The 72,089-nt window shown below is 42.7% G+C and overlaps 1 protein-coding gene across 2 annotated transcripts; it reads right to left on the bottom strand.

Moving 5' to 3' along the window:
• Nucleotides 1-4,439: 4,439 nt before the first annotated feature.
• Nucleotides 4,440-28,191, bottom strand: LOC146007749 (pulmonary surfactant-associated protein D-like). 2 transcript variants are annotated; one of them, XM_083146337.1, is made up of 6 exons: nucleotides 27,987-28,144; nucleotides 27,729-27,901; nucleotides 26,602-26,682; nucleotides 16,588-16,635; nucleotides 9,251-9,337; nucleotides 4,440-4,996 (listed from the first exon to the last, which is right to left on the bottom strand). In XM_083146337.1, exons 2-6 carry the CDS (start codon nucleotides 27,892-27,894, stop codon nucleotides 4,620-4,622), a joined length of 759 nt encoding a protein of 252 aa, XP_083002463.1. In that variant the 5' UTR covers nucleotides 27,895-27,901; nucleotides 27,987-28,144; the 3' UTR covers nucleotides 4,440-4,619. The 2 variants fall into 2 exon arrangements, with proteins under 2 accessions (XP_083002463.1, XP_083002464.1); XM_083146338.1 differs by lacking the exon at nucleotides 4,440-4,996 and adding an exon at nucleotides 5,038-5,445 and having other exon boundaries at nucleotides 27,987-28,191.
• Between the last annotated feature and the right edge of the window lie 43,898 nt (nucleotides 28,192-72,089).

Consider the following 72,089-nt stretch of genomic DNA (forward strand, 5'->3'; position numbering starts at 1 on the left):
TGACCTAGTGGGGTCGACCTAATGACTGTAGACCTAAGTTCATTCTAATAGATGACCGCATCCCGTTCCGCTCTCAACATATTGGCAACTCGCGTATCCTGTCAAAGACAAAAAAGGAGTTGATCCTACAAGTCCAGCATATTTTGCGCATGGGCCTTGTTTGATCTCCACCTTCAAGTTCGCTAGTTGATTCTCCAAAAGCCTAATTAAGAGAACCACATGGCTCAAACTAGCAGTCTCTGCACTCACTTAACGGGTGGATACTTTAAAGAGTTTCTGCACCTTGCACAGCACAGAAATGAGTTTCCTATGTGCTGTTAAAACAGAAATTAACGCATCAATAATTCTATTTTAGAAAAATTTGTTTATTACACTCTGTTTTCTTAAATACTGTTGTTATTACTGCAGATGGCAGCTTGTTGCATAAGATACTAGCCACGGCGTATGAGGCCTACCCTTTGTGCTAAGCAGCACAGTGCTGAAAGAGTGATTTCTTATAGAGAATTGTTTTTGATTTTATAAGTTTAAGAATGTGATGTTGACAGTACAGAGAGGGAGGACATCCAGATAGACTCCACAAACTTATCAACAATATGAGAACAGGGCCACACATGCATAGACCCCAAGGCCACTGAATCTTTCCCTAGTACGGTGGATGTTGGGTGAATGATGACATCATGATTGAAAGCAAAGCTTGCCAATAAGACTCAATGCTTATGAGTAATTAATTAATTAATGTGGTTAATGTTTTAATATCAGAGTTAGAGAAGGAAGAACAGGCAAGCACGGGGGCTGGAAGTAACTATGAAATGAGGTTTAATGGCTGTTCACTGTCCTTGATAGGTTTCCATTTTGATTTGATTTAGAATTACTGTTTAAGTATTAGCTAATCAATTTTATGTTTCTTGTGTTAGTCTGCAATTGCAAATAACTGTAATTAAGCTAATTTACAAGTAAAGCATTGTCATACATTTTATTACAAGTTTGTGTTGGTGTGCAATTATTTCAGCGTTTGTAATGTTAATAATTTTCAATAACTATGCGTTATCAGCATGGAGGCCCCAGCGAGATTCAATCATATTGGTGCCCACATTTGTCAGTAATTGAGAGAAGTAAAGTTTGCATAAATAATTAGCTGCAGGTCGGTCGCTGAGCAACCATATTGCCAGCGATTGGAGTGTGCACAGGCAATAAATCACTGGGTGCAGGGTTTACAGCCCACTAATGGTCGCTGGTCCGAGTAACACACTCCCCTGACCAGCGACTTCCCCTGCCTCTTCTCCCGGCAGTGTGTAATTTTCATCAGCCACCATCTCTAGTCGCAGATGAAAACGGGACACTGAGTAATATGATTGCTGAGCAATAGATTGCCAGCGATCATATTGCCCCGTGTGTACGCACCTTTAGCCTTACACAACTCTGTGACTGAGACAGACTGATTAAGGCTGGCACTTCATCCTCCCTTTTAAAGAATGGGCACACGTCAGTTTTTTCAGACACTCCCTGAAAACAGCATGTTTCTACCTCCAAATGCTGGCTACCTCTCAGTCAAGCTCCGGCTGCCTTGCGTTTACAATTCATCTGCTTTTTTGTCGCTATTTCTCCGTGCGCCTGTGCAACCTGTGGAGTACACACGGGCAGTCATTCGATAACCGCTCGATCTGCAAATTTGCTGACTAGCGAACAACTCTGAATCAGACGCAGAGTACAATATCTTTTGAATTAATGAATGTCTGTGGTTTTGTCAATAAATATAATGATATTGTAACTCATACATATATTACAAACGACTGGAAAAATCACACATTAATATGTGTTTATTAATCCTTTCCTTAGTTAAACTTAACAACTGTTTCGTACCCCACAATATTTATAATTCAACATTATTACTCATTTACAAATGCCCATTCAAACCAAACTATGATTCATTTGAATTATAATGTGGCAGGAGGTCACATGACCACATCTAAGTAGGTTGGTCATACTCACCACCTTGTTCCCTGGGCGTAGAGTGTAGAAAGTCTAGTCGAGATTTTGTAGTCTGCTAAGATCAAGGTTTTCGGTTCCTGATGCTGAACAAGGTTGGGTGGTAGTGGGTTTAGGGGGTTATTATGGTTGATTTGCAAGGCTGCGAATACGCGAGTCCACCAAACTCCACCTTGCAAATGGTGGCCTGGCTGCCACCCATTCGCAGCGTGTGGTCGCACACACACTGGCTGCAAATGGATGGTTAATATAAACATCCATTCGCAGGCTGCGGGGAACACCCACATCATTTGATGGTTGCCGACCATCGAATGCTGTGGAGGGCACACGCACATCTAAGGTTGGTCTGAGGTAAGCTTAGATGAGCATGGGCATTCTGAAGGAAGTGGGTGGGCAGCTGACATCTAGTGTTGTCAGCTGCCTGCCCCTGGCGCCCACGTCACCGGGTGATATCCATGAGAACGCCCAGTGTTTTCATGGGAAATCTGAAAGAGCACTGGAATGTACATGGTTGTTTACATTTATACATGTCACGACTGGGGATTGGGACCCGGGAGTGACCTTGGGGGTTAGCTGACTATGGAAATGGAGACTGAAGGCGTGTGGATAAGATGAATTATGTTTATTGTACAGTAGGTAATTAGCACAGAAGATGATACAAAGTATGCAATAGTCTCTGGGAGAGCTACCGGGAAACAACGGAGTAGCAGGATGCTAACGGGGCACAGGTGCTGGCTGCAGACGGGGCACAGGTGCTGGCTGCAGACGGGGCACAGGTGCTGGCTGCAGACGGGGCACAGGTGCTGGCTGCAGACGGGGCACAGGTGCTGGCTGCAGACGGGGCACAGGTGCAGGCTGCAGACGGGGCACAGGTGCAGGCTGCAGACGGAGCACAGGTGCAGGCTAGCTGGAAGCCTGGGGATACCAGCAGTGCATGATAGCTGGAAGCTGGGGATGCCAGCAGTGCAGGATAGCTGGAAGCTGGGGATGCCAGCAGTGCAGGATAGCTGGAAGCTGGGGATGCCAGCAGTGCAGGATAGCTGGAAGCTGGGGATGCCAGCAGTGCAGGATAGCTGAATACAGACACTAGGAGTCACAGGAGCTGCAGCCAGGGTGGTTAGAACCAGGGAACCCATTCAGGGAGAGCTCCTTCAGCATGGAGCTTGAAGCGACGATGCACAAGCAATGGGCTCATGCAGAGCTGAGAGGATATCCCCTCAGAGCAGCCCTGATTGGGCACCCAGGTGATTAGGAATGACAACACCTGAAACAGTCTCTGGGTGAAGCTAACAGGGAACTTGCATGATTCCATTTAGCAGGTAAGTATAGAGTCAATGACTGATTCAGGCTCACCCAGGTGCTCATTACTAGCACAGGTTCAGATTATTTGATAGTCTTGCTGCAGCAGGCTGGTATGACAGGACAAATGCACAGAGTTCTGGCAGGATTGTGACAATACAGAATTAGTAAAGTACAGAGCTTAGAAATGAACACAATAGAAATTTGAAGCTCCTTTCAAACTACTACTGTACTCATAAATAGTTGGTTAGGTTAAAAAAATACCTAAATCCATCAAGTTCAACCTATAAGATCTCTTGAGGTGTAAATGACCCGGATACGGTTATTGCCTATCTATAATAAATCAGGGTCCCCAACGACCCAAAATTAACTGCTCAGTAAACTACGGTTCCTTGTGAATTATGATTATAACCCTGTGTACTTTTTCTGCTAGAAATTCATCTTACTCTTTTTAAAATGTATACATTGAGTCTACCATCACAACCTTCTCAGGCAGAGTATTCCATAACTTAACTGCCTTTACTGTGATGAAACCCTTCCTTCCCTTGGTACGAAACTTATTTATCCCCACATCTAGCCTGCATGGGTATGTCTGTAGCGGAGAGCACCCAGTCCGAGCAGCTACTCCATTGAGAGGTAGCCACACCCTCTAAAGTGTCAAGATTCTAGTAAAAGGCAGAATAGACAGCACTTACATAGTATTACATTCTCAAGTGCACATCAAGGTTCCTTTAAAATGTGTGTAGGATTCAGGCAACATTCAGCAGAAAAAGTAACAGTAGGAGACTTTCAGGAGGGAACTATGGACGTTATACCAAGTCTTGGAGAAGAGGTATAAAGAGGAGGTAACAGCTGTCATGTCACATTCTGGTAAGCTTGAGATTTTGGGAGAGCAAGGATGTTTGCCAAAGACTGTAAAAAATGTGGGGGGTTTCCAGAAGAGGTATGATAGGAGTTGTTGTGTGCATACTCGGCCCAAGGTAGTAAGTCCACCCAGTTGTCCTGTGAAGAAGATGTTAAGAGACATAAAAAGGCTTCTAAGTCATTGAGTCCATTCACAAATGGAGCCTGCACATGCGCATAAATGCTTATGTGCATGCGCAGTAGCAAAACATCCCTCCCACGCAGGGAAGCAATCAAACTAGTATGACCTCCAGAATGTGTCGCTTTTTTATTACTTACTATAATTACAGTATAATCTTTGCAAACACAGCTTTGGTACAACTGTAGATGCAGCAAATGGAAATGTAATGCAAATATAGCACCATATTAATAACAGGAAAAATTCTAAACAATTATAACTAGGCTTTATTGGTTTTGCAATGTTTTGATTGTTAGGAAAATTCACACACATTTAATCGTTTTGTTTGACAATTTGCGTCATTCCACTTTCCAGTCAAAGTTATTTCCACACAATCCTCATCTCCTTGCTGATTGGGTTCCCCAGTATTCCAGTTTGAATATGTGATGACTTCGCCATTTTGATACCTAAAAGTACCTTCTGTTTTTTTGTCCGTAATTCCCAGGTAGACACTTGTGTTGTATTGTACCATCATATTGTAAATTGCTTTGTCCTCCTCAGCATTCTGTGGTGTAGCCATCTTTCCCCCAGCCACTGAACATAGTGCACTTGACTCATCATATGGAACTACCTTACCACTTGAAACATACATTTTATCTTGGTAACTGGCTCCTCTAGAAAATAGCAAGGCTGGAATACAGTAAATAGACAAAACATTGCTATTAACATACTACTAAAATGTACACTTTGATTTAGATAATTAAATCTGTTTTATACCCTAGAACAGATGATGTACATTCCGAATGGGTTATCCAATTACGTGCAATAAACTTCCAGCCAATAAGAAAATGGCAATTTTTTTAACCAATCGTCATTACTGTGCTATTTAATTATAACCCTTTTCTATTCATCAAAAGATGTACTATTTTCGTGCAATATAACATGGTATTTTTATTTTTATTGTTTTAATATTATTTATATTGTTTCAGGATGTATTTAGCAACAAAAATATACCGTTAAACATACAAGTAATAAAAGCTAAATTGTGACTGCCCAAAATGTTTTGCATGGCTGCAGAAGGAGGCATCTGTACTAAGGATGATTGCTGGGGAACTTTTGCAGGAGCGTAAGTAAATTACCTGGGTGATAGAAACAGGGTTCACGATGTAAGATGGGATACATTAAGGCTCCGGATCATACAGACAAGACAGCTGAATATTTATATTTTATGGTAGCGATACAATATCAATACTGTACACAAATATTACAAGGCTAATTGAAACAATTTTTATTAGATTTGGTTTTTGGTTTTAACAATTAACATAGATTTAGTTTCAAACACAAAAGTAATTGAACACCTAGGGCAGTGGTTCCCAAACTGTGCGCCTAGGCTCCCTGGGGTGCCTGGGAGCACTTGCAGGGGTGCCTCAGGTTGGTGGTCCACAACCAATTCAATTTATTTATGGCCAATGAAACAGACAAAAATCAGTGCTTGTGGCTTCCAATTATAAAATATGTGGGGAAAGAGAAGTGAATCGTGTTCCTCACCACATAACTGGACCTAAGGATGACATTTAAGCACAACTTATTTCATTTATTTATTTATTTTTTATTCTTGGTAACAAACTTTGGCCTAGGGGTGCCCTGAAAAATATTCTGATACTCTAGGGTGCCGTGATTCAAAAAAGTTTGGGAACCTCTGACCTAGGGAATAGTAACCACAATATGGTTTCACTGGAAATCAACTTCAGTAAATTACATCATAAAGGATCGACAAAAATACTAAACTTCAGAAAAGCTAACTTCGAATTATTCAGAGAAGCCCTAAAAATAATTGTGTGGGAAACAGTTTTTGAGGGGATAAATGCTGAGGAAATGTGGGATATTCTAAAAAATATACTCAAATCATTAACTATTAAATACATTCCTAAAGTAACTAAGGGTAAATTCAATTAAAAAAAGCCACCATGGTTGGACAAAAAAGTTAGGTCAGCAATCAACAATAAAACAAGAGCATTTAAATTCTATAAAAATAACTTAAATAAGGAGGTGTTCACCAAATACAAAGAATCAAACAACATTTGCAAAGGGGCAATCAAAGTAGCTAAAAGGGATTATGAAGAGCGCATAGCCACTGAAAGTAAAACTAACCCCAAGAAGTTTTTCAAATACATAAATAGTAAACGTATATATAAGGACAACATAGGCCCACTAACCGATATCAATGGAAAAAGTTTTACGGAGGACAAGGGAAAAGCAGAACTGTTAAACGAGTTCTTCTCATCAGTGTTTACTAAGGAAAAGCAGACTGTGGAACGCACACATACCACAAATGGGATGAACAAGCCCAACCTCAATATTGAATTCTCTACCGAGGAAATAATATTGAGGCTCAGCAAAATTAAAACAAATAAATCACCTGGGCCAGATGGGATTCATCCTAGGGTACTAATGGAATTAAGGGAGGAATTAGCTTCCCCTCTACATTATATATTTGATAATTCACTATCCTCAGGAAAGGTGCCAAAAGACTGGAGAATAGCAGAGGTAGTGCCATTATTCAAAAAACGAAAAAAGGAAGATCCAGCTAATTACAGACCTGTTAGTTTAACATCAATAGTGGGTAAACTATTTGAAGGATTTTTAAGAGATGGTATTCAGGAGTATTTAGACCTTCATAGTTTACTCAGTAATAACCAGCATGGGTTTGTGAAAAATCGTTCATGCCAAACTAATCTACTTGGTTTCTATGAAGAGGTTAGCAAAAACCTTGATAATGGAAACACTGTAGATGTGATTTTCCTAGATTTTGCTAAAGCCTTCAACACAGTACCACACAAGAGGTTGATAAATAAAATGGAGGACATGGGCAAATATCTTTAGATGGGTAGGGAACTGGCTGTGTAATAGAGAACAAAGAGTGGTCGTGAACAGTGCCATGTCTAATATGATACCAGTACTAAGTGGAGTGCCACAGGGTTCGGTTCTTGGGCCCATTTTATTTAACATTTTTATTAATGATATTGGGATGGGGTTACTCAGCAATGTATCCATCTTTGCGGACGATACAAAACTGAGCAGAGTTATTAAATCATCAGAAGATGTCACCACGCTTCAAAATGATCTTGACAATCTAGATGAGTGGGCAAAAAAGTGGAAGATGAGGTTCAATGTGAACAAATGCAAGGTCATGCACCTTTGGAGACATAACCATTGTGCTAGTTATAACCTAAGCGGGGATGAATTGGTTAAGTCAGTACTCGAAAAGGATCTAGGAGTCCAAATAGACAACAAACTGGGGTGTAGTGCTCAATGTAATATAGCAACAAAAAAGGCCAACAATATTCTCACATGTATTAAAAGGGGCATGGAAACTAGGGACTCAAAAGTAATTATGCCTCTTTACAAATCATTGGTTAGACCGCACCTCGAATACGCAGTGCAGTTCTGGGCTCCGCAATATAAAAAGGACATCATAGAATTAGAAAAAATCCAAAGAAGAGCAACAAAGCTTATTAGGGGAATGGAGAATTTAAGCTACGAGGAAAGATTAAGCAATCTGGGACTATTTACGCTAGAGAAGAGACGTTTAAGGGGGGACATGCTCAACATGTACACATATATCAGGGGCCAATATAAGGAACTGTCAAACATCCTTTTTTCTACTAGAAAGGAATCTAGGATGAGAGGTCACGAGTTTAGATTACAAGAAAAAAGATTTTGTTCATCTATAAGAAAAAAATTCTTTACAGTCAGAGCAGTCTTTGGAACTCTCTTCCTGGAGAAGTGGTGTCGGCAGACACTATAAATATGTTTCAAATAAGGTTGGATAAACATTTATTGGTTAAAAACATCCATGGGTACGAATAAGTAACATAATCTGTCTTTAAAATATCAGAACACACTATACAGCAAGGGATTAGCTACTTTAAACATAGGTTAAAATAGATGGACACAAGTCTTTATTCAGCCTCACCTACTATGTAACTATGTAACTATGTAATAATCAAAACCCTTTTCTAGTACAGATCTTACCCACACAGTTTGCCTAAGAAAAGACAGAACTCAATATATTCTACCAATGTCAGTAACACTTTCTACAGCTATCCCCTTTATTCCAATTCACATTCACTTGTTATAGAGGCCAACACCTTATTAGACCATATGAGAGGCTAAGGGGGGGTATTCATTCCAGGATTCCAACTGTCGGAACGTCCCAACAGTTAGAATCCCAGGCCATTTTCCTATCATCCGACTGTAATTCAACAGCTGGAATTCAATGTTCCGGCTGTCGAGTGTTGGAAAGTCCATGGATCCCTGAAAAATGGCCGTGAATTCAACAATCCGTGGCCTTTTCCAACAAAAAAGTAGGATCTGACACCATGCAATGCTGTAGTTAATGGCAGCATTGAATAGGTGAGTGCTGATATTTCCTGTCAGAAAATATTGGCACAGATTGAATAATTCCATAAATCTCCTATGTGTCTATAAGGAACCTTTGCCATGCTTATTAGGTAGTCTGTGTTGTGTAAAGGCCACAAAGGGGTAGATTTATTAAGCTTGGTGAAGTGTCTGTTTATTAACACCGGCAAATCGGCTCCTACATGGCATTTTTCAAATCAAGCCTGTAACTTCACAGTTAGGAGCTGACTGGCTGGTGATAAAAACCAGACACTTTATTACTTCACCGAGCTTAATAAATCTGCCTCTGAGTCTACCTGCTCTCTTGTTGGTTTAGTAGGAAACAACCAATGTAAAGGAGAGTCAATATGAAAATGATTAGTGACATTTCTGAAACAAAAATGATGAGATAATGTCACACAATGCACAACATATATTATATTCACAACATATTATATACAGTAGTCACCACATGATGCCTATACCTTTATCCCACAATACATGCTAATGCCATTCAAGTATTTTCATGAGGCTCATACACACCATTTTTCTGTGCAGCTATAGTGGACTGCACATTGCGTAATTGCTCTTCAACAGATGCTATCTTTTGTTGTAGATTTGCATGTAATCCTGTAAAAGTAAAGCCATCTACAAATTATTCTAGCATTTTTGGTTTATTTCCAATTGTAATTAGCTATGTATGTATACATTAACATCAATTATACAGTACAATTAATTGTACCACTTCAAAATATTCTGTCAATTTGTTATACTAAAGGTGCTTTAAACATTTTGGAAAATTAACTATATACATTTTTATGTGTATATTTTGAATATAAAATAATTTTAATAATATTAATTTTATTTAAACTTATTAAGATAAATCAGCATTTGTTGACAGAATCTTCTTAAAAAAAATATATATTAGAGATGCAAATATCTCTTTTACTAACGGAGAATTTAATACATCCTCACTGACGGGTGTGGAGCAGTTGGTCACCAGCAAGTTGTTAGACTGTCATTAGGTCTAGACTATTAGATCGTCATAAATTTAGGTCGACATGGGTTAGGTCAACAGGGTCATTAGGTCGACAGTCAAAAGGTTGACATCGGGATTTTCACTGTTTTTTTACCCGAATGTCAACACAGTCCACATGAACACAGATTAAAGTGCACCGCGTCTCCTCCCATGGCTTGCTGCGCTCACCATTCTTCGGGTTCGGTGCCTCGCCGCGCTCGGCACACTGTTTTATTCTCCCACCACGCCCTAATGGATGCTAGAGCATGAAATACCGCCTGTCGGCTCAAAAAACAGTGAAAAACCTCATATCGACCTAATGACCCTGATAACCTAGACTCATGTTGACCTTCCTGCATGTAGACCTAAATGCATGTAGACCTAATGACTGTCAAACAACTTGCTGGTGACCCAATGACCATATCCCACTTACAGATTGTATCAGGCTGCTTGATAAATTTCAACCATTAATAGAGAGGGATCAAAAATAATCCACCTGTTTCTGCTGTTTATGTTCAGGGACTATGAGTTAGGGTCTAATTCAGACCGGTTCGCTTGGCTGCATATATATATATATATATATATATATATATATAAACACAGCGAGGACCGCGGCACTGGGGTCTGAAATAATGAAGACTGACGCTTGCCTAGTGTAGGTTAACGTTTCAGCCTTTATTCAGGCTTTTGTCAAAACAGCATACATGAAGAAATGAGCATAATCACTCACCTTATAAGCCGTGCAGATTCACAAAACGAGTGCATGAGCAGCAGGGCACTTCCGGGCGCCCACATAACGCCCATTGGTGACTACACTGCCTGTAGGACGGTTGCCGCAGCAACGCGTGTCAGTGTGCACAGTGTGCATATTGTTTAAAGCTGGAAATTGAAAAAAAAGAAAAAGATAAGAAAAAAACTACGATGCCAGACACCCCGTGTGGCGGTAACCACAGCAACGCGTGTCAGTGTGCGCACTGTGCGTGCTGGATAAAGATAATAGAAAAATAAAAAATATAAAAAATATATGTAAAAAATGGGAAGGGGGATTCAAGATCCCTATTACCAAGACTAAATATGTGAACAAAAAACTGTGAGCTGCCCGCTGTTCATGTGTTCAGTGAAACTGCAAAACTTACAAACAAAATTAGTGCAAAGCAAACTTAAAAAATAACAAATTAAAACAGCGGGTAACATACTTCGGTATAGAGTGCTTGATGCCAGAGCCATTACTGGCTAGGGCACCCATACTATATAATAATCCATAATACTATACGAAAAACAACAAGTGAAAAAAGGAAAATACATAAATATATACATAATAATGTCGACTCCTCCAATCATGACTGTCCTAGTGGATGCATATGCTAATAATTAAATCTGGTCTCTGCCAATAATGTAAGGATACCACTAGTTAGGCTATTCTTGCTGGGACTGGTAGTTTGAGGACATAGGTATGGGCCGTTCTTGCTGGGACTGATGGTTTGAGGATATAGATGTATAACGTCAGTCTTCATTATTTCAGACCCCAGTGCCGCGGTCCTCGCTGTGTTTGTACATTGACCCAGCTGCTGCAGGGTCCCTACTGAAGGCACGGGGCACAAAGAGCTTACTGGAGCTGAGTGCCGGCTATCCCGTCTACCTGAATATTATGGTGTTGGAGTCTGTCTACACTTACAAGTGGATGCAGCCCACATTCTCCAGCAGGGCACCTTCCGTTATTTCCAAGATATCAGGCTCATCTTTTGCCGTCCAGCAACATCACGCACTTTGCACTGAGCACTGAGCACTTCACTACGTTTCCTCCATTGTGTGACTCTCCTACTTGGGACACTACAGTCGCTGCTGCTGCACTAGCTGTATTTGCACAGTACCCACTATACGTGTGGGTCCTTTGGATTCTCCTATGTGGACACCCTTATTGCTGCTTTAATCATTTTTCATACGCACAGCACCCAGCACTTTACTGTGATTTGACCACTTGCTCTATTTTGCACAGTATCTACCAGCAGTGCGGGACCATTGGACTTTCCTATGTGGGATACCTTTATTTGCTGCTAAACTTTGTGATACTTGTACAGCACTATGCACTTTATGGCTATTTGACTATATCTAAGCAGTGGATGTTCATACTGGCTTATGCTTTAATTGTGCAGCATTTAGCACTGTAAGGACTTACAGATGTCAACCAGCAGTCATCTCTTTGATATTATGCAGCACTCAGCACTTTAAGCAATTGGTGACAATTCAATCAGCACGTGTCACTTTATCTGTATTTTTGCAGAAGTATTCAAGCATTTGGAATTCCACACTTGTCTCTGAGTCCAGCTTGTGCCACATTGCCCAACAATTATTTCAATGGCTGAAGCAACAGTCCATCAGCGTGTTACCCTTACACCAGGTTCTATCTTCAGCTATTCAGAATCAGAGGCTGAGGGCATTCTTTTCACTGAAGATGCAGAACAATTAACCGGCAAAGATAACCCTAGAAATATCTATCAGGATTTGTACAAGGCAAAAAAACGTGAAGTTGACTACTTTTATCACGGCCTGACCCTGTCCAATTATTACAGGGACAAGAAAATCCCTAGGGGTTTTAGAATTAACAACATACCAACGATCGGCCGCTACAATGCCGAGTTCTGCATCAAATGGACTTCCATTTTAAATAAATGTTCCTTTGACCTCCTCTTATTGGTCATAGAGGAGGCAAAAAAGGAATATGAATTAGCCAAGACGAAATATCTTGAAATGGAACAGTTACATCTGCCTAAATTTGCCCCTGATAAGTTGGACGAGTGGACCTCCAAATTAAAAACTGAAATTGATAAGTACAAGGAAGAGCTCATCCAATTTAAAAAGTCAAAACGTACAAAAGTGGACCAAGATTATGAATTTCAACGTGTCTACGGCTGGCTCACGGGGGCCCATTCCACCAACGATGGCCAACAAGGTAATCCAGGTCCTAAACGTAGACCTCCTCGGTACCGCCATCAGCAAACTGGTGATTCGGCTACCGGCACAGATAGTGACACGGGAGACAGCAGAGGTACCCCAGGTCCCTACCCTTTAGGGGTACGTACGCGAGCTCAAATCGCTGGCAGAAATCCGCACGCACCAGGAGGGCGGGCCAAAACATCCGGGAGAGAAAGGCAACCAAGGAGACCACCCAGACAAAGGAACACCTAATCTTTAACTTGTCATCAAGGACATTAACACCAGTGGAATCTCGAGTGCTAGAAAGGGGTCTGGCCTTTATTCCCACGTGTCCAACTGACCCGTTACAAAACAAAATAGAGACATTCCAATTGAATCGAAAAATCAGATTGCGTGAATACTTCAAGGACAGACCGGCAAATACAGCCATTCCTGATGTTCCCAGTCACCTTAGCCAATTCAAACCCCGTTCCTTGTTTGAACCTGTCAGCAATAATGCTTCCCTTAAAACCTTTACACGCATGCTGGAATTGGACCAGAACAAACCACCCGCAAGAATTCCACCCAATCTGTGGAACTTGTCTTGTCCTGAGCGTCAGGCGTTGAAGAACCTTGCCTCTTATCAGGACATTGTAATACGCCAATCGGACAAGGGTGGCTCTATAGTAATACAGGATATATCGGACCATCGTGAAGAAATCCAGCGCCACCTAACAGACACCATGACCTATACCAAGCTTCGTGGTGATCCAACCAGCAAGTTCAAAAAGGAACTAGATGCATGTTTAAAACGTGGTGTTCAGGACGGACAGATTTCAGACACTTGTGCCAAGTTCCTCACAGTGGACTATCCTATTAAGCCTATTATGTACATTATACCTAAAATCCACAAGCATGCCACAAAACCACCAGGTAGACCGATTATTTCAGCCAGAGGCTCTATCTATCAGCCCATATCGGTCTACCTGGATGGGTTCTTGCAACCTTTGATACAGTCCAAAAAGACTTTCTTAAAGGATACTACTTCCCTACTCATTGCACTCAATGAACTTGGGTGCTTACCAATTGGTTGCCTCTTGATCACCATTGACGTCTGCAACCTGTACACCTGTATTCCGCATCAGGCGGGTGTGCAGGCGGTAAGACGCCTGCTGACAGGCAATATTGAGTACAATGGTCCAGATGTGTGCTTTTTTCTTGAGCTACTTGAAATGGTGCTAGTTAACAATTATTTTTACTGTGACGGGGCACATTACCTGCAGACATCGGGGGTGGCGATGGGGTCCAATGTGGCCCCATCGCTAGCCAATATCTACATGTTCGAGGTAGAAAATGATATTTTTTTCAGCAACACCGCCATTAGCTCAAGCATTGTTCGATATTTTCGTTATATCGACGACATTTTGTTGTTTTGGTCAGGATCAGAAGACATGTTTAGAAAATTGATGGAGGATCATAATAACACAAACCACCCCGTCAAATTTACGTTTTCCATTAATCCTGATAAAATCAATTATTTAGATGTAACCATCACTAAGACGCCTGAGGGGCTTGCCACAACACTATACCGCAAGCCCACAGACAGAAACAACTTCTTACTAGCTTCCAGTGCACACCCTATCCATTGCAAATCCTCATTGCCTTACAGCCAGTTCCTGCGGGCACTTCGTATTGTTAGTGACCCTATCGAAGCCAGAAAAGAGATAGGGATCATGTTCCAGAAATTTAGGGACAGAGGCTACAAGGCCATAGACCTACAGAAACAATGTGCCAAGGCACTGACTAGGACCAGAACGGAACTTCTGAGAGCAGACAATCGATCCAAGAAAGCCAGCGATAAACTGGTATGGGTCAACTTATTTTCCCACCAGTCCCCCAAAAATGTCCAGAAAGCCAAACAACTTTGGCCAGTGATCAAAAGCGATCCGGCCTTAGATTTAACCAACACAAGGCTGATGCCTGCGTATCGACGGGGCAAAAACCTTAAAGACCTATTAGTCAGAACAGACATCACGGAGTTGGGCAAAATAACCAAAAGCACATTCCTGACCAGAACTAAAAAAGGTTGCTTCAGGTGCCCTAATTGCACTACCTGCAGTTTTATGCAGGCAGGGTCCACCATTAGTCACCCGTATTCAGGTAAAAAATTTCCCATAAGGCACTACCTGTCATGTTCCTCTAGTTTTGTAGTCTATGTCCTGTTTTGCCCCTGCTCCTTGATCTATGTCGGTAAGACGGAGAGGCAGTTCAAGGAGCGGATGGCAGCCCATCGTTCCTCTATCAGGGCAGCACTACAGAAAGGGTCAAGCGACCAACCTGTCGCAAGACATTTCGTCCAAGCTAAACATCCACTGGCAACAATTCGTTACATGATCATTGATCAGGTCCAGGCCTTACCCAGAGGGGGAGACAGGGGAAGGAAGCTCCTTCAATTGGAAACCAGATGGATCCATAAATTGGATGCACTGGCCCCCAGGGGCCTCAATGAGCAGTTGGGGCTCCACTGCTTCCTTTAGAGGATGTCCCCCCTGCTCTCTTGACTCGTTATACATCTATATCCTCAAACCATCAGTCCCAGCAAGAACGGCCCATACCTATGTCCTCAAACTACCAGTCCCAGCAAGAATAGCCTAACTAGTGGTATCCTTACATTATTGGCAGAGACCAGATTTAATTATTAGCATATGCATCCACTAGGACAGTCATGATTGGAGGAGTCGACATTATTATGTATATATTTATGTATTTTCCTTTTTTCACTTGTTGTTTTTCGTATAGTATTATGGATTATTATATAGTATGGGTGCCCTAGCCAGTAATGGCTCTGGCATCAAGCACTCTATACCGAAGTATGTTACCCGCTGTTTTAATTTGTTATTTTTTAAGTTTGCTTTGCACTAATTTTGTTTGTAAGTTTTGCAGTTTCACTGAACACATGAACAGCGGGCAGCTCACAGTTTTTTGTTCACATATTTAGTCTTGGTAATAGGGATCTTGAATCCCCCTTCCCATTTTTTACATATATTTTTTATATTTTTTATTTTTCTATTATCTTTATCCAGCACGCACAGTGCGCACACTGACACGCGTTGCTGTGGTTACCGCCACACGGGGTGTCTGGCATCGTAGTTTTTTTCTTATCTTTTTCTTTTTTTTTAATTTCCAGCTTTATACAATATGCACACTGTGCACACTGACACGCGTTGCTGCGGCAACCGTCCTACAGGCAGTGACGTCACCAATGGGCGTTATGTGGGCGCCCGGAAGTGCCCTGCTGCTCATGCACTCGTTTTGTGAATCTGCACGGCTTATAAGGTGAGTGATTATGCTCATTTCTTCATGTATGCTGTTTTGACAAAAGCCTGAATAAAGGCTGAAACGTTAACCTACACTAGGCAAGCGTCAGTCTTCATTATTTCAGACCCCAGTGCCGCGGTCCTCGCTGTGTTTGTACATTGACCCAGCTGCTGCAGGGTCCCTACTGAAGGCACGGGGCACAAAGAGCTTACTGGAGCTGAGTGCCGGCTATCCCGTCTACCTGTATATATATATATATATATATAAAACTGGCGGGGCGGCGGCACTCGGTCAAAATAAATACACAATGCGCATCTCAATAGTGCAACGTTTCAGCGCACGTGGCGCACTTATCAAGAACAAATGTACAAGTGAACACTCACCATTTTATGTAGGAGCTCAGGTCGGTGAGTGTTCACTTGTACATTTGTTCTTGATAAAAGCGCCACGTACGCTGAAACGTTGCACTATTGAGATGCGCATTGTGTATTTATTTTGACCGAGTGCCGCCCGCCAATGCCAGTTATGCACTATACTAGTGCATCCATGTAAACCAAATACCACCGGCTGGTGCACTTGGCAAAGACATATACATGAGACAATATTATTTTACTCTCAGTACCCTACAAACCTGACTCTCCAGCGCTTGAACCTTTGTCTCCCTTTTGACTTGGTATCCCTGGAAAATAGAGTATATAAGCCAAATCAACATGTATTTGTACATGACAAATAAAGGACGCAATAAAAAGTATTCTAATATTTAAATCCTTCCTGTAATAAAAAACATTTATGACTATATATATATATATATATATATATATATATATATATATATATATATATATATAGAGGTAGAGGTGTAGGCCTGGCACTCCTCCAGCAGTACAGGTAACCCAGGTGCCTTCAGGAACAGAAGTACAGGATAGTGAAGAAACAACAGCGGCACTCTGGGGATTTTTAGAAAAAATATATTTTCAGCAAAAAAAGCTTCCAACGTTTCGGGGTATGTGACACCCCTTTGTCAAGGTTATACGTGCAATAATAGGTACATACATGTGCTTACCTTTATCATAACAAGTGAGAAGAGTGAGCAAATCACGTTACTGCAGCGTGCTGGCATCAAACAGGAAACGGACAGTGAAAGGAAGTGGCCAGGCAGTGGATATCCTGCTGTTGGAACGCAGCGTGGACAGCAAGCCTCAGGTCTCCTAGGAGACTGATGGTGATTGCAGCAAATGTGTCCGGTGTAACGAGATGCCAGCATCACCTGACGTGACTGGCTTACCCTAGGGTGAATATTAACAGAGTCAGGACCGCATGTCGACTCTCGTTGTCGACACATTATAAGCAATAACGGCTTAGGATAAACTCAATGTGCTTTTTCTTCTCCTTATTCTTATCTCTCTATCCTTTTCCCTTTCTATTTTTAGTGATTTGTCCCCCTTCTATGCTTACTTTACCCCCCAGAGTTGTCGACACGCTAACATGTTGACTCCCGTCAATATTAATACTTTGGTATTAAACAGCACGGGACAGCTGCATTCATTATATACCTCTCATAGCTAATATACAGGGGTCAGGGCAAAGAGGTGCCTTTTGTCTATGTTACATGTATTATTAAGATAATTTAAACACAATTTGGTCACCGCACGTTATTTTATATAGATGATTTTGTCACTGATATATTGCGTTATTTTAAATGCATCTTCATGTTGATTCTACACTGTTTTTATTATCTAATATACACTTTTTATGTTAATATTCACCCTAGGGTAAGCCAGTCACGTCAGGTGATGCTGGCATCTCGTTACACCGGACACATTTGCTGCAATCACCATCAGTCTCCTAGGAGACCTGAGGCTTGCTGTCCACGCTGCGTTCCAACAGCAGGATATCCACTGCCTGGCCACTTCCTTTCACTGTCCGTTTCCTGTTTGATGCCAGCACGCTGCAGTAACGTGATTTGCTCACTCTTCTCACTTGTTATGATAAAGGTAAGCACATGTATGTACCTATTATTGCACGTATAACCTTGACAAAGGGGTGTCACATACCCCGAAACGTTGGAAGCTTTTTTTGCTGAAAATATATTTTTTCTAAAAATCCCCAGAGTGCCGCTGTTGTTTCTTCACTATCATATATATATATATATATATATATATATATATATATATATATATATATATATATATATATATATATATATATATATATATATATATATGTGTGTATATGTATTTATTAGATACACCACTCATGAGTGTGTGGTCGTACACTGGTATATGCATGCCCTGAAATACGAAGCCGAAGAGCGAGTGCATACAATTACTAAATGTAGTTTTATATCAAGGCATGGAAAAACACTGAAGAGTGGTTGTTAAAAACATATTAGTACATTTGTGAGTGAGACCCGAGATTTTGACTACCTAGGGCCCTACACTGGGTTTAACCCGGCACTGCTGCTCGGAAATGTAAATCAAGCTTTGCAGCTGTGTAAAGAGTTATTTGCATTGTGGGATTATCTAAACAATTTAATAATAATAATAATAATAATAATAATAATAATCAAGTGGAGCTTTTTCTCATAGGTGTAGAAATAGTACACGTTAGCAAAAGAGCAGGGGATATTGTTTAACCCCTTCCCGCCGCAGCCTGTTTTTGCCTTCCTGACAGAGCCCTTTTTTTCACATCTGACAGGTATCACTTAAGTGGGGATAACTTTTTTTTGCTTTTACTTATCCCAGTGATTTTGAGATTGTTTTCTCGTGACACATTGTACTTCAAGTTAGTGGTAAATTTGGGTCGATACATATATATATATATATGTGTGTATATGTATTTATTAGATACACCACTCATGAGTGTGTGGTCGTACACTGGTATATGCATGCCCTGAAATACGAAGCCGAAGAGCGAGTGCATACAATTACTAAATGTAGTTTTATATCAAGGCATGGAAAAACACTGAAGAGTGGTTGTTAAAAACATATTAGTACATTTGTGAGTGAGACCCGAGATTTTGACTACCTAGGGCCCTACACTGGGTTTAACCCGGCACTGCTGCTCGGAAATGTTAATCAAGCTTTGCAGCTGTGTAAAGAGTTATTTGCATTGTGGGATTATCTAAACAATTTAATAATAATAATAATAATAATAATAATAATCAAGTGGAGCTTTTTCTCATAGGTGTAGAAATAGTACACGATAGCAAAAGAGCAGGGGATATTGTTTAACCCCTTCCCGCCGCAGCCTGTTTTTGCCTTCCTGACAGAGCCCTTTTTTTCAAATCTGACAGGTATCACTTAAGTGGGGATAACTTTTTTTTGCTTTTACTTATCCCAGTGATTTTGAGATTGTTTTCTCGTGACACATTGTACTTCAAGTTAGTGGTAAATTTGGGTCGATACAGTCTGTGTTTTTTTGTGAAAAATACCAAAATGTCGTAAAAAAATGGAAAATTTAGCAATTTTCAAAATGTTAAATTTTCTGCTTGTGAGACAAATAATCATACCACTCAAAATAGTTAATAACTAACATAGACCATATGTCTACTTTATGTTTCCATCATTATTTCAACATCCTTTTAATTGTTTTGGAAACTAGGAGGCTTAAAATATGAATAGCAAATTCTCAAATTTTCAAGAAAATTTCAAACACTGATTTTTATAGGGACCAGTTCAGTTCTGATGTGACTTTGAGGGACTTGTATGTGAGACACCCCCATAAATGATGCCATTTCAAAAACTGCACCCCTCACAGTATTCAAAACAGCATTTTGGAAGTTTGTTAACCCTTTAGGTGTTTCACAGGAATTAAAACAAAGTGTAGGTGAAATTTGAAAATTTCATTTTTTTTTTGCAGATTTTCAATTTTAATACATTTTTCTAAGGAACACAGTAGATTTTACTAGAGAAATGTGACTAAAAATTGATTCCCCCAATTCTTTTGTTTTCATAAATATCCTATATGTGGCCCTAGTTTGCACGTTGACCAAACCACAGGCTTCATAATAGAAGGAGCACCTACTTGATTTTGGAGCCTCCTTTTTATGAGATTATTTTTTAGGCACCATGTAGGTTTCTAGGCACCATAAGATGCTAAAAGTTAGGAACCCCCCCCACAAGTGACCCCATTTTGCAAACTACACCCCTCAGGGAATTCATCTAGGGGTATAGTGTACATTTCAAACCCCCAGGGGTTTCACCAATTGTGGTACAACTGGGCAGTGAAAATGAAAAATTATTTTTTTTACACAAAAATGCAGTTCTGGCTCCAAATTTGTCATTTTCACAAGGAATGAAGGAGACAAAGCACCCCAAAATCTGTGCCCCAATTTCTCCCGAGTACGGCAATGCCTCACATGTGACCAAAAAATACCATTTGGGTGCATGGCAGGGCTCAGAAGGGAAGGAGTGATTTTTGGATTTTGCAGCTCAGATTCTGGTGGAATGTTGGTGGGTGCTATGTCGCATTAGCAAGACCCCCGAAGCACCAATACAGTGGAACCCCCCCACAAGTGACCCCATTTTGCAAACTACACCCCTCAGGAAATTCATCTAGGGGTATTGTGTACATTTCAAACCAACAGGGGTTTCACCAATTTTGATACAACTGGGCTGTGCAAATAAAAAATTACATTTTTTACACAAAAATGCAGTTCTGGCTCCAAATTTTTCATTTTCACAAAGAATGAAGGAGACAAAGCACCCCAAAATCTGTGCCCCAATTTCTCCCGAGTACGGCAATGCCTCACATGTGACCAAAAAATACCATTTGGGTGCATGGCAGGACTCAGAAGGGAAGGAGTGATTTTTGGATTGTGCAGCTCAGATTCTGGTGGAATGTTGGTGGGTGCTATGTCGCATTAGCAAGACCCCCGAAGCACCAATACAGTGGAACCCCCCCACAAGTGACCCCATTTTGCAAACTACACCCCTCAGGGAATTCATCTAGGGGTATAGTGTACATTTCAAACCCCCAGGGGTTTCACCAATTTTGATACAACTGGGCTGTGCAAATGAAAAATTACATTTTTTACACAAAAATGCAGTTCTGGCTCCAAATTTTTCATTTTCACAAGGAATGAAGGAGACAAAGCACCCCAAAATCTGTGCCCCAATTTCTCCCGAGTATGGCAATGCCTCATATGTGACCAAAAAATACCAGTTGGGTGCATGGCAGGACTCAGAAGGGAAGGAGTGATTTTTGGATTTTGCAGCTCAGATTCTGGTGGAATGAATGGTGGGTGCTATGTGGCATTAGCAAGACCCCCGAAGCACGGTGAAATGATGAACCTAATAATCCATAGATGTGTGGTATATTTTAAAACACTCCTTTATACATAGGCCGGGTTTGTCGGGGCAAGTTTCACAGTGGAAAATAGTATCCTTTCTTATTCCCTTTCTTGCAGTGGAGGGGATTTCGTTAGGAAAATGCTGCCCTGGTACAATACGGGGGCCAGTACTAAAAGTACTGGGGCCCTCTGCCTGCTGGTTCCCAAATATTAGGCCCTTTATGACTTCCTCTTGAAAGTGCATAAATGTCCCCCTCTGGCTGGTAGAACGGAATAGCACGTAAGCGTTATACAGTGCCATCTGGATGATATACACGGCCAGCTTCTTGTACCAGATTTTTGTTTTCCGCAGGGGACTGTACGGCTTCAGTACCTGATCTGAAAGATCCACTCCGCCCATGTACTTATTGTAATCTAGGATACAATTAGGTTTTGAGGTGTGGGTAGTGGTACCTCGTACAGGGATGGAGGTGGTACTGTCTCCATGAATTGTTGTCAGTATAAGGACATCCCTCTTGTCCTTATATTTGACCAACAACATATTTTCGGTGGATTGTGCCCTGCTTTCACCCCTTCTCAGTACTTGGGCAATGTGCGTTTTTGGGAGGCCTCTTTGGTTCTTGCGCACAGTACCGCAAGCTGCTGTACCTCTTGAACCAAGGGCCTTAAACAGGGGGATGCTACTGTAAAAGTTATCCACATAGAGGTGATAACCTTTATCCAGGAAGGGGTGCACTAAATCCCAGACAATTTTTCCACTAACACCTACGAGGGAGGGGGGGCATTCTGGCGGTTCAATTCTTGAATCCTTCCCTTCATATACCCTAAACCTGTGGGTGTACCCTGAGGTGCTTTCCCACAGTTTATACATTTTTATGCCATACCTTGCCCTCTTACTGGGAAGGTACTGGCGGAATTTAACCCTTCCTTTAAAATGTATAAGGGACTCGTCGATACAAATAAATTTTTCAGGGATGTACATCTCTGCAAATTTGGCACTGAAATGATCAATGACCGGCCTGACTTTGAATAGCCGGTCAAAGGTGGGATCATCTCTGGGTGGGCACTGTGCATTATCGGTGTAATGTAAAAATTTAAGGATTATCTCAAAACGAGTCCGAGTCATGGCCATACGGTAAAGTGGGGTGCTGTACAGAACATCTGTACTCCAATATTGCCTAATTTCTGGCTTTTTTACTATGCCCATATGTAACACCAGACCCCAAAACGTCATCATCTCTACTGCATCTACAGGGGTCCACCTAGCAAATGATGACGTGGGGTTTTGAGCAATAAACTGCTGGGCATATAAATTACTTTGGTCCACCATTAAATTTATAAAATCATCAGAGAAAAATAATTTGAAAAAGTCAATTTCTCTGAGACCTGTTGAATCAAATTGGATTCCTGGGATGGCCAAAAACTCAGGAACCTGGGGCTCAAAATTGTCTGGTGGTGGGGTCCATACGGGATCAATCATTTGGGGGGGGGGGGGTCTCAGCTGCTCTACGGGGGCGTCTTTGAGGGGGTCCCTCATCACTAGAGGAGGAAGAGGAGCTTAAGACGAATCCTTCAAATTCCCCGCTTGCATCACTGGCTGTGTCAGAGTCAGAGGCAAGCATGGCATATGCCTCCTCCGCTGAATACATTCTTCTGGATGACTGGGATGACATTTGGGATGACATTTGGGATGCCATTTTTATTTTTGTGTTTCTGTAAGTGTAATGTTTCAACACGTGTATAGTGTAGGGGGGGTACAAACTTTATTTCAACACGGGGGGTATGTAGTGTGTAGTGTGTATGTAGTGCAGAAAAAAAAATACTTTATACAGGAATTTGATCCCAATAAAAAAAAAAAAAAAAGGTCCTGCGCCAAAAATTGAGCACAGATGTTGGTCAGTAACGTCCGTCACTGAACAGCGCTCAAAGGCAACAGGACACCCACAAAAGCAACGTGGGTGTAAAAACAATTAAAAAATAAAAATAAACCACAGCACTCTCCAAAAAAAAAAACAATTTAAAAAAACTGCAGAAAAAAAATGATATCAACCCTGTGCCAAAAATGCTGTTCAGTGATGTACGTCACTGATCAGTGGCCACAGGACACCCACAAAAGCAACGTGGGTGTAATAAACCACAGCACTCTCCAAAAAAAAAAAAACAATTTAAAAAAACTGCAGAAAAAAAATTATATCAACCCTGTGCCAAAAATGCTGTTCAGTGATGTACGTCACTGATCAGCGGCCACAGGACACCCACAAAAGCAACGTGGGTGTAATAAACCACAGCACTCTCCAAAAAAAAAAAAACAATTTAAAAAAACTGCAGAAAAAAAAATGATATCAACCCTGTGCCAAAAATGCTGTTCAGTGATGTACGTCACTGATCAGCGGCCACAGGACACCCACAAAAGCACCCACAAAAGCAACGTGGGTGTAAAAACAAAACCCCACTGCAATCCCTCCCCCCCCAAAAAAAACTGCAGATCAGTGATGCAGTGATGTGACACTGATTAGCAGTGAGGGGCAGCAGGCAGACAACTGTGGGTGCAACCTGACAGGGTATATATATAAAAAAAAAAACTGGACCCCCAAAAAGTTGCTGATCAGTTAATTAATTTAAACTGATCAGCACAAAAGGGGGGCAGCAGTCAGTTGCACAGGCAGCACAACCTTTGGTGCAACTGACAGGTATATATATATAAAAAAAAAAAAAGTTGCTGATCAGCACAGATATACTGATCAGCACAAAAGGGGTGCAGCAGACACAAAATATATCACTCTCTGTCACTCTCTGTCACTCTCTGTCACTCTCTGTCACTATCTCTCACGATCTGTGACTCTATGACACTGCAGCAGCAGGACACAGGAAGTCACAAGATCCAGGAAGCATCCAGCTGCTGGCAGCACGCTACCAGCGGTGAACAGCGGTGATCAGGTAAGTATCAGGCAAGGTTTAGGTATGTATATCACGACAGAGTGGCCGGTGACCGCTCTGCACGGAATGGCGTCTGCAGCGCAGTCACCGTTAAATGACGCGCCTTGGCTGTGATTGGTCCGTCGGACCGACGGACCAATCACAGCCTTGGGGGCAGGTGGGGTGAGGTGTGGTCATCACCGGTGACCCCCTCATGCCCCCTCACACCCGGCGGTGATTGACACCTGTGTTACCGAGCGTCTGATTCGCCGGTAACACAGGAAAACGCTGCGACTGGCTGTTCACATTGAACAGCCAATCACAGCGATCGTCGACGAGGGGGAGGCATCGCCACCCCCCCTGGGCATGCAGGGATATGTCTGCTGTCAGGGACAGCAGACATGTTTAAACTGTCACCGCGACTATAGACGCGGGGACAGTTTAAAGTCATGACGTATATATACGTCATGTGTCGGGAAGTACATCCCGGCCATGACGTATATATATGTCAAATGTCGGGAAGGGGATAAGAATTATATGAAAAATAGGCCATCTGGGCACTTGGACTACAGCGATTGTTTTCCTCATCCTTTCCCCAATAACCTCTTGCCACATATTAACGTGCAATGAATATGTAGTATGTAATATTAAGATGTAATTTAGTGAATTCATTACGGTAGTAATCTGTATCTTAATATTTGCATATTCTACTTGCATACATAATTTAAGAATGTGTGTGCTTTTTTTCATAACTAACTTTGGGCCGACGCATTAAACCAGATTTTGTGGTCAACCTTTGATAATGCATCAAGCTCCAGAATGCAATTAATTCTGGAGCTTGAAGACAGTGGTGTTATATTTACAGAAAAAAGAGAGAAGGGACTGTTTGATCTATTATCCATCAATCTAATATTGGGGTTATCTCAAAAAGTACTAAATGAAATAATTGGTGTGGAGACACGCAACAGGCTCCCTAGAGGAGCAAAGGATGTACTAGAAAGACAGTGGTGTTACCCAGAAAAACCTATGGTAAAAAGAAAATAAGATCTTTAATTTGATATATTTAGATAAATATTTATATTCCTTAAATCATACTTTATATGTAATACATTGAATCTAAATTTTAATTTGTTAGAAAATTAAGGGCTGTTATTTATACACCTTTTATATCGCCTACAAAATACTGGGTTTTACCACGGAAGTATGCAAAAACCTGGGATTGCAGGCAGTGTAAACAATCCCAGTTAAAATTACCCAGGTCGAACTACAGTACCCAGCATTTCAACCCGGAAAGTGAGCAGGGTTGAACACTCACTCAACCCAGCTCGCGGTGCAGTGTAAACCGTTAACCCGGGTCAATGCGACCCGGATATCTTCACTGCAATGAAATAGCCAGTGCTGGGAGATGCTATCATCCGTCACTGCTGGCTCAATACCCGTCTCTGCTGATGTCACCCACCTGGCATTTTGCTGGGTGGAAATGGCAGTGTGACCTGGCTTGTTGGTGTATTAGAGAAATAAATAGGAAAGACCAATACATGCAAGTACATGGAACACTAAAGAGAAGTGACAACCAAACAAAATGTGATAAGTTGAATAAAAATGCAGAATTTTGAGTCTTACGCTAGGTACACATTATCTGATTTTTGGTTGTCCTGACTATTGAAGCAAATCACGGGATCTTCTCAGAATTTTAATTGCTGGCACTGAAGATTTTGCAAGTCAGAATACTTTGATAACATATCTGGGGCCAAATGTAATAGGATGAGATTTTCAGAAAGTGAGATCTTTTTTTTGGAGTTTTCCCATTTTTTTAAAGCAGCAATCCTGGTTTTGCATTGTCAATGATTGCCACTTAAAAAAAAAATTAGAAAACTTTCCAAAAAAGATCTCACTTTCTGAAAGCCTCATTCTGTTACATTTGGCCCCTGGTGAATTTCAATGCTGAATTACAATATTTTCTATTCATACAAACCATATGTAATACTTCCACTAGCTATATTTGATACTGAGATGCCAAACTTTCTCATACCCTCTCTGATAGCTGAGTGATGACTCGGTATTAGAGAGAGAAGTCTATCTGCTGAAATTAATTTATTCTTTATATCTGAATAAGAATTACAAATAAACACATTTGATTTGACATAAACAATTGTGACAAAGTAGCAAATTTAAATGGGTTTATTGCAACCCTCAATGTAACAAATAGGATACTGATAACATACTGTACCTTCATATATAATAGCAACAATACATGGTTAAAGATAAATTATTACATTTAGCAAAAATAACAGTAACAGTATTGATGTACTGTATAATATGTTAATGATCATGCGGGTATAAATAAATATTTAACTAACTTCTGTATGTAAATGAAATGTCTATTCCCTTAAATTAATTCATTAAAAAATATATTATTCAGACAGACTTTGTTACCTTTAACCCCTGGATTTCCGCTAGGTCCTGCTTTGCCTGGTGGTCCATTACCACCTCTTGTTCCTGGTGCCCCAGGGGGACCTAAATAAGGATATTTTTTATTTAAAACACTTACTTTTGCATTAATTTTAATGTGTCTTGTTTATGTTTAATAGGCTGCAACTATAAAGCGAACATATACTGCACTCTTAAAACAATGAACCACAGTTACTTTATATTGTTTTGTCAGGTACATTTATTCAATGGTAAATTATATAATTGTTAAGTTGCAGTGATTTATAAGCCACTTTCTCCATATAAATATTAATGTAGAGGCAGATTGTTTCAGCAGTTGTTGTTGTTTTACTCTACATAGCAGTTAGATGCAGTGGCGTAACTAATAATTTTGCGCCCCCCTGCCGAAAATGCAGGGGGGCGCCCCCCCCCCCCCCCCCCTAAAAAAAAAAAAAAAAACAAGCAGCGTGGAGCCGTGGCGCGCGGGGGGGGGGGGGGGGAGGGAAGGGGATTGAGGGGAGAGAGCGTGTGTGTGTGTGTATGTGTGTGTTTGTGTGCGTGTGTGTTTTACCTTGGGCCGCATCCGTCCGCGCCGGGTCCCGGCTCTCGGCTCTCCCGGCTACTGCTGCTAACGAAAGTGACACTTGGAAAATGGCTGCCCCCATACAGCAGACGAAAAACTGTCTGCGGTATGGGGGCAGCCATTTTCCAAGTGTCACTTTTTGTATCAGTGAGAGAGCAGCGCTGCGGCAATAGCCGGGAGAGCTGGGACCCGGACGGTGCGCACACAGACAGGCAGGCAGACAGTGACTGTCGTCCCGCAGCCCCCCGGCGCCCACATACCCTCAGCGCCTCCCCGCCACGGCGGGGGCTGCGGGACGGTAGTTACGCCAGTGGTTAGATGTGTAAGAAAATTTAAATGCTAAACGAATCTAAAGTGTTATAACAGTAACGTAATAATTTTTAACAGTTACCTTGCCAAATCAACCCAAATAATATACTGTATTTTTGCAGAATATTCATTTACTTAATTCCTTACATGTATGATAAAATATATAGATTATTTTCCCCTATGTTTTATAGAACATCTCCAATGCATAAAGCTTCAAATATGTTGTACTGTATTTATTTACCTGGATCCCCTTTTAAGCCGTTGAACCCATCTCTTCCATCTCTTCCATTGAGACCTGGAAGACCCTGTACCACAGAACACACAGGGGATGTGTCTGACAGAGCCTTGGAGAACAGTATCAAGAATATTGCAGCTACAAATATCATGGGTTGGAATTGCAGGTTCATGTCTCACCTAGAAAAACATTAATTTTATAAATTTAAAAATAATACAATTTGTTAATGGTAATGTTTAGTAAACATCAATACACATCACTTACCTGTTTCACTGGTAGTAGTTAGTCAGAAAACTGACCGCTTAGTAAGTTGCTCTGAATTTCAGTATTTGACCAACATGTGAGCCTACAGCAAATAGTATCATGAAAGAGATGACATTGGTTTTTATATGGGAGTTTATCGATTGCTTGGAAGTATCTCGGTGAACTTTGAGCAGTTAAGGTCAATAAAAACACTTCTATTTTTAAGTAAAATGAGTTACACTGTGAAAACATGATTTGTAGTTTTAAGGTCACCTTGTTTGTGCATCTGCTGAATTGGAGATATTGCTTATGAATAAATAGATAATTTTATACCTGCACTTAATACTAGAGATGAGCGCCGGGGCAGAAGATCTGGATTTGGATTAGTCGCCGGGATTTGGATTTGACTTTGTCGAGCGGCATTGAAAAGCTTTGGATTTGGATTAGCAGTGAGGGGCAGCAGGCAGACAACAAGTGTGCGGCACAAACACGTGGCTCATCTAGGAGTGTCACAGCAGCAGCAGACAGGCATGAAAAAGTAGGCCTCAAGCACATAATGGCAAAAAAAGAGGTGCAAGATAGAATTGTCCCTGGGCCTACCAACCCTTAGGTTGTTAATAGGACATTGCGCACTTGACAAACCCCAAGGTCATTTCAGCCAGAGGGACTGCCAAACCTGTGACTTAAATGACTGGTTAATTTGTGCTCCCACAATAAAAGAAGCAATGCTCAAAATAGCACATCATTTAAGAAGAAGAATCTCAAGAAAAAGAAGAGGTGCAAGGTGGAATTATCCCTGGGCCTGCCCACCCCTCCCTTAGGTTGTAAATAGAACATTGCGTACTTGACAAACCAGTCATTTCAGCCAGAGGGACGGCCAAACCTGTGACTGAAATGACTGGTTCATTTTGGCCCTCCAATAAGGTACAGACTGACTGATCTTCACTCTCATCAGTGTGTACATCCTTGGAGTCATCATTATCACACAATATCCGTTCATCACTGCTGAAATCCTCCATGATCGATGTCTGTGTTTTGTGATGGAATTGGTGGGAAAGGTCTTCCTTGTGAAATTTGTATATGAAAATTATTAATGAACATAATTTTTTCAACATTTTGAGGAAGCAGCAGTGCTGAACACTCTTTATGAGTACACACAGGAGGGTGGGCAGCTTAAGTAATACAAAGCCAGCCTGTACAAGGGCCTCCATATTGCCTTTTTTTCTTTCCAGTATGTGAAAGGACTCTCTGAAATGCCTACAATGATGCTGTCCTGAAAATAGTCCTCCACTAACCTCTGCATGTTGACCATATCTGATGGAGTAGTCACGCTAGAGGCGTCACTGATACTGGTCAAATCACTTAGACCTGACCAGATGTCCAAAAAAGGTGTTGTTGTGGACTGCCCCCCCCCCCTACTAGATATTTTTGGAAAATGCAGTTTTTTTATGGGCAGATTCTTGTGAAATTGAAGGAGGAGACGTCACTTCAGCTGCCACCTTGCTCACCAGGAGCTCTTTGCATGTCGTAAGATCTGTGACAGTTGGAAATTAAGACACAGCATAGGACTTGAACCTCGGATCAAGCACGGTTGCCAAAATGTAGTGTTCCGCTCTCAACATATTGTTAACTCGCTTATCCTGTCAAAGACAAAAAAGGAGTTGATCTACAAGTCCAGCATACAGTATTTTGCACATGGGCCTTGTTTGATATCCTCCTTCAAATTCGCAAGTTTATTCTCCAAAAGCCTAATTAAGGGAACATTCTGGCTCAAACTAGCAGTCTCGGCACTCACCTCACGGGTGGCTACTTTAAAGGGTTTCAGCACCTTGCACAGAACAGAAATGAGTTTCCAATGTGCTGTTAAAACAGAAATTAACGCATCAATAATTCTATGCTTTTATTAAACTCTGTTTTCTTAAATACTATTGTTATTACTGCAGATGGTGTTAGCTTGTTGTACAAGGAACTAGCCACGCCGTATGAGGCCTACCCTTTGCGCTAAGCAGCAGGTGTTTGTCAGAAGCAGCAACCATTTTGTTAACTATGACTTGCATAAAAACATTATAAAATGGCTGAAGATTCAGAACAGTGCTGGAAGAGTGATTTCTTATAGAAAATTGTTTCTGATTTTATAAGTTTAAGAATGTGATGTTGATCCAGCTAGTCTCCACAAACTTATCAACAATATGAGAACAGAGCCACACATGCGTAGACCCCAAGGCCACTAAATATGGTGGATGTTGGGTGAATGATGACATCATGATTGAAAGCAAAGCTTGCCAATAAGACTCAATGCTTATGAGTAATTAATTAATTAATTAATATGATTAAGGTTTTAATATCAGAGAAGTTACAGAAGGAAGGGGCAGGCAGTTGAGGAAGAACAGGCAAGCACGGGGGCTGGAGGTAACTATAACATGAGGTTTAATGGCTGATCACTGTCCTTGATAGGTTTCCATTTTGATTTGATTAAAATTACTGTTTAAGTATTAGCTAATCAATTTTATGTTTCTTGTGTTAGTCTGCAATTGCAAATACCTGTAATTCAGCTAATTTACAAGTAAAGCATTGTCATACATTTTTTACAAGTTTGTGTTGGTGTGCAATTATTTCAGCGTTTGTAATGTTAGTAATTTTCAATAACTATGCGTTATCAGCATGGAGGCCCCCAGCGAGATTCAATAATATTGGTGCCCACATTTGTCAGTAATTGAGAGAAATAAAGTTTGCATAAATAATTAGCTGCAGGTCGGTCGCTGAGTGTGCACAGGCAATAAATCACCAGAGGAACACACTCCACCGACCAGCGACTTCCCCTGCCTCTTCTCCTGGCAGTGTGTCATTTTCATCAGCGACCATCTCTAGTCGCAGATGAAAACGGGACACTGAGTAATATGATTGCTGAGCAATAGATTGCCAGCGATCATATTGCCCTGTGTGTACGCACCTTTAGCCTTACACAACTCTGCGACTGAGACAGACTGATTAAGGCTGGCACTTCATCCTCCCTTATAAAGAATGGGCACACGTGAGTTTTTTCAGACACTCCCTGAAAACAGCATGTTTCTACCTCCAAATGCTGGCTACCTTTCAGTCAAGCTCCGGCTGCCTTGCGTTTACAATTCATATGCTTTTTTTTCGCTATTTCTCCGTGCGCCTGTGCAACCTGTGGAGTACACACGGGCAGTCATTCGATAACCGCTCGATCTGCAAATTCGCTGATTATCGAACAACTCTGAATCAGACGCACAGTACAATATCTTTTGAATTAATGAATGTCTGTGGCTTTGTCAATAAATATAATGATATTGCAACTCATACATATATTACAAACGACTGGAAAAATCACACATTAATATGTGTTTATTAATCCTTTCCTTGGTTAAACTTAACAACTATTTCGTACCCCACAATATTTATAATTCAACATTATTACTCATTTACAAATGCCCATTCAAACCCCACTATGATTCACCTGAATTTTAATGTGGCAGGAGGTCACATGACCACATCTAAGTAGGTTGGTCCAGAATGGTTTTCAGGTGCAGGGTTCGGAAATACTCACCACCTTGTTGCCTGGGCGTAGAGTGTTGAAAGTCTAGTCCAGATTTTGTAGTCTGCTGAGATCAAGGTTTTCGGTTCCTGATGCTGAACAAGGTTGGGTGGGAGTTGGTTTAGGGGGTTATTATGGTTGATTTGCAAGGCTGCAAATACGCGAGTCCACCAAACTCCACCTTGCGAATGGTGGCCTGGCTGCCACCCATTCGCAGCGTCTGGTCGCACACACACTGGCTGCAAATGGATGGTTAATATAAACATCCATTCGCAGGCTGCGGGGAACACCCACAACATTTGATGGTTGCCGACCATCGAATGCTGTGGAGGGCACACGCACATCTAAGTTTGGTCTGAGGTAAGCTTAGATGAGCATGGGCATTCTGAAGGAAGTGGGTGGGCACCTGACATCTGGTGTTGTCAGCTGCCTGCCTCTGGCGCCCACGTCACTGGGTGATATCCATGAGAACGCCCAGTGTTTTCCCCCAGCCCGCCGCCCCCCACAAACAATGTTGGTTGCGTGCACCCTGCGAACAATGTTTGCTGTGGCCTCACGCAACCTGCATCTGTATATGCACAGAAATGCAAAACATTGTCCCCGTGTGAACTAAGGGATAAAGTCCTTAGCGTCATTATGCCAGGACTAGGAATATTCTGGTCCTCCTGTTATTGCTATATTCTAAGAAAACTATCTGCTATATGTGGTGCACTGAATAAAAACCTACTGCTTTTACCTCACTTGCTGGATTTGGTTCTTACAAGTGTCACAATGCCCATATATTTTTAAAAATATGACCATTTTCTGATAGCTTCCTCCTTTTTCTGTATAAAAATATCGACCCAGGTCTTAAAGAAAATGCAGCTACAGTATTAACTAAATTAATTGTGGTATAGAATTTGTACACATCCATTGTATCTATTTGGCTTATGTGCCTAAAGGCCAGATGTATCAAGCTTCAAAAGTGATAAAATGGAAAGTGATAAACAACCAGCCAATCAGCTCCTACCTGTTGTTTTTCAAACCCAGCTTGTAACATGACAGGTAGGAACTGATTGGCTGGTTGTTTATCACTTTCCATTTTATCACTTTTTGAAGCTTGATACATCTGGCCCTTAATCCGAAGTTGCCATTTACGATTGTTTATTTGTTTCAAAATTCTCTGTTCTATTGTCATTAATAGTATGTGCACAGGAATCATGTTGTGCGATTTATTTATGATTAATCTTTTTAATATTGAGCATACCTTTTGCTAAGTGCACCGATGTATGAGACTTCTTTTAAAAGATCAGGCAAAACATTTACTGAGATGACTAACTTCCAAGCACAACCAATGTTATAAAGCGGAGAAACGTGTTAAGGATCTGGTGTCTATGATTAATACCCGCTAAAACACTGAGCACCTTCCCTTCTGGTAGCTGAGCCGGGATTCCAACTGAGTATTATATGCAGCCGGTCACGGACCTTTGATTAGGCCGCTATTCTTGCAGCCCTCTTTTTGCCTGCCTGCTGGGATCTGTCCAGTGTCAGGCAATGTGCGCCAGATTGAGTTTTCCGGTCTTAAACATCTGCCCCGGCCACAGTACCTGTCTGCTGCTGTGCCACCATCTGTGCCTATGGGCGGGCGGCCATCTGTACCTTTCCCTGGAGACAACATCTGCCCACTGTTGTGCTGCTGCCTGTTATAAGGCAACGGACACAGCTTTGTTATCCGCCTGCAGCTGCACCGCTATCTGTGCTGGTGGACAAAAATCATCTGTGCCCCCTCCTGGCTATATCGTCTGTCCACTACTGTGCTGGGGCTTGTCATCTGGTGGCGGTTTCAGACCAAAATTGTCGGCTGTCTATTCCACTATGTTGGGTGGTCAGTCGTGGGCTACAGCTACAAATTAACCAAACTATCAGCTGGAGGCATTGGTTTTAATAGCCATTCACTCCTTAACTTATGCAAGCACACACCAGAACTATCATGATTGTGAGCAGATCGTACGATGTTCGCACGATCTGTTGGAACACACGATCTGCACACAATCTGATCACGATCTGTTCCCAGTTGAAAGGATTGTTTAAAAAGCCTGACTGTAGCAGGTAGGATCTCCAAAATGACCAAATGACCAGTGGGGACGCGCATCGGATCGCTATCGGATCTAAAACATGCAAAATCATGCCCAATTTACATACAATTGATTGAAATTGCATCGAAATTGACCGTGTTGAGGCCAAATCGTTCTGGTGTGTACCCAGCATTATGTTTTTCTGGAGTCATTGGTCCAATTATTAACAGATAACATTCAGAAGGACAGTGAATTGTCAGGTACTTTGTACCAATTAATCCCAATATATTCCAGACCGTTAAGTGCACTTTAATATCATCTGAATTGTCTCAAATATACCACTTCAAACGGAGGTTGAATATGGTGCTCCGTTGTAATATATACATGTTAACATTATTAATTGTTGTATTATCTGTATACAGGGAATTCTCTTATGTTAATTATTTTAATTCCAGCCGCTATTTCCAACGGGGGAAAACGTGTCAGGTGCCTATTGAATGCTGTCTTGATCAACAACATTACAGCATTTAAGAGGCAGATCGACAGAATGGAAAGAAATGCACAAATTATGCTAGTGGGTAACCCAGGAGCATAAAAAAGCAGCGCTGCACAACGGTAAATACCAATCAATTTAATTAAAATACACAATAATTATAACAATGGCACAGCAATGTACATTAAAATTAGGGTGGGGGACAGTTTGTAGCCAGTACTTCCAATTAGTATAGAGGGATAGGGGGTAACTCCGGAGGTTTGTTGTATATTTACCAGGCTGGTCGCCACAAGCTGATTAGGTGTCCATGGATGATGACAATCCAGATACAGTTCTTGTGAGAATAAGCAAACAGCTTTACTGGTTTTGGCAATTCCTCTTACAGAGTTTAATCCACCTTTGCGAATGAATGCATGCAGTCCTCCTGATGTTATGGAATAGATGGCAGGCTTGTCCCCAAAGGTACTCTCCTCAGGCCCCAATAAACACCTGACGCGTTTCTCTGCTATAAATAGCAGCTTTATCAAAGGTGATATGACTGTGTGCATGGTGGCTTTTTATACCTCACCATACAGGAAGTGCCAATTAAACAATAAAACAATTAATAATCAATTTACCAATTATATCTTATATCATTCAATATATGAGAGACTGAGTGGAGATATAATCATATATATTTATCAAATTAACTATACACTAGGAGGGATTACCTTACAACTATTGCAGATGTCTAAAAATGCTTCTTTCACCTTGTAGCTCATACTTCCGGTCACGGAGTTATCCCCCGGTCACTTGATCGGCATTGTATCCATCACGTGGTCGGGTATGCTGTATGGATATGTGGAACGCATATATCTGCTGATTGCGGGTCATATACAGGAAATTTGGTGTGCTTTCATAGGCAGCGCATCATTACTAGCTCCTTCAGAGCGGCGTCCTTCCCCGGTCACGTGATCGGGTCTCATTTCTGCATGTTTGGAGCGCATGTTGCGGCTCACATACAGGAAATGTGCGCCTCCCACTGAGTGCTAGTGCATATATTTCCCTGTTTTTTAGTTCCATTAGCCCCGGAAGTATGTTATTTCATCATAATATTCTAAACACAAACAAATTTTATTATTTATTCCATATATTGCTATTAGGGAGAACCTCTGATTATATATACACACATATTTCATATTTTTACATTTATATGACCTTTTTTTGCAACTTCAATATTTTTCTATTTTTTATTATTTATTATTATTTTTCAGAAAAAAAGATCCTTATATATCCTGAAAACTACCTCCAATAAACTTAACGCAGCCATACAAGTATATCATTATATAGATTGAGAGACATATTGATCTATGACAATCTTTACAGAATATTATAGGTTGAGCAGATTATATGCACACATCACAATAATACAAAATTACAATAATATATAAAGACAAAAAGTTATACAAAAACATTTTCCATCTGGGTATGCATAGACTATATTCAAAAATATTCAAAATTGTACCCAATATTGCTCTTTGCAGAGAGCTAGTATGGGAATATTTCTAGGAGATAGTATGTCGGCATACACACTTATATATATATATATATATATATATATATATATATATATATATATATAGAAATGTTTAAGAAATGTTAAAGTCACAAATGAGCCCAATATTCCTCTTTAAAGAGTGTTATGGAAATATATATATACGAGGGATGTTTGAGAGACACTGTTAGAATTATATTACTGCATTTAGTTCTAGCGCTTCGTTTAATCCATTCGGGAAGAGAGAGTTAGCCTTACTGCATTTAGTTCTATCGCTTCGTTTAATCCATTCGGGAAGAGAGAGTTAGCCTTAAAAATCCAGAATACCTCTTGTTTACATAGGGTTTTGAATCTATCGCCCCCCTCTTTTTGTATTTTCTATATGTTCTATCCCTATCAGTTTGAGACATTTAGGATCATTTTGGTGTACTTCTGAATAGTGTCTGGAGACGCTATGTAGTTAGTTGTTATTCATAATGTTTCTCCGGTGTTCACGGAATCGTATTTTGAAAATACGGGTGGTGCAACCCACATAACGTAGTCCACACCCACAGATGGGCATGTAGACCACGTATGTGGTGTCGCAGTTGATAAATCCCTTTATATTAATAGTCTCCAGGCCTATACCCAAGTTCAGTGTCTTGGTCTTATCCTGAATATGGCTACATGTAAAGCATTTACTTTTTCCACATAACATCCTTTTGTTTTGGTGGTTAACCATGTCATCCTTTCCTCTTTTTGTTCATTTTTAAGAAGCTAGGTGCTAATATGTTTCTGAAAGTTTTTTTTTTCTTAAATATGAAGTTAGGTTTTTCTGGTATGATATTTTTTAAAATATCTTGTTTGAGTATGTTATAGTTTTTCTGAATGATTCCTTTGATACTCTGATATTGATTATTGAATTTTGAAATATATATGAGATAGTTACATCTCATGGATACATGGATTTGTATAACACCTCTCAAAAACATTCTAACTATACATCTTCGATTCAACAATTCTTATCCAAATGTAAACTCCCTCATCTGTCTCTAGAAACTACTAAAACCCTTAGCACAGCTATTACTGAAGAAGAAATTCTTCAAACAATTAAACTTTCAAAGTCCGATAAAGCTCCAGGCCCAGACGGGTTTACCGCAACATATTATAAAGCCTTTCCAGAGATCCTAGTACCACATTTAAACTCTTTATTTAATAGTATTATGAATGGAGCGCGTTTTTCTCCACAAGCCTTAGAGGCACGTATAATAGTCATTCATAAGGAGGGTAAAGACCCAACAAATTGAATTATATTTGCCTCAGATGTCCTCCGGGGGGGAATTTGTATGAGTCGAGGCGATTTGCAAGAAAAATATTCTTTCCCAGATTTGAATGCCTTCACATATTTACAAATAAAGCACTATATAGATACTCGTCATTTTCCCTCCAGGATGCTAAAATCTCCATTGGAACGCTTATGTTTAGATGAACCATTCAGGAAAGGAATGATCTCGTCTTTATATAATTTACCATTTCTTTCATCAGAACCCCCTGCACCAAATTTTGAACGTTAATGGGAGATTGATTTGGGAGATACACCGGATGAAGATTCTTGGCCTGTAATTCGTGAGCGATTATCTAAAAATTCAATCTCAACCCTGATTAAGGAGAATGCATATAAAATTTATTATCGCTGGTACTTGGTACCAGCTAGACTAAATAGAATGTATAGTTCAGCTTCTCCCCTATGCTGGAGAGGTTGTGGTGAGTCGGGCACTTTTCTGCACATATGGTGGACTTGTCCTAAAATAGCGGCTTATTGGGAAGAAGTAGCAAATTTATTAAGTAAAGTATTACTAACTAAAGTAACTAGGGATCCATGGTCTTTTCTGCTGGGACATCCGATAACTTCTCTAGACCCTCTTTCAGAAAAATTATCAAGCCACATACTAAGTGCGGCAAGATGTCTTGTTGCATCACTCTGGAAGTATCAAAACTCTCCTTCAGTTCAAACAGTGGCAAATAAGATTTGGTTTGTAGCTTCAATGGAGAAGATAACGGCTTTTCTACAGAACAACTCCATAAAATTTATTCTAATATGGAATCCATGGTATGTTTTTACACAATCTATACAGGGCAGGAAAAAATTTGACCATCTTGAGAATTTAGTATTATAAATTTTAATTTTGACCTTTTGCATGGTAACTCATTTGAAAAAGCATCTCTGAAGAACTCTTACAAATTGAATATCCCCGGGCTATATATATATATATATATATATATATATATATATATATATATATATATATATATATATATATATATATATATATATATATATATATATTTTTATATATATACTATGTCCTTCAACATTATTCATCCGAAATAACTTAAAATATTAATGTAAGAGTAGATATGGTAACAACACTTTCAAAAGGTATAGGAACAATTTTATAAGCAAAATTTATATGTAAATTTGCAATTTTATGGTTTGTTCTTTGCAATAGCATGGGGGACATTGTCCTGTTTTATTGTATTTATTTTTATTTTTTATTATTATTATTATTATTTTTTTATTATTTTTTTATGTATTGTGCATTTATTGAGAATCTTATACATTGTTATTTGTATATCAAATCTGAATAAAATATGTTAAACAGAGATAGTTACATCCTTATGTTCCTCTCTAGATTTTTCGGATTTTCCTTTAAACAAATGATCCCTATCTGTCTATAGTACATCTTCATATGCTCCTTTAATAAGATTCTTTGAATATCCCCTTCCTTCAAAGGACTCCATCATGGAGGCCGCTTGTTGTCTAAAGATATCGTCCCGTGAACAATTGAGTCTAATTCGAAGCAGTTGTCCTTTGGGGATATTGTTTACCCATGATGGGTGGTGCGCACTTTTATAGTGCAAATATGCATTGGTGTTCACCTCTTTTTGATAATTCGAGGTTACTATTTGATTTTCAATAATTTCGAGGGAGATATCCAAAAAATGAATATGGGTTTTGTGATAAGAATGAGTGAATGTTAAATTAAAGTGATTGTGATTGAGGTGTGAAACAAAATTCTGTGCTGTTAAATGATCCCCATCCCAAATAAAGAAAAGGTCATCGATATAACGACCATAGAGGACCAGATTCGCGCCGAACCCTCCCCTCCACACAAGTCGGTCTTCTACCGCCCCCATGTAGAGGTTCGCATAGCTCGGCGCGAACCTGGTCCCCATGGCCGTCCCCATCACCTGAAGGTAGTGAGTGTCTAAAAACATAAAGTGATTGTGCTGAAGAATGAAATTGATAAAATCTAGAATGAAGGTCATATGCTCTGGTGTAAGATTTTCATCATATAGTAATCTATTTTTTATTGCTTCCACCCCCAATTTGTGGGGTATATTAGAATATAAACTCTTCACATCTAGTGTGAGAAATGCATATGATTCCCTCAATTCCACGGCTCTAATCAAATTCAAAAAGTATAGTGTATCTTTAATATATGATTTTAATGTGGACACCCGTGGATGTAAAAAGGAATCTACATAATGTGACAAATTAGAAGTGAGTGAACTAATACTGGATATAATGGGGCGACCAGGAGGTGATGTGAGGGAGGTGATTTTAGGTAGGTGATAATAAATTGGTGTGATGGGGTGGGGATTAAACAGAAAGCGATATTCGGTACTTGTGTACTATCACGGCGCCCATCACATCGCAGACCATTAGGCATACGATGGTATGCGATATCGAACGATGTTCCCCAATGTCATACAATTTTAAAATTGTATGTCATTGTATATGGCATACAATGCGATGCAATGCGATTAAAAATTGTATAAGCACTAATGGGTGTTTTTAAGCACCCTAATGGGTGCTTACAATGTTAAAAGCACCCCCATGCCACCCCCCACTATGAACGTGAACTTGAAGCGTGGCGAGCGCAGCGGTAGGCGTCCTCCGACCTTTTCATACCCCCACTATCCACGTCGGCGTGGAGTTGAGAATAGATAGTGTGGTGAGCGCAGCGAGCCACCGAGCCCGAAGCATGGCGAGCGCAGCATATACCTGTGAAGTGATGCGCGTCCCCTCACGGGGCTCGCTGCGCTCACCACGCTTCAGGCTCGGTGGCTCGCTGCGTTCGCCACATTATCTATTCTCAACTCCACTCCGACGTGGATAGTGGGGGTATGAAAAGGTCGTAGGACGTGTACCTCCGCACCTCGTGGGCTTGCTGCGCTCGCCATGCTTCGGGTTCACGTTCATAGTGGGGGGTGGCGTGGGGGTGCTTTTAACATTGTAAGCACCCATTAGGGTGCTTAAAAACACCCATTAGGGTGCTTAAACAATTTTACTTCGTATAGGGGGCTAATACGCATCGCAGTGCATCGGGTGTATGGCATGCGATGCGATGAAAACTCGTACGACTATATATCGTGGGCGCCGTGATAATACACAAGTACCCGATATTCTTCCTTTGAGATTATATTGATGCTCATGGCCTTATCTAATAATTCTTTCAATTCTAGAGTATATTTTTTAGAAGGATTGGATGGAAGGATCCTATAAAATTCTGTATTATTAAGCTGTCTGGTAGCTTCCGCTATATAATCTGCTTTATCCTGTATGACTAGTCCTCACTTGTCCGCTGGCTTGAGGACAAGGGAGGAGTCTTTGGTCTGTCTCTGCAGTGTTACTTTTTCCCATTTATTGAGATTAGAAGCCTTTCCAATGTTCCTTCCTTCTTTGGAACTTTGGCATAACACTTTAAAGTCCTCAAGGGTAGTTTTATAAAAACTTTCTATACTCGTCCCCTTTGACTTGATGGGATAAAATTCTGATCTTAGTTTTAGGTCATCTCTTTTTATGTCAAAGATCTTTTTATTCTTAGCATTAGCACTTAAAGAGTCAAGGTTCTCATTCTCAAGTACTATTAGAATATTTAATGCTATTTTATCTTGTGTATCTAAAAAGATAGGGTTTGCAGGGTCATTTTTATTAAGCAGATTTTTTTGTGCAAAGTATTTTTGTTCACATGGTTCTCACAAATCTGTTCCATTCGACAAACTTGATTTATGCTCCTGGGTTACCCACTAGCATAATTTGTGCATTTCTTTCTATTTTGTGAGGACTGGCTATCCTCCATTAAGCAGCTGCTTAGTAGAGTTAACACCCATACCAAGCGCTAAGAAATATAACCTTGGTTATTATATATTTTTTAGATCAACAGAATGGGCCTGTTTTGCCGATAACGCCCATGAATTGTTGCAATCATGGGCAAATCTTAACAATCCACGGACGTTTATGCGGACATGCCCCTTTTCGCCGATTGTGAAGCAGGATATTGAATCCTGCCTGGCGACATGCTGTCGAGCAAAACAAAACCGGGCCAGGGTCATGGCTGTCGGGAGGGATCGACAGTTGTGGCCTGGGATTGAATACCCCTAAGTATTCAAAACCTTACTTACAGTAATATTTTTGACCCTCAAATGATACAACTTTTATATTGATACATACAATTTTGGGTGAGAGTAAGAAAACAAACTGGCATACTGTATCAAGCAGATGGTGCATGAGAAATCTGAAAGAGCACTGGAATGTACATGGTTGTTTACATTTATACATAATTAGTCAAGTACAGAGCTTAGAAATGAACACAATAGAAATTTGAAGCTCCTTTCAAACTACTACTGTACTCTTTTGCTGCTTTCACATTACAACCATGCTTTCAACCCGTTTTTGTAAAAAAAATTTAAAACGGGTCTAAAGCCAGTTAAACCCCTTTCACATTGCATGTTGTAACCAGTATATTACCATTTCAATACCGTTTTTGTACCATTCACATTCAACCCATTTCACCCATAGAAAATGGACATTTCTGAGTCACAGGCTCACATATGACGTTTTTACAGCATAAAAAGGAGGGGGTGGGTAAAAATAAAAATAAAGTAAGGTAAGATAAATAAGTAGAAATAAATAATGTAAAAATAAAGTCCTTACCCACGTCGACCTAGACTCATGTCGACCTAGTCCCCCATGTCGACCTAGACTCATGTCGACCTTCTGCCATGTTGACCTAGACTCATGTAGACCTTCTGCCATGTTGACCTAGACTCATGTAGACCTTCTGCCATGTTGACCTAGACTCATGTAGACCTTCTGCCATGTTGACCTAGACTCATGTCGACCTTCTGCCATGTTGACCTAGACTCATGTCGACCTTCTGCCATGTTGACCTAGACACCTGTCGACCTTCCAGCATGTTGACCCAACAGTGTCGACCTAAAGATTGTTGACGAAATGATCCCAACACCTGCACAGTATGCACTGTGTTAAAAAAGTCTCCTCTCTCAGCTCTTTACTTCCTGCCTGTGCCTGGTGAGATCACAAGGGAGATAGCCTATCACCCTCTGTGACCTGCTCATGACTTGAGTGGTAACAGAGGTGCAGCAACTCATACATAGTTGGTGAGGTTAAAAAAAATACCTTAATCCATCAAGTTCAACCTATAAGATCTCTTAAATGATCCGGATAAGGTTATTGCCTATCCTTAATAAATCAGGGTCCCCGACGACCCAAAATGGTTATTCTATTAACTGCTGTGTAAACTACGGTTCCTTGTGAATTATGATTATAACCCTGTGTACTTTTTCTGCTAGAAATTCATCTTACTCTTTTTAAAATGTATACATTGAGTCTACCATCTACCAAAGAATATTGTTTATTATTAATTACAATTTAAGAGTGATATCCAATGTGTACTATATTAAATGTATCATAGCGCACAGTGCATACTGTGAAATGTGATTGGAAGTGTCAAAAATGAATGAAATAATTTGGTAGTGTAGTTGTTATTTATTAAAATTGTGATATATTGTTGTGTAACTGTTCCAATTAGTGCTATTCTAGATAATCTATTTAAACAGTGAGTATTTGACCTTAATACAAGTGAAAACTCAAACATATATAAAGATAATAATTCAGTGGCGTAACTAAGCCTCCGCAGCCCCCGCCGTGGCAGGGAGGCGCAGAGTAACTATAGGCGCCGGGGGGGCTGCGGTGCTATAGTTACCCGCTGCGCTGCTGCCCGGCCTCATCTTCGGTCACTGTCCCGTCACTCGCTCCCGGCGCCGGCTCCTGCTGATAATGAAAAGTGACACTTAGAAAATGGCTGCCCCCGTATTGCAGACAGTTTTGGCAGCCATTTTCTAAGAGTCACTTTTCATTATCAGCAGGAGCCGGCGCCGAGAGCGAGTGACGGGACAGTGACCGCAGATGCGGCCGGGCAGCAGCGCAGCGGAGACTGGAGCAGCGGAGACTGAGGGAGGCTGGACGGGACAGTGCCCGGCTCTGACAGGTATGGGGGGGGGCTAGTCGCACAGCGCCGTGTGTGACTGTGTGGGGTGGGAGCCAGTAGCGGGGTGTGTCAGTGACCGCAGCGGTGCGGCTACGGCTATCTTGCTGTTATGACCGGGCAGTGTAATGGATAGATTGTAAAGTCACGGCAAACGTATATAAAACATTACGAAGACCCCAGGAGACCGGTCTTACAATGGCAGCGGCATCGCCATGGTGACACGTGTGTAACTGCATACTCTTGATACAGGGGAGGAGCACGCAGTGCCGATGTTCGCACATTCGAGTGATTATTTACTGCATATAATAAAGTTCTGAAAGCTATTGGAACCATTTTCTCCTGCCTCTGCACAGGGGGGGCGCCGAAAAAGTTTGGCGGGGGGGGGGGGCGCAAAATATATAGTTACGCCACTGTAATAATTGTGAATAAAAACTGATGTCATAGTTTATGTGACATAACAAAGATAGTATAAGGTGTGAGGTAATGTGATATCGTATGTAATTCAATCTTAAGATTTTAGGTAGGTATGACAATGGTTGTAAAATTGTTCCAACCTTCAATTCTCATTTTTATATATTATTATATTTGTTATTATGGTTACAGTATTGAATAACTCATGCTGTGGGTATAGTAAGCATTATAAAGATCGATTGTCCAGTGTTTTGTCTTCACCAATTGTCTCAATGAATAGTTGGATTGGGATAGATGTTGTCACCCTATAGTTATTGATCTCTGTTATTAGGGGAGGGATCCCTTATTTGTTATTTATTTTTCAGGGACTTTTATTAGTTGGATGATGACCCAAAAAGAAGGAGGTTCTTTGTTGTGTTAGTGTGTTTCTAGGAAAGCTCCATAATTAATGTACTCATTCATCCCTGAAGATAGTAATCCGCCTAGGATGAATGTCCAGTAGCTTTCCCTCTTTAAAAGTATTTGGGTGATGTTGCCTCCTCTAATTCCCAAATGGATTTTTTCAATTCCAAAGGCTCGCAGGGATTGAGGTTCCGTTTGGTGATGGTTATGGAAATGTTTGGCCACTGTGGTAAGTTGTTTATGTTTAACAATGTCCATTTTGGAGTTTCTCACAGTGCCAACGTGTTCCAATATCTTCTGTTTTAAAGGTCGTGTGGTCATACCTATGTACTTGCGATTGCATGGACACATGATGCAATATATTACACCAGTTATTTTGCAGTTAATATAATCTCTGATTTGATGTTCCTTATTATATTTATCTATAACTGCAGTGGTTTTGACCATATGTTGGCAAGCTTTACATTCGCCACATTTATACAATCCTTGTATTGTTTTCTTTTTATTCCTGATGTTTGAGAAGTGTCTATGTACGATTTTATCTTTCAAGTTTTACGATCGTCTCCAACTGATGGATGCTCTTGGGCCTATGTTTTTGGCCAGATCAGGGTCAATGCTAAGAATTCCCCAATGTTTGTTGATAATTGCTTGGATGTCTCTCCATTCGGAATAGACGTTTACTACCAATCGTATAGTTTCAGGCTCTGTTGATTTGATCTTGTTGTTATACAGGAGAGAGTTCCTCTCTTTGCAATTGGCACTATCTGGTTTTCTTGATAGCCCTCTTGCTATAGCCTCTGGACAGTAATCTGTTTGTGCTCTGCTGTTAAATTGATTGGGATTGGAGCAGTTGCGTTTCAACCTCAAGAATTCCCCATATGGGATACCTCTCAAGACTGGAGGAAAATGTGCACTTGTTCTATGTAGGACACTGTTTGTAGCTGTTTTTTTCCCTGTGGAGATCCGTCTGTATACAGCCGTCTGGGTCTCTCGTGATTTTTAAATCCAGGAATGTGTGACTTGTTCCTCACATATGTCAGTTTGAGATTTAGGTCGTTATTATTTAGGGTATCTAAGAATTCTGTAAACAGAGTCGCTGGGCCATCCCACACAATTAGGAGGTCGTCAATATAACGTACCCACAAAAGTATGTGTTGTGTATAATTTGCATTCTTGTCACAGAACACAATAGTCTCCTCCCACCATCCTAAATACACATTTGCATAAGTGGGGGCACAGGCCGCTCCCATAGCTGTGCCATGGACCTTTAAATAGAACTTATCGTTGAAAACGAAAAAGTTCTTGTGGAGTATGAATGTCATCAGTTCCACTAGAAATGCGGCGCCCGTAGGATGGGTCTCATTTTTCAGGAAGTGTCTCAGGGCGTTGATGACATACTGATGTTTTATACTCGTGTACAATGATTCGACATCACATGTTATTAATAAGACGCCATCATCAATGTGAATTTCATCCAGTTTTTGTAGTACGTCTCTAGTGTCTTGTACATAGGAGGGTAGATTTGTAGCATATTTCCGGAGATGGGTGTCAAGGTATTTACTGGCCTGTTCGGTCAGGCATCCATTCCCGGAGATAATTGGGCGACCTGGAATTATAAAAAGTTAAATTTTAGAAACTTTTTCTTGGGACACTATATGTAGTCAACAGATTGCTGCAACCAAAGTATAAATGTCAATCTAGAGTTGTCACACGTAGCCGCGACGGAGCGCGGCGGGTACAGTACTCACCCGTCCGCGCCCGCCGCCGGCTAGCGTGTGCAGGTCCCAGGCTGCGGCGTGCGAGTAGGGGCAGCTCCAGGTAGGGATGGCAGCAGGGGAGGCCGGCGTCGCCATCTTGGTTGAGGGCAGGAGACAGATTGGCCCAGAGTGGAGGTTCCCTCCTCTTCCTGCGCTGACAGCCAATGGCAGCCGCCCCCTGGGGATATAGGGGATCTGCCTAGGCTGTTCAGTGTCAGTGCAATGAGTCTTTGGAGTCATTCACAACTCCTAGCTGTTTCCTGGATCCTGGCTCTTTCTCTCCTGACTCTGGTGCCTTGCTCCCTGCATCTTTCTACAAGGAAGTTTTCTCCTGACACCAATGCTGCAAGTCCTACCTAGTGCTTGTTCCTGCTTGTGTCCCAGAATTACCCTGCTCAGCTTTCCGCTGTCCTTCTTCATTCAACTCATTCATTCCATCATCTTTCAGTCATCCGGATCCATTTCTTCTATCATCAAATCAACCTCTTTCCGGATCTTCCTCTATGTACTCTGGCTCATCAAGTATACGTTTCCAGATTTACCTGCCCGTTATTAGTATTGTGCTGGACTCTATTTAAGTTATCCAACTGTCACTTAAAGAAGTATTTGAGTGAAGTTTATCATTTATGAAATCCGTTATTAAACCGGCACGTTTCAATCCTACTCCTCCTGGTCCGTCTCCAGTTCCTGTGCACCACACGACTCCATCCAGCCCTTTAGCCGTGACAGTTTGCACTGACCCGATGGAATCGGGTGAAGCACAGGCCTCCATGATGGATGTTCTTCAAGGCATCATGGCTCGCTTGGAACAAGTAGAGGCTACCCAGTGTCAAGTGGCTCAATTCCTCCAGACCTTGTCACCACCTCAGGTGGCTCCCTCAGTTTCGGCAGCACCTACCTCCGGAGCTTCGGCCTCTGCTGCTTCTCCGGGGCCAGCTGCTCCTCACCATCTGCAGCTGTCAACCCCCAGTAAATATGACGGGTCCCCAAGGGGGTGTCGAGGATTCCTGAATCAATGTGACGTCCATTTTACCCTCCAGCCTTCCAATTTCCCCTCTCCCAAGACTCGAGTGGCTTACATCGTGTCCCTACTGGCGGGCCCAGCCCTGGAGTGGGTGTCCCCCCTCTGGGAGCGTGCGGATCCCATCCTCAACAACTATGAAGAATTTGTGGCTTCCTTCCGTCGCATCTTCGACGAGCCTGGCAGAGTGTCCTCCGCAGCCACGGAGATCCTAAGAATTCGTCAGGGCAGTCGCCCAGTGGGACAATATGTTGTGCAATTTCAAACCCTGGCTTCCGAACTCAGATGGAACGAAGAGGCTCTCGTCTCTGCCTTCTGGAACGGCCTAGCCGGCCGCATCAAGGACGAGTTAGCAACTCGCGATTCTCCTTCCACCCTGGCTGAACTCATTTCATTATGTAACAAGGTCGATCTGCGACTCCAAGAACGCCAACTTGAGAGGAATCGCTCTGATCGCCTTCGCCCTCGATTCCCTTCCAATGTCGCACCCGCTTCCAGACCAACCCCGCCTCCTGCGGTGTCAACAGATGAGCCCATGCAAATCAACCGCTCTCGTCTTTCTCTCGAAGAGAAGTCCCGAAGACGGCGAGAGAATCTGTGCATGTACTGTGGCTCCTCAGCTCACCTGTTGGCTTCCTGCCCGCTGCGGCCGGGAAACGACCGCTCCTAATCTCCACGAGGGAGGTCCGATTAGGAGTCTTGCTTCCATCTCCCTCTTCTTCTGATTCCACCATTCCGGTTACCCTTGTGTGTCCCCAAGGGAGAAAAAGAGTTCAGGCCCTATTGGACTCTGGGGCAGCGGGAAATTTCCTTTCGTCTTCTTTTGTCACCCAACATGCCCTGCCGGTGCAACCCCTGGATCATTCGCTGGTCCTCACTGCAGTGGATGGGAGTCGAATTCGTAGTGGACAAATCACCCATCAGACCACCCCGGTGACACTGCTCATAGGAGCTCTACATCAAGAGACCCTCGAATTCTTCATTCTTCCACAGTCCTCACATCCAATGGTCCTGGGCCTTCCCTGGCTCTCTAAACATAACCCACACATCGATTGGACCAATATGGAGGTCAAGGCCTGGGGAACAGATTGCCAGTCTACCTGCATTCCTCAGATCCTTCCGGTCTACCAGACCCATCCACAACATGAGGATAACTGTCCTTCATCCTCTTCAGCTCCACCCTTGCCTATACCCGCACCATACCGTTCATTTACAGATGTCTTCAGTAAAGGAGGTGCCGACACCCTGCCTCCTCACCGTCCTTGGGACTGCCCGATAGAACTGGTGGCCGGGAAATTCCCTCCTCGTGGCCGCATCTATCCTCTGTCGCTACCCGAGACTGAGGCCATGTCCTCGTACATTCAAGAGAACTTAAACAAAGGTTTCATTCGACCATCTACTTCTCCGGCCGGGGCCGGGTTTTTCTTTGTGAAAAAGAAGGATGGCGGTCTTCGGCCATGTATCGACTATAGGGGCCTGAACGACATCACCATTAAAAACCGCTATCCCTTACCCCTTATCGCAGAACTATTCGACAAGATCAGAGGGGCGGCAATCTTTACTAAATTGGACCTGCGAGGGGCCTACAATTTGATCCGGATCCGTCCAGGTGACGAGTGGAAGACGGCTTTTAATACGCGCGACGGTCACTATGAATACCTAGTGATGCCCTTCGGCCTTTGTAACGCCCCCGCCGTCTTCCAACAGTTTGTAAATGATATCTTTCGGGACTTGCTGTACCACTCCATCGTAGTCTATCTAGACGATATACTCATCTTCTCTCCAAATCTTCAACTTCACAGACAGACAGTGTCCGAAGTCCTACGACGTCTTCGCCAAAATCAACTGTTCTGTAAGTTGGAGAAGTGCGTTTTTGAGGTCACGTCCATTCCATTCTTGGGTCACATTCTCTCCGCCACTGGGATAGAGATGGACCCAGAGAAGGTGAGAGCCATCCAAGACTGGGCAGCCCCCACAACGCTCAAAGGAATTCAGAGATTCCTAGGGTTCTCAAACTATTACCGGCGATTTATCCGGAACTTCTCTACTATCGCTGCTCCCCTCACTGCTCTCACTTGCAAAGGAGCTGATCCAAGCCGATGGTCGCCCGAAGCATCCTCTGCCTTCCAGCAGTTAAAAAGAGCATTCGTGACGGCACCAATCCTCCTCCAACCAGACCTCGACAGGCCCTTCATTCTCGAGGTGGACGCATCCTCGGAAGGGATCGGGGCCATCTTGTCACAAAAAGGTGAGGATCAAGAATTACACCCTTGTGCCTTCCTCTCCAAAAAATTCCTTCCGGCAGAGAGGAATTACCCCATCGGGGAACAGGAGTTGCTTGCAGTCAAGGCTGCGTTAGAGGAGTGGCGATACCTTCTGGAGGGGGCACGGCATAAGATCACCGTGTATTCAGACCACAAAAATCTGTCCTTTCTTAAACAGGCTCAGTGCCTTACTGCCCGCCAAGCCCGTTGGGCGATGTTTTTTGAACGCTTTGATTTCCAAATTAAATTCCGACCTGGAACCACGAATACTAAGGCGGACGCTCTATCCCGCTCCTTTGAGACGACTTCTGACCTAGAGACACCTCCTCGTCCAATCCTCGATCCGGTGGTCTTCGCCCAAGTAACCATACAGCCATCTCCTCCTCCAGGTAAAACGTTTGTTCCCCCCGAACTCCGCAAGAAAATATTGACATGGGCACATTCTTCCCGCTTCGCAGGGCACGCAGGAGCACAAAAGACCTTGATGTTTCTGTCACGTTCTTATTGGTGGCCAACCATCCGCCACGACGTAACCAACTTCGTCGCCTCTTGTGTGAGATGTGCTCAGCATAAGGTGCCCAGAACAACTCCCGCTGGTCCTCTCCGCCCTCTAACCATTCCCACAGAACCATGGACCCATCTGTCAATGGACTTCATTTGTGAACTACCTCCCTCAAAAGGTCATACTGCAATCTGGGTAGTGGTTGACCGATTCTCTAAAATGGTCCATTTTTTCCCACTAAAAGGTCTCCCCTCTGCTCCAGTACTGGCCCAGCTGTTTATCTCAACCATTTTTAAACTCCACGGACTGCCCAAAGAGATTGTATCCGACCGCGGAGTACAGTTCGTTGCAAAGTTCTGGAGAGCTCTCTGTGCCGCAGTACAGGTCAAACTCAAGTTTTCCACTGCCTTTCACCCCCAGACCAACGGCCAGACAGAACGGGTGAATCAAGACTTGGAGGCCTTTATCCGACTGTTTGTCTCGTCTTCCCAAGATGACTGGGTGGATCTTCTCCCGTGGGCAGAATATATGCATAACAACTCCTATCACTCTTCCTCCGGAACCACTCCCTTCTTTACAGTATTCGGCAAACATCCACGGTCTCCGGATTTCTCAGAATTATCCTCTTCCGAAGTTCCTGCAGCAACCACTTCATTACAACGCTTTGCTAAAATCTGGTCAGAAGTCCACACCGCTCTTCTTAAATCTTCCGCCCGATACAAGAGGATGGCAGACAGAAAAAGAAGGGCAGCGCCCCGATTGAAAGTCGGAGACCGGGTATGGCTGTCTACCCGCCATATACGCCTCCGTCTGCCCTCTATGAAGCTGGCTCCTCGGTTCATTGGGCCATACCCTATCATCCAAGTCATTAATCCGGTCGCTTATAGACTTCAACTTCCTCCTTCCCTAAGGATTTCGAATTCCTTCCATGTGTCCCTCCTCAAGCCTTTAAGGTTGAACTCTTATCAAAATAGGATTCCCAAACCGCCCAAGATTAACTCCGAGAGTGGGGCTGAATTCGAGGTAAGACGCATTATAGACTCTCGCTGCCGCAAATCTCGTACCCAGTATCTGGTGGAATGGGTTGGGTTTGGTCCCGAAGAGAACTCTTGGGTGGATTCCATTGATCTTCACGCTCCGAAGCTGATAAAGCAATTTCTTCAGAGAAATCCTCACAAGGCCCATAGGCGCCCTGGGGTCACCCTGAAAAGGGGGGGTACTGTCACACGTAGCCGCGACGGAGCGCGGCGGGTACAGTACTCACCCGTCCGCGCCCGCCGCCGGCTAGCGTGTGCAGGTCCCAGGCTGCGGCGTGCGAGTAGGGGCAGCTCCAGGTAGGGATGGCAGCAGGGGAGGCCGGCGTCGCCATCTTGGTTGAGGGCAGGAGACAGATTGGCCCAGAGTGGAGGTTCCCTCCTCTTCCTGCGCTGACAGCCAATGGCAGCCGCCCCCTGGGGATATAGGGGATCTGCCTAGGCTGTTCAGTGTCAGTGCAATGAGTCTTTGGAGTCATTCACAACTCCTAGCTGTTTCCTGGATCCTGGCTCTTTCTCTCCTGACTCTGGTGCCTTGCTCCCTGCATCTTTCTACAAGGAAGTTTTCTCCTGACACCAATGCTGCAAGTCCTACCTAGTGCTTGTTCCTGCTTGTGTCCCAGAATTACCCTGCTCAGCTTTCCGCTGTCCTTCTTCATTCAACTCATTCATTCCATCATCTTTCAGTCATCCGGATCCATTTCTTCTATCATCAAATCAACCTCTTTCCGGATCTTCCTCTATGTACTCTGGCTCATCAAGTATACGTTTCCAGATTTACCTGCCCGTTATTAGTATTGTGCTGGACTCTATTTAAGTTATCCAACTGTCACTTAAAGAAGTATTTGAGTGAAGTTTATCATTTATGAAATCCGTTATTAAACCGGCACGTTTCAATCCTACTCCTCCTGGTCCGTCTCCAGTTCCTGTGCACCACACGACTCCATCCAGCCCTTTAGCCGTGACAAGAGTGCCCCTTGTAGGAATTCTTTTTTCTTCTTTTGAAATAACCTTGCAATATCTCCTCAGCGAAAATAGCTAGAAAGTCAATAATGCTGATGTACACTTGTAGGCACAAGGGAAATAAGATACAGTTGAAAAATCGTGTCCATCGCATTCCGCTTCGGAGAAAACCGCGTTTATATGTATAGCTTATACCTTGCAATATCTCCTCAGCGAAAAGAGCTAGAAAGTCAATAATGCTGATGTACACTTGTAGGCACAAGGGGAATAAGATTCAGTTGAAAAATCGTGTCCATCTCATTCCGCTTTGAAGAAAACCGCGTTTATATGCATACCTTATACCTTGCAATATCTCCTCAGCAAAAAGAGCTAGAAAGTCAATAATGCTGATGTACACTTGTAGGCACAAGGGGAATAAGATTCAGTTGAAAAATCGTGTCCATCTCATTCCACTTTGGAGAAAACCGCGTTTATATGTATACCTTATACCTTGCAATATCTTCTCAGCGAAAAGAGCTAGAAAGTCAATAATGCTGATGTACACTTGTACAGATGGGGAAGGGCACTTCTTTGCTGGCGAATCGGCAGATCGTTACCGCTGGCGATCAGCCAGCAGCCCGGCTCGCCATCTGACTGAGACGCGCGTGCATCTCACGCGCACGAGCGTCTCATTGTCCGTGCGCCGGGGCGATGGGACCCTGTCTGTCTCCGCTTCAGGGAGACAGACAGGGTTAGGGGGGGGGGGTGCGGGGAGGCGGTGGGGACCCCGAGTGACCGCCGACAAGCCAGCGGGGACCCGGGGGAAGCAGTAGTAAGGGGATGCGTGCGTCTCCTTGCGCAAATACAGATGGCAGGTGGCGGGGGATGGCAGATGGCGTCGCCATCCCCTGCAAAGAAGAGCCCGGCTCCATCTGTAGGCACAGGGGGAATAAGATACAGTTGAAAAATCGTGTCCATCTCATTCCGCTTTGGAGAAAACCGCGTTAATATGTATACCTTATACCTTGCAATATCTCCTCAGAGAAAAGAGTTAGAAAGTAAATAATGCTGATGTACACTTGTAGGCACAAGATGAACAAGAAACAGTTGAAAAATCGTGTCCATCTCATTCCGTTTTGGAGAAAACCGCGTTTATATGTATACCATATGCCTTGCAATATCTCCTCAGCGAAAAGAGCTAGAAAGTCAATAATGCTGAATTTCATCATCACTCTTTTATATAAAAATATATCATATAAAATAATCAATATACAAAAAATTTAATAAACATAACATTGAAACATAAACCACTATTTTTCCATTTATTTCAGAATATCTCACATCTTAAACCTAAATACTTTATTAACATGTGCATATATGAGTCTTATATACAAGCCTTTATGGCTTACTTATAAGCCTATATTTAGGCCTATGAACTACTAAAAAAAATTCTCTATTTCCATACATTCCCTTTCATACACATACTCCCCAATACATTCCACATTCTTACCTCGAAGAGAACAACACCATATATACTTTATTAATTTATCCATCCACCTTCCACTCACACACCAAATATATTAATCATACAGTAGATACCACCTAGAACCATCACCACCCTATATAACCCATCACCCTTATACATATATCCATTTATTACCAATACTCACAGGACTACACTTATTTTCAAACTCTCCCCACCTATAAGATGTATATAAACCATTTTTTCCCATATATAACTGATCATACTAATATGTATAAGAAAGAGAAAAGGATCCCAGAATGTTCCAGGATCCACCAAATGCCACCTACTCAAGGAGGTTTCAACTGACCCCATAATCGAGACCAGCTGATGGCATCTAGTTTCTCCCTTTCCATATCCATCACCACCTTCACATCATATAAGATAAGACCCACCACCGACCTAAGAGGAAGGATTTTTTGCCTTAATCCAATATGACACCGTGCATTCCACATGTCAAACCTAACTACTAAACTAACTATATAAATTGTGCACAAATCAAATTTCCCATATCCTTTGAAAGCTCCGTAGGCCCATTCGGGGTAACTGAGCCCCGAAAGACAAGGGATAACCAAAGAGATTGACACTGAATAAGCAAAATAAGGGAAAGGGGAAATGAGTGAATACTCACTCAGTAGCGCTGGCTGATTTAAAATAGAGGAATTAACACCGTGAATCTTTCTATATTCCTTTACATAAAGAATAACAACAATGTGATTTGTACTATGTACTATAATTCTTTTGAGTGTGTCTGCTGCCACCTTAACAGAGAGTATGTGTTTTCTCTGGATAGAAGACAGAAAAGAAGATGGTGTGGAAATACTAAGTTCCCACCAGATGGCGCTGTCACACTCAAACAAATTTTTCTCCTAATAAAACACTTAAAATTACTTTTGTAATTGTGATTTTTTAATAATCATACACCATGGTATATATAAAAATAGAAAATGCGCATTTTACATTTAAATTTTTACACTCAAATAAAACAAACAAGACAGACAACATTTAACATGTAATGGGCTAGACACAGGCTGGCTATGAGGCTTTAGGCTGCATATTGCGTTTATGAGACAATAACTGCTGTGAGCAAATAGTTACCAGTCCACAATGAATGGTCCCACTTGTGTCTCAGGGAAAGAGTTCCAGGTCCTATATCTGAGCAAGAACTGCCAAGTGTATTACAATGGATGTCCACTCCCTTGATTGGAGGGGTTCTGCTCCAGGTGCTGGTACTGTCCCTTTGTAGACTGTCCAATCCCAATTGGGATATTTGTAATCCACAGTGGTATCGACTGGTAATGGTCTGGGCAGAGCAGGCTCCAGTACGCGTTTCTCCGCCTCTATTATGTATCAGCGGCTTCCTCAGCTGGATGCTCTGCCTCCCTCGCTGCCGTTTTTTATACACAGTGTATTCGCGGGCTTCCGCGACTTCCGCATTCTGCGTGTCGCGCCTCGCTTTCATCCATCATATTTTCATGGGTCTCCGCGACTTCCGCATTCAGCGTGTCGCGCCTCGTTTCCACCAATACTTCCTGTTTGCCATCTTCCGCATTCTGCGGTTCATAGCACCATCCCAGTTGTTTCTCAGATCAGCGCGATTTCCGCCTTTCGCGGGTCACACCTCATTTTGAGAACCATTATGGCGGCCATCTCCTTTAGTATCTTCCGCATTTTGCGGGTCACATCTCATCACCCTTATACATATATCCATTTATTACCAATACTCACAGGACTACACTTATTTTCAAACTCTCCCCACCTATAAGATGTATATAAACCATTTTTTCCCATATATAACTGATCATACTAATATGTATAAGAAAGAGAAAAGGATCCCAGAATGTTCCAGGATCCACCAAATGCCACCTACTCAAGGAGGTTTCAACTGACCCCATAATCGAGACCAGCTGATGGCATCTAGTTTCTCCCTTTCCATATCCATCACCACCTTCACATCATATAAGATAAGACCCACCACCGACCTAAGAGGAAGGATTTTTTGCCTTAATCCAATATGACACCGTGCATTCCACATGTCAAACCTAACTACTAAACTAACTATATAAATTGTGCACAAATCAAATTTCCCATATCCTTTGAAAGCTCCGTAGGCCCATTCGGGGTAACTGAGCCCCGAAAGACAAGGGATAACCAAAGAGATTGACACTGATTTGTAAACTTCTACATTAAAAGGACACTTAAGAATAAAGTGGTCTATAGTCTCCTCCTCCCCTATAGACTCCTCCCGTGGACAACCACGGTCATTGGAACTTATAAACTTAAGGTTCCCTTTAACATAGAGCTTCCCTAGAAACGAGAGCCAGGCAATGTCTCTAAACTTCAGAGGAATCCGCCGCTCATTGAGCAACTTCAAACCTGCTGAACAGCCAGTCCCTGGGCAGTCTCTCAGAGCCAGTGGGGCCAGGAAATAGATCTGCAAGACCCTCTTTCCCAACTCCTTTCTCGAGATATCTCTTACATCACCAGTTGTCAAGCTCCACTCAGATATCATCCTGATGGCCAAGATCACGTAGATCGGGAGGTAACCCTGCCTAGGCCAAGGTCTCTTCAATCGACCACCATCTATCCATGCTCTAGAATAAGGATTCCAAAAATCCATGTACCCATCGAGGAAGCTCCCCCAAAAAGAGGCTGCCAATGTTTAACTTTAGAAAGGCTGTTACAAAAAGACTATGGGATTGACCATATCCTGGCCCCCTTCAGCCCTCGATCTGTACGTGATACCCCTCTTGACAATGTTCATCTTGTTCCCCCAGAGCATCTGGAAAAACAAGGAACACAACCTGGACCACATTGATTGAGGCAAAAAACAGACATAGCTGACATACAAAAAGGTACTTGTTTCCTAGAACGGCCACAACGATTTAGATCGTTGTGGTCGTAAGATAAAAAATCGGATCGATCGCATCGCATGCGATTTGGTCGCATACGATGCGACCGATCCGATCGACCGATTTTTCACCCGATTTTTTTTTTTTTTCACCTGATTATTTTCAATTGCCCCCACAAATGTTACTAAGTGGGCTAGACCCCACGATAGACGTCAACCCGAAGCGTGGCGAGCGCAGCGAGCCCGCGAGGGGCGGCGGTGCGCGTCCTCCGACCTTTTCATTCCCCTACTATCCACTAGGGCGTGGAGTGAGAATAGAATAGTGTGGCGAGCGCAGCGAGCCACCGAGCCCGAAGCGTGGCGAGCGGACGCGTCTAACTTCACAGGTATACGCGTCCCCTCGCGGGGCTCGCTGCGCTCGCCACGCTTCGGGCTCGGTGGCTCGCTGCGCTCGCCACACTATTCTATTCTCACTCCACGCCCTAGTGGATAGTAGGGGAATGAAAAGGTCGGAGGACGCGCACCGCCGCCCCTCGCGGGCTCGCTGCGCTCGCCACGCTTCGGGTTGACGTCTATCGTGGGGTCATGGCGGGCACATAAAAAATGTGAAATGGGTCATATTGGCCCATTTCACCTTTTTTAACATTTTTCCCTATGTGAGATGGACTTAATCAAGTCCATCTCATCTTGTGCCATTATAATGGCACAAGACCGACAAGATCCTCCCGATTTCAATGTTAAAAGATTTTTTAACATTGAAGTCTATGGAAAAATCGGGTCAATCGGTCGGTCGCATCGCGGCCGATTTTAATTGGTCGCGACCGACCGATTGACCCGATTTCTGTCAATCAAAGTGAAAAAAGTGTAAAAAATCGGCCACATCGTGAGGATCGTGTCCCTTAATTAAGAGCCACGATCACTCACGATTGTGGCCGTTCTAGGAAACAAGTACCTACAAAAATATTGGTATCAAATAGATTTTGCAAATGTCAACCCTTTCCCTCAGAGAAAACTTGTGTCTCTTCCAGTAGCACACTTTTCGGGTTGCATCATCTAACTTCCGCTCCCAATTTAAAGTGGAATAATCTCCATGGTCAAATTGGATGCCAAGAATTTTGATATTGTCTTTGGCCTCAGGGAAGGTGTCCAGGAGAGAAAATTCTTCTCCTCCTTCCCCCATCCAGAAAACTTCACTCTTGTCCTGGTTCACTTTGGAACCGGAAGCAACAGAATAGTCCTGGACCAGTTGGTCAATGACACCGGCCTCTGCCACGGATGACAGGACAATGGTGACATCATCCGCATAGGCTGTCACTTTCAATGTGCATTCCGGAGACAGCTGCAATCCCTCCAACGTGCTGTTATCGATCCTCCTGATGAAGGGATCGATCACAAACACGTACGGAACGGAGCTCAGGGGGCAACCCTGATGTACGCCAGAGTCCACACTGAAAGAGATCCCAACACAACCATTGACAAGAGGGAAGCTCTCGGACTTCTTGTACAAGATTTTTAGCCAATTAACCATCTTCTACGGAAAGCCATACCTTTCCAGTAGTGCCCATAGGTACTTATGGTTGACACGGTCAAAAGCTTTTGATTGATCCAAAGCCAGCATGTATTTTCCAATCTTTCCAGCTCTACACCATTCCACGGCTTCCCGGACACCAAGGACTGCACTAAAAGTGCTTCGCCCCTTTACAGTGCAGTGCTGGAAAGGGGAAAGAAGTTCCCTTGAGAACTGCATGATTCCGTTTAAAAAGACTTTTGCCAGAATCTTTCTGTCCATATTCAGAAGAGCGATGGGGCACCAATTCTTAATACGGGCATGATCCTTCCCTTTGAACAACAAGATAAGGGCCGACCGTCTCATGGAAGGAGACAGTTCACCCTCCTCCAAACAGGTATTGAAAACCTCCGTGAGACGGGGAGCTATGACATCAGAGAGACCAAATACAGTTATACAGTTTCATGCACATTTCTCTCTTCTTTAGATAATTCATCCACATTTAAAATTCCTTTCCTCTGCTAGCACAATCTTTTCTTTCTCTTTCACCTGCCCACTAATTCACATTATACACATTTTTATTATCCAAAACAGTATCATTGTCATTTTTACTGGGACTCGACTTTTGGCTGTCAGCCACAAAGCCGTACCGTATACCTGCTGCTGCTGAAGTCGCCTCGGTGTTCCCTGCAGCCGCCGGTAACTGCATCACCGAGCGTTGCTGAGTCCTGAACACATCAGGGGTCCCCAGGTACGCGGCATCCTCTGACACAGCCTTTACTTCTATCTCCATACTTACCGCGTTCTGGGGACCCTGCTGCATCCGACACTCATCTGCTGCTCCTCCTGCGGACGCCATGACACTCAATTATCATTTCTGAGTCTGCCACACTCCTGTGCTCCACAAGGCTGGGATTTTCAATTGTGACGTCACTGTTTTTTTCTTTGTAGGCTGGATTGCCTTCGCCAAGTTTACCATTAACCCCTCTGGTGCTGGATGAGATTTAAAACTGCAGTATTTTCTTTCTTTGAGTTCAATCCTTTTCTCAATCTTATTAACAGTTCTTAGATGAGTAGCGATTGCCTCTGTAAATGCATATTTTTCCCATTTGTGATGTGCAATATACTGTGTTCTGGCTTTATTTAGTTTCTTGTTGGCTGTTACCATTTCTGGTTTTAAATCTTGTAGGCACATCATGTCTAGGTGCTCACTTTCTTTTTCATCAAAACTGGAGTCTTCTGAAAATGATGCTTGATGATGATCCCCCGTAGCTGCTTTTATGCTGCTGCCGCCAGGAGCTTCCATAGCAGGTTCCTCCACATCTTCTCCCCACACCAGGCTGGGTATAGGGGTATCTCCGGAGTCTTCCGGGGGACCATCAGCACCACTGCTCTCTTCCATAGATTTGACTTTCACCGACATCTTACACCCGCGGGTGCACTGCGTCTCAGTATAACCACGTCAGTCTGCTCATTTTTCTACACCTCTGCCGACCGCTGGCTTCCTCCTTTTACCATATTTGGTAAAGCAGTATAAGCGACCCCGCACGGGGTGCCCGCTTCCACGCTCCCCCCTCCGGGTCCCCTAGCCTGGGGAAGCCCAGAGGAGGAATTTCTGCTGTCTGTAGGCTGCTGGAACTATACGGCTAGGCAACCCCGCACCGGGTGCTTGCCTTGGGTTCTCCCCGCCAAGGTCCCCCGAGCCCGGGGAGGCTGGGGGAGGGGCTACCGCTGGTCTGGATCTCACGGGAGCTGATCTGGACACGTCTGCTACAGTTGAAAAATCGTGTCCATCTCACTCCGCTTTGGAGAAAAACGCATTTATATGTATACCTTATACCTTGCAATATCTCCTCAGAGAAAATAGTTAGAAAGTCAATAATGCTGATGTACAATTGTAGGCACAAGGGGAATAAGATACAGTTGAAAAATCATGTCCATCACATTCCGCTTTTGAGAAAACCGTGTTTATATGTATATTTATTATTTATTTATTTGCAGTTTCTTATATAGCGCAGCAGATTCTGTTGCACTTTACAATAGTAGACAGTGATAAAACAAACTGGGTAACAGACAGACTTGGAGGTTAGAGGGCCCTGCTGCAAGCTTACAATCTATTATGTATATAGGAGGGAAACACAAGGACAGGCATTAGTAATAGCATAGCAGTCCCAACAAGTTACAAGTCCAGAAGGGAAGCTATATAACACATAAGTGCCTCAGAGGGTTATGCGTGTAGGACTTAAATATGATAGGCTTGTCTGAAGAGGTGAGTTTTCAGGGAACGCTTGAAAGTTTGGAGGCTAGTGGAGAGTCTTATTGTGCGTGGAAGGGCATTCCATAGGATGGGAGCAGCCCAATGAAAGTCCTGTAATAGTGAATGGGAGATAGTGATCCGCTCAGACGAGAGACGCAAATCTTGTGCAGACCGGAGTGGTCGAGATGCGAGATATTTTGTGATAAGTGCAGAGATATATGCTGGTGCAGTATGGTTAATAGCTTTATATGCAAGTAGAATTGTTTTAAATTGAATATGGTAATATACAGGCAACCAATGGAGGGACTGGCAGAGCGGATCAGCAGACGATGAGCGTCTTGCAAGGAAGATCAGCCTAGCAGCAGCATTTAAAATGGATTGCAGTGGTGAAAGTGTGTTCTTGGGAAGACCAGTCAGGAGACTATTGCAATAATCAATGCCGGATATAATGAGTGCATGGATAAGAGATTTAGTAGTGTCTTGTGTGAGATACGGTCCTATTTTGGATATGTTTTTTAGATGCATGTAACATGATTTGCAGAAAGATTGAATGTGGGGAACAAAGGACAGGTCAGAGTCGAGGGTGACCCCTAAGCAACGAGCTTGTGGGGTAGGGTAGATTGTCGAGTTGTCAACAGTGATGGAGATATCAGGATTCTAACTGTTCTTAGTTGGCGGGAATATAAGTAATTCAGTTTCGGAAATATTGAGTTTGAGTTGGTGAGAAGACATCCAAAATGATATGGCAGAGAGACATTTAGAGACTCGGCCCAAAACCACTGGTGACAACTCTGGGGTTGATAGATAGATTTGAGTATCATCCGCATATAAGTGATACTGAAATCCAAAAGAGCGGATTAGTTTGCCAAGCGAGGAGGTATAGATCGAGAAAAGCAGAGGACCTAAGACTGAGCCTTGCGGAACTACGACTGACAGAGGTAGTGAAGAGGAAGTAGAGTCAGAGAAGCGAACAGTGAAAGAGCGATCAGATAGGTAAGATGTGAATCAGGAAAGGGCTGTATCATTAAGACCTAGGGAGTGTAGTGTTTGTAAAAGGAGAGTGTGATCCACAGTGTCAAATGCAGCAGAAAGATCTAGAAGAATAAGCTGTGAGTAATGGCCTTTAGACTTAGCTGTTACCAGATCATTCACCACTTTAGTCAGTGCTGTCTCAGTGGAGTGTTGAGAGCGAAAGCCTGACTGAAGCGGGTCTAATAGGGTGTTAGAGTTAAGAAAGTTTGTTAGGCGAGAGTAGACACGTCTCACCAGTAGCTTGGAGAGGCATGGGAGCTGAGAGATAGGACGATAGTTAGAGAGAGAGTTAGGGTCAGAATTGTGTTTTTTTTCAGAATGGGAGTAATCACTGCATGTTTGAGCAGAGACGGAAAAGTACCAGTAGCAAGAGAGAGATTGCAGATTTTAGTTAAGGTTGGAATAAGCACAGGAGATAGATTTTTAATGACTTGTGCAGGTATAGGATCAAGAGGAGAGGTAGTAGAGTAGGAGGATAAGAAGAGTGCGGATACTTCCTTTTCATTTGTGGGCTCAAACGAAGAGAAAGAGCCAGAGGGTTCAGGTGTGGCAGAAAGAGGGTTAAAGATTGTGGAGCATACCATTTCATCTCGGATGTTATCAATCTTGTCCTTAAAGTAGGAGGCAAGTTCTTGTGCACTGATGGTAACCATTGGGGGAGGGTACAGAAGAGACTTAAATGTGTTAAAAAGTCGATTAGGGTTGGTGGCATGAGAAGAGATGAGAGATTGGTACTATGTTTGTTTGGCCGTGTCCAAAGCATTGCAGTAGGAGTGGTAGCTAGTCTTATATGTGAGGAAATCAGTACTATTACGAGATTTACGCCATTAGCGTTCAACTTTACGTGACTGATTTTGTAGTTGTCTTGTTATGTTGGAGTGCCACGGTTGGCATCTAAGCCTACATGGGGTATAATGGGTAGCTGGAGCCACTTCATCAAGAGCTGTTTCAAGAGTCTGGTAGAGGTGGGAAACAGCAGAGTCAGGAGAGGTAAATGTAGAAATTAGTGAGAACTGTTGTTGCAAGGAGGTGGAAAGTTGTGGAAAATTAATAGAATTAGTATTTCTGCAGGTTAGAGTAGGCTTGCATGATTTCTGTGTCAGTGAGCTTGAGGTAATGGAGGAGAGTGAGAGGGTAATGATATTGTGATTAGAGAGAGGGAAGGGAGTGTTAGTAAAATCAGAGACTGAGCACAGCCTAGTGAAAATGAGGTCAAGGCAGTGGCCTTCCTCATGAGTAGCGGCGTCGGACCACTGGGAGAGGCCAAGAGAGGAGGTTAGAGAGAGGAGTTTGGAGGCATGCAGAGATGGTGGACTGTCAATAGCAATGCTGAAGTCACCCAGGATGATAGTGGAGATGTCAGAGGATAAGAAATGGGGGAGCCAGGCAGAGAAATCTTCCAGAAATTTAGATTTGGGAAGCCCAGGTGGGCGATAGATAGCAGCAACATGCAGAGAGAAAGGGTAAAAACCCTAATGGAGTGTACTTCAAATGATGTAAATGTTAGTGAAGGAACTGGTGGGAGAACTGAGTATGTGAAGTCTTGTGACAGTAATATACCAACTCCACCTCCTTTACAGTTACCAGGCCTAGAGGTGTGAGTGAAGTGGAAACCACCATGTGACAGTGCTGCATGCGAGACCGTGTCTGATTGTGTGAGCCAGGTTTCTGTAATTGCCATCAGATTGAAGTTGTGAGAGATGAAGAGGTCATGGATGGTTGTTAATTTATTGCAAACAGAGCGTGCATTCAATAGGGCACATTTAAGTTGTTTGGTGTGTGGTGGGAGGCATGTGATATTTATGAGGTTAGCTGAATTTCTAGGCTTAGAAGCAATTAAATCTGGGTGGATCAGGTGGTTGGGGCCTGGGTTTGGTGATATTTCACCAGCTAATAATTAGAAAGGAGAGATAGATATAGGTGAATGTTTGCAGTTTTTTGTATTGGTGATGGGAAGTGGATGTGAAAGTACAAGTAGAGAAGTAAGTAAAGAGCTCATGAGTGTTTAGAAGAGGGGAGTGAATAATGGAAGAGGCAATGTGTACAGAGTGGTGAGTGTCAGGGAGATTATAGGATGGTTGAAGTTTGGTAAGTATGCCATGTAATGAAATGAGAAGTAGCATTGTGGTGAGCCTGATGTGATAGTTTGTCTGTTGGTGACCAGGTAAAGTGGAGATTGTTTGAGAAAATGTGGAATAAGTATTGTATTTACCTTGTTTGATGTTGTTCAATTTTTTTCAACTGTTTTATAAATGTTCTTTATAAGTAAATCCACTTTGTATATTTCCCACTTAGTAGACTTCTCAATTAAAGAACTGCCCAGGCAGAGGACTGCCTTCTATGTATACCTTATACCTTGCAATATCTCCTCAGAGAAAAGAGCTAGAAAGTCAATAATGCTGATGTACACTTGCAGGTACAAGGGGAATAAGATTCAGTTGAAAAATCGTGTCCATCTCATTCCACTTTGGAGAAAACTGCGTTTATATGTATACCTTATACCTTGCAATGTCTCCTCAGAGAAAAGAGCTAGAAAGTCAATAATGCTGATGTACACTTGTAGGCACAAGGGGAATAAGATACAGTTGAAAAATCGTGTCCATCTCATTCCGCTTTGGAGAAAACCGCGTTTATATGTATACCTTATACCTTGCAATATCTCCTCAGCTAAAAGAGCTAGAAAGTCAATAATGCTGAATTTCATCATCACTCTTTTATACAAAAATATATCATATAAAATAATCAATATACAAAAAATTAAATAAACATAACTTTGAAACATAAACCACTATTTTTCCATATATTTCGGAATATCATATCTTAAACCTAAATACCTTATTTACACGCGCATATATGAGTCTTATATACAAGCCTTTATGGCTTACTTATAAGCCGATACTTAAGCCTATGAACTATTGAAAAAAATATATTTATTTTCATTCATTCCCTTTCATACCCTTTCATACACATACTCCCCAAAACATTCCACATTCTTACCTCGAAGAGAACAACACCATATATACTTTATTCATTTATCCATCCACCTTCCACTCACACACCAAATATATTAATCATACAGTACATACCACCTAGAACCATCACCAACCTATATTACCCATCACCAGTGGCGGATTCAGGGGGGGGGCACCCGGGCACGTGCCCCCCCTGTCATTTATTTTGTAGATGAGGACCAGAGCTTTCCAACGAGCCCAGCCCCATGTCTCTAGCCCCCCGGGAACCGGAGATATCGCCTGGCAAAGCTGTAACATTTTTCCCCATAGGATAATATGGGACCCGTCAATTCCGACCACCACCCGGTTCCGACGGCTGCCATTTCCCCCCCTGGCATCACAGGAGCTTGTGGTTGAAGTCATTCAATTCCAAATCGCTGGGCCTTTAATATGATACCAGGATGGTCCATATCAGTCAATCAGTTCCAGAGATATAGCATGTAAATCGATTTTTTTATTTTTAAAATGTAATTTCATGGATGTTCATGTTCTTTGAGGGCAGATTACTCTGGAACCAAATGTTCCAGTTTCACTGGACCAAAATTATTCAAAGCCCACTCAAAAGTTCTTCAATATGATACTTGTCTCATGTAAATGGGTCAGTTAGTTCCGAAGATATAGCCGGTTAAATGAGATAACTGGTTAAAGGGGGGGAGGGTTGGTTTTCTCTCCCCCTCACACCAGAAAATGCAGGGACTAGGCTGATGTAAAAGGGGCCAACCTGGGAATGCATTTTCTGGTGTGAAATGGGTATTATTTCAAATAGCTGGGACCTGCAGTGCTCTTAATACAGCCAGGCTCTGCCACTGTCAGTGGCTATCACTTCTGCCTGGTGGCAGCTGTCCCCCATTTACCACAAGCATGTATTCCCCGTTGGCAATGAGCATGTAATCCCACATGGCAACGAGCATGAGCATGGAACCTCTGGCAATGAGCATGGAACCCTTGGCAATGAGCATGTATCTAAGCAGCACTTACTGTCAAAGGCGAATCTAGAATTATGGTAATGGGTGGTCCCAGAACTAGACATAATAGTAGGGGGACCTTTGCGCTGCAAAAAGGGGGCATGGCCCCATGGAAAGGAGGCGTGGCATCACAAAAAGGGGTGTGGTATTACACTTTAGACCATACACGGTAATGCCCATTACACATTTTAGCAAACTCCGTAATACCCATTACACATAATGCCACACGCCGTAATGCCTATTACACATTAGGCCACACACCATAATGCCCATTACACATTGTGCCACACATCATGATGCCCATTACATACTATATAACAAACCGTAATGCCCATTACATATTTGCCACATAAGTGCTGCTTACCTACGTACTCATTGCTAGGGGGTTCTTGCTTGATGGCACCATAGTACCCATTACACATGATGCCGCACACCATAGTACCCATTACACATGATGCCGCACACCATAGTACCCATTACACATGATGCCGCGCACCATAGTACCCATTACACATGATGCCACACACCATAGAACCCATTACACATGATGCCGCGCACCATAGTACCCATTACACATGATGCTGCACACATAATGCCTATTACATATGATGCTGCACACCGTAATGCCCCTTACACATTAAACCACACATTATGCGTAATGCCCCCACATACTGCCACTTGTAGCGTCCCTTAAGCAATGCCCCCAAAAGTGCCACTTACTGTAAATTTTTATATGAACCTTCGCTGCCGCTTCAGGGAGAGATGGAGAGCAGTGCAGCTGCTTCTATGGGGAGAGGAGCAGAGCGCAGCGCAGAGCACGCTCCCACTCCCCTCCTGGTGTCCCCTCTAGCCGAGTGGACATTTTAAATATTATGCGCACTGTTGTGCGTGACATCGGGGGAGCACACCGGGCGCCGGCACCACATGATTAAAGGGGGGCGGGCTAAGGTGAAAGCGGAGAGAAGAATTGGAGCGGAAGCTGCAGGGGTGACAGTCATTGACAGCTGGGCAGAGAGCAGGGGGCTGCCCGGCTGTATTCAGAGCACTGCAGGTCACGGCTGTTTGAAAGAATACCCCTTTCACAACAGAAAATGCAGGGATTTACCCGGGAATGTGGTACCAGGATCATGCAGGGACATTCCCAGGCTGACCCCTTATAAACCAGCCTACTCCCTGCATTTTCTGGTGTGAGGGGGAGAGAAAAACACTCCCCTCTCCCTACACCCCTTTAACCAACAAGCTATATCTTCGGAACCAACTGACCCATTTACATGAGACCAGTATCATATTGAAGAACTTTTGATTTGGCTTCAAATGATTTTTGGTCCCGTGAAACTGGGCTGTTTGGTTCCAGAGAAATCTGCCCTCAAAGAACATAAACAGTCATGAAATGTACTGTCCTCATTGTCTCATTGCGTGTTGTAAAAACCCCCCCCTTTTGTTAAAATAAATTTCTGACATTTTTGAAGTACTTGATCTTAATTTTTAATTGCAACCGTAAAACCGATCGCCGAGTTCCAATAATATAGTTCCCCAGTCATGAAATGACATTTAAGAAATTAAAAAAACAAACAAAAAAAAAACGGTTTAACCTCAATATCCCTGGAACCAATTAACCCATATGGATCCAGCCTGGTATCAGATTGAAGGCCCGGCGATTTGGGTTTGACTGACATCAACCTTGAGCTTCAGTGATGCAGAAGGGGGAACTGGCAGCTGTTGAACTGGGTACGGGTCAGAATTAGCGGGTCCCATGTTATCCTATAGGGAAAACGTTCCAGCTTTGCCTGGCAGTATCTCCGGTTCCCAGGGGGCTAGAGACACGGGGCTGGGCTCGTTGGAAAGCACCCCCGGACCACTCCATAGATTCACCTATGCTTACTGTATGTAGCATAATTTTTAATAGGCATTATGGTGTTTGGCATAATACATAATGGACATCATGCCGTGTAACTTAGCGTGCAATGGACATTATGGTGTATATGTTTAATGCGCGCCTTTGGTGGACAATGTCCCTGTTTATGAAGCGTATTGTGAATTTTGTCTTAATCTGTGTGGCATTATGTGAATTCTGGCTCAATCCATGTGGCATTATGTGAATTTTGGCTCAATACGTGTGGCATTATGTGAATTTTGTCTCAATCCGTTTGGCATTATGTGAATTTTGTCTCAATCCATGTGGCATTATGTGAATTTTGGCTCAATCCATATGGCATCTTATGAATTTGGCTCAATCCGTGTGGCATTATGTGAATTTGGACACAATCCATGTGGCATTATGTGAATTTTGGCTCAATCCATTTGGCATTATGTGAATTTTGGCTCAATCCATTTGGCATTATGTGATATTTGGCTCAATCCGTGTGTTATTATGTAAATTTTGGCTCAATCCGTGTGGCATTATGTGAAATTTGACACAATCCATGTGTCATTGTTTGAATTTTGGCTCGTTCCATTTGGCATCATGTGTAAGGGGCAAGTATAATGGGGTCTAGTATTTTGTTGCATAATGTGTAGAAGTTGTATATGGTGTTGTACACTACACTCAAGGACATGCCCCCTGTTGAGTGGCCACACCCCCTTTTCCAGAGCGCGCCTTCGGCGCGTGCACAACTACATCCTTCACTTTTGCTGTCATGGTGGGCCTGTGTACTTTAAATGCCAGGGCCTATTTTTAATCCCATTGCCACCCTCTTTCTGCCGCTCTCTTAGCATGTATATGGGCACCACTAACACTGGCCCTCCCCCACCTAAACCCTCTTTTATCATGGTGCCCCCCTGTCATTTTATCCTGGATCCGCCCCTGCCCATCACCATTATACATATATCCATTTATTACCAATACTCACAGGACTACACTCATTTTCAAACTCTCCCCACCTTCATACAAACATCCAACATTAATATAAGTAAACAAATATCATGTGCATGTAAGATGTATATAAACCATTTTTCCCCATATATAACTGATCATACTAATATGTGTAAGAAAGAGAAAAAGGATCCCAGAATGTTCCAGGATCCACCAAATGCCACCTACTCAAGGAGGTTTCAACTGACCCCATAATCGAGACCAGCTGACGGCATCGGTACTCTTTACCTAGGACAGCGCCTGTCGCGGGCATCGCGTCCATGGCATGCACTAAAGTAACGGGTGCGACGCCACCGACGCGATTTCCCATAGGGATCAATGTTAAATTTTTCAATGGACCCGATTTTTCAGTTCAATGCCTCAATGCCCGCGATTTAGCCATAGGAAACAATGTTAAATGGGCCACAGAGCCCAAATAGGCACCCTTAGCAGTGAAATGTCCCCCACAATTGTTAACGACACCCCACGATTCACGCGAACCCTAGCGTGGCGAGCGCAGCGGTACGCGTCCTCCGACCTTTTCATACCCCCACTATCCACGTCGGCGTGGAGTTGAGAATAGAATAGTGTGGCGAGCGCAGCGAGCCCGAAGCGTGGCGAGGGGACGCGGATACCTGTGAAGGTATCCGCGTCCCCTCGCCACGCTTCGGGCTCAGTGGCTCGCTGCGCTCGCCACACTATTCTATTCTCAACTCCACGCCGACGTGGATAGTGGGGGTATGAAAAGGTCGGAGGACGCGTACCGCCGCACCTCGCGGGCTCGCTGCGCTCGCCACGCTTCGGGTTCGCGTGGATCGTGGGGTGTCGCTAACAATTGTGGGGGACATTTCACTGCTAAGGGTGCCTATTTGGGCTCTGTGGCCCATTTAACATTGTTTCCTATCGCAAAATCGCGGGCATTGAGGCATTGAACTGAAAAATCGGGTCCATTGAAAAATTTAACATTGATCCCTATGGGAAATCGCGGTCATCGCGTCGGTCGCGTCGCACCCGTTACTGTAGTGCATGCGATGCCCGCGGTTTTTTACACCCGATGACCGCGATGGACATCGTGGGTGCCGTGCTAGGTAAAGAGTACCACGGCATCTAGTTTCTCCCTTTCCATATCCATCACCACCTTCACATCATGTAAGATAAGACCCACCACCGACCTAAAATGAAGGTTTTTTTGCCTTAATCCAATATGACACCGTCAAACATAACTACTAAACTAACTATATAGAATTTGCACAAATCAAATTTCCCATATCCTTTGAAAGCTCCGTAGGCCCATTCGGGGTAACTGAGCCTGAAAGACAAGGGATACCCAAAGAGATTGACACTGATTTGTAAACTTCTACATTAAAAGGACACTTAAGAATAAAGTGGTCTATAGTCTCCTCCTCCCCTAGACACTCCTCCCATGGACAACCACGGTCATTGGAACTTATAAAGTCAAGGTTCCCTTTAACATAGAGCTTCCCTAGAAACGAGAGCCAGGCAATGTCTCTAAACTTCAGAGGAATCCGCCGCTCATTGAGCAACTTCAAACCTGCTGAACAGACAGTCCCTGGGCAGTCTCTCAGAGCCAGTGGGGCCAGGAAATAGATCTGCAAAACTCTCTTTCCCAATTCCTTTCTCAAGAGAGCTCTTAGATCACCAGTTGTCAAGCTCCACTTAGATATCATCCTGATGGCCAAGATCACGTAGATCGGGAGGTAACCCTGCCTTGGCCAAGGTCTCTTCAATCGACCACCATCTATCCATGCTCTAGAATAAGGATTCCACCATTCCAGAAATCCATGTACCCATCGAGGGGGCTCCCCCAAAAAGAGGCTGACAATGTTTAACTTTAGAAAGGCTGTTACAAAAAAAACTACGGGATTGACCATATCCTGGCCCCCTTCAGCCATCGATCTGTACGTGATATCCCTCTTGACAATGTTCATCTTGTTCCCCCAGAACATCTGGAAAAACAAGGAACACAACCTGGACCACATTGATTGAGGCAAAAAACAGACATAGCTGACATACAAAAAGATTGGTATCAAATAGGTTTTGCAAATGTCAACCCTTTCCCTCAGAGAAAACTTGTGTCTCTTCCAGTAGCACACTTTTCGGGTTCCATCATCAAACTTCCGCTCCCAATATAAGGTGGAATAATCTCCATGGTCAAATTGGATGCCAAGAATTTTGATATTGTCTTTGGCCTCAGGGAAGGTGTCCAGGAGAGAAAATTCTTCTCCTCCTTTCCCCATCCAGAAAACTTCACTCTTGTCCTGGTTCACTTTGGAACTGGAAGCAACAGAATAGTCCTGGACCAGTTGGTCAATGACATCGGCCTCTGCCACGGATGACAGGACAAAGGTGACATCATCCGCATAGGCTGTCACTTTCAATGTGCATTCCGGAGACAGCTGCAATCCCTCCAACGTGCTGTTCTCGATCCTCCTGGCGAAGGGATCGATCACAAACACGTACGGAATGGAGCTCAGGGGGCAACCCTGACTTACACCAGAGTCCACACTGAAAGAGGGCCCAACTCAACCATTGACAAGAGGGAAGCCCTCTGCCTTCTTGTACAAGATTTTTAGCCAATTAACCATCTTCTGCGGAAAGCCATACCTTTCCAGTAGTGCCCATAGGTACTTATGGTTGACACGGTTTTGATTGATCCAAAGCCAGCATATATTTTCCAATCTTTCCAGCTCTACACCATTCCACGGCTTCCCGGACACCAAGGACTGCACTAAAAGTGCTTCGCCCCTTTACAGTGCAGTGCTGGAAAGGGGAAAGAAGTTCCCTTGAGAACTCCATGATTCTGTTAAAAAAGACTTTTTTGCCAGAATCTTTCTGTCCATATTCAGAAGAGCGATGGGGCGCCAATTCTCAATACGGGCATGTTCCTTCCCTTTGAACAACAAGATAAGGGCCGACCGTCTCATGGAAGGAGACAGTTCACCCTCCTCCAAACAGGTATTGAAAACCTCCGTGAGATGGGGAGCTATGACATCAGAGAGTTCTTTTTAAAACTCCGATGTTAGGCCATCAGGCTCGGGTGACTTTTTTAATGATAAACCATTAATTGCTTCCCTAACTTCCTCTACACTTATCTTGTTGTCCAAACAATCAAGAGTGGTACCTGGATTTACCAGGTTTGGTGTCTCCTTCAGGAAGACATCCATCCTTTGTCTGATAAGTGGCTTCTCATACAAGAGATCAGAATAATAGTCTTCCACAACTTTCAGGATGCCTTCCTTCCCCACCTGAAGCACATCCTGTCCATCATGTAGGCCTCTGATCTCCTTTACCCCGATCACTTTTTTAAAATCCTGGTAGAGATCAGGTGAGTGGTATACTCCATAATCCCTCTCCAGGGTCAAAAATGCTAATCGGTCATACTGACATTCTCTAATCTGAGACTTCACTTGGGAGATATCCCCACCATCTCCGCCCTCAGAGATCAAGAAGTCTAATTCCCTTTTAAGAGCATAGTAGGTACTTTTCTTTTTCAAGTTCTTTTTCCTTACCAGTCTATTGAAGAAAGCTTGGACTTTTTCTTTCATTACCTCCCACCACTCCGATCTACTCCAACCAGCCTCCAACAGTGATTCATGGTCCATCAGGAGATTCTGAGAGACTGCATCATGTTCTCATCCTTCAGGAGTTCAGAGTTCAATCTCCACAGGCCCCTTCCTTTCTGAACCTCTTTTAACAAAAAAACTATCTAACCTAGACCTATGGTTACCACTAAAATAAGTGAAAACTGTGAGGTCTGGAGAATGTTTAATATGAACATCCTCCAGACCTGCCTGTCTAACCATATTAACTAAGAAATTTGCATCATAGCTCAGGGTCTTATTGCTCTTGGGACCTCCTCTGTCCTTTGGTCTTACCACAGCCTTAAAATCACCCCCAAAAACGACCTGCTGAGCTGTGTATAAAAATGGTTTTATCAACTCCAAAATGCATTTCCTGTCCCAGGGACTCTGGGGGCCATAGATGTTAATCAGTCTCAGGTCCTGCCCTCTGAAGCTGACATCCAAAACTATACATCTTCCAACTTCCAATTCTACAAATCTGTTCACGGTTACCTTGTAGGTGAAAAGGACTGCCACTCCACTATAAGGCTCAGCTGCAAGAGACCAGAATGAGGGACCTCTTGTCCGTTCCTTCTTAGCTCTGTGAAGAACCTCAAGGGTTCTCACTCTGGTCTCCTGAAGGAAAATATTGTCAAAATCCTTGCTTTTAAGAAAATCATAAGCCATAAACTGAGCCTGGTTTGATGATATGGAGGCCACATTAATAGTGGCAAATCTAATTAGTTGGGGATCCATGAACAAATTTGTAAAAGGGAATCTTATAACAAATTATTTACTTTCACCCTGCCCACCGACATCCTTACATCCTCCATCACCCACCACATTCACAACCACATCCATCATACCTCAGACAAACCATCACCACCTTTGTCAACCAGATCAGGTGGCTTTTTTTTTATAATTCACAGCTTTTAATTGAGACATCAGTCTCAATTATCTCTTCCTTGCGAATTGATTCTTTTCTTACAATGGTATTGTTAGACTCATCTGATTCTACAGCACTCACTATGCTTTCCATATCCTCCTCAGAACTCTCTTCCTTATCCTGCACATCAACTGTTCTCATTCTGTGTTTGATTACTTCTTTTTCTCTCATTTCATTTTGTTTATGTTTTAATTTTGCTTTCTTATTTACTCTTTTGTTTTCTTTTTCTTTTTTGCTTTTTTTGTTTCTTTTTCTGAGGTTCAAAAACAAGTTTATCACCCTGTCTGCATATCT

This window comes from Crinia signifera, chromosome 6 (assembly GCF_055691185.1).
Source record: "Crinia signifera chromosome 6, ASM5569118v1, whole genome shotgun sequence".
NCBI lineage: Eukaryota > Metazoa > Chordata > Amphibia > Anura > Myobatrachidae > Crinia > Crinia signifera.

Coding starts and splice junctions, on each gene's coding strand:
- LOC146007749 (XM_083146337.1), bottom strand. CDS start 27,894: ATGAACCTGCAATTCCAACCCATGATATTTGTAGCTGCAATATTCTTG. Junction 16,636..26,601: donor CGGAAATCCAGGGGTTAAAG/GTAACAAAGTCT, acceptor TCTATTTTCCAG/GGATACCAAGTCAAAAGGGA. Junction 9,338..16,587: donor TTCAAGCGCTGGAGAGTCAG/GTTTGTAGGGTA, acceptor TTACTTTTACAG/GATTACATGCAAATCTACAA.